The sequence below is a fragment of the Lathyrus oleraceus genome, chromosome 7 (assembly GCF_024323335.1).
Source record: "Lathyrus oleraceus cultivar Zhongwan6 chromosome 7, CAAS_Psat_ZW6_1.0, whole genome shotgun sequence".
NCBI classification, from domain to species: Eukaryota; Viridiplantae; Streptophyta; class Magnoliopsida; order Fabales; family Fabaceae; genus Lathyrus; species Lathyrus oleraceus.
Window position 1 is genome coordinate 377,949,023 of NC_066585.1, and position 72,089 is coordinate 378,021,111.

The window sequence follows — 72,089 nt, forward strand, 5'->3', positions numbered from 1 at the left end:
TAGACAATGGCTATGATTCGACCAAAATGAGGCAGTAGCTAGAAATGGATTCTTGATTCGAGTCAAGAATACATTATGATTCGACCCACAAGTTACATGATTCGAATCAGAAGCTTTGTATGATTCAACTCACAAGCTCCAGAATCATCATGTTCTTTTCTGCCTTATTTGATTCGACTCATGAATGTGTGTGTTTCGAATCACACATACAAAATCTCAAAAATTCATGTTTTCAAATATGTTTTGAGATTCCACCATTTATATAACCTTAATCAATCTCATATTATGGTTCTTGTTCAACAAAAATCGACTAATTAACCTAAAGCATAATGTTCATACTCAAAATTAAACACTTTGATTTATGCATGCTAAAACACTGATAAAAGACCCAATCCTAAGAGATATGCAATTGAAAAGGAGACTCAAATATAAAACTAAATTCAAAGTAAAGCTTAAAGGATATGCAACAAAATCACATGGAGTTCTCTCCCTTAATGTATCTGAGACAGGCAACTTCAATTACTTCATTTCAACTGTCTATGATCATATTTCCCTCTAACTAATGTTATAACAATTAATATGATTTATGTTTGTGGTATAGTTAATAAATTATATGGCTCACGTGTCTACCGTAACTCCATTCATAGATCGCCTGCCAAGAACTCCATCATATAACTTTTAGAACTTCCAAAAATCTCCTTATTGATAAGCGTAGTTTTTTCTTTAAATTATATGTACCTTTCGCTTAATGAGAGTGTTATTCTTCAAATTTTGCACTAATATGAATTACAATGTTTTTACTCCTTAAATCTTATATCCTTGTTATCACAAAACCAAACTTAGGGCACTTCTAACCATGTTTATTTGATAAAACTACTTTCTACCCGAACCTAATAATTTCTAATTTCCAATTATTGACAAAACTACACTCTATCTCAACCCAATATCGTAAGGATTTTTTATTCCACACGCATCCTTATTCTCAAAATTGAATTATCATACAACATACTATACTTATATTCATTCTTCACGATATTCCCTAAGTTATTCATCTCATACTATAGCGATCTTTGTATTTATCCACCGTTTAATGAAATACATTCTTCTTTTTAATTGCCTTTCACCCTTAAAGACACTTCAAAGTACCATACTATCTTAACGACTGTCCCATGTGGTCGTTCGTCCTAAAGGGATTAAAGTATTTTGATTCACTCAAGTTTGTACTACTAAAATATATCTTTATCAAAATTCCAAGGGAAATTTTGTTCTTGTCAGTTAAATCGACGATTGATCATCTGTCTGCTCCATTATCCTATAGAGAATAACTTTGTAAGGTGGGATGAAATATCGGTGAATTTAATTGTTAGGGTGGGTTAACTTAGTCTACTCCATATTGCCTTTTTCTCTTAAAGAGTTACTAAATTTATCGCATATCATATGATCTAACTTGTGGCTCACTCTTCATCGATTAGACTTGTCTAATATGCTTTCTCACTTATGTGAAGTGCCAACATGGTCTGGTATGACCTCATCCTCTAACTGTATGAATTTTTATTTCTAGAGCTATGGATTTCCTTTTTTATCTAGATCTACTATGGACTTGTTGACTTCTAAACATTTTAATGTGTATTCTAAAAATTATGGTTTTCACACCATTACTACCGAAAAAATAATAACAAATTATGAATTATGTGTTGAGTAGTTTATGTGGATCTATATGCTTGCAAGTATATTTATCAATTGGGTTTCGATGATGAAAACTAATGAAGCAATTTTGAAAATAACAACTCCATAAGTCAAACAATTTTTAGATGTTAACTGTTCTTTCTGATACGGGGGTTGATTTCAATTATCAAGTAAATCTCCTAATGATGCTACATGATAAATAATATATCACAAGTCCCAATAGTCAAACAATTTAAATTTCTAATCAAGTTGATGAATCAAGCATAGGATTTTGAAGTCAGAAAGAGAGAAAATGTGAAAGCTCGTCTGGTCCTACACTTGGCGTCTTAGAGTGGTCAGTTAAAATGTAAAAGATCAAGAGTAAGTCATAAAATATTGATGTAAGGATATACATGTAGAAAAGTTTTTTAAAACTTCTCTGATTTTATTGAACTTATTAAAAACATATCAAGGTTTGCATGAAATTGATTAAAAAGCATTTATAATCAATTGGGAAAGTTTTTTACACTGCCTAGTCGATTATGGACTTGTTCCAATCAATTAGAGTAAGTTAAATGACATGTTAATCGATTAGAAAAAAGCTTTTAATTGATTAAGCCATGTAGTTGGTTTATGCTTTCCTTTTTTAGATTATGGTTGCCCTATTTTGAAAGTTTCTAATTGATTACTAGATAGGATTGATTGATTAAGTCAATTAATTGGCCCATGTATTACTTTCTTTTTTGAACCAATTTTTTTCCTATATAAATGAGGTTTCTCCTTATTTCATTTTACACTAAATTTTCGAATAAAAATCTCTCTATCCTTCTTTTACTATCTTTTGTTTTAAAATTTCTTTTTCACCACGAGAATTGCCATAATGTTAAAATACTGAAAAACCCTTGCGAGAATTGTGTTGTAATCGATATTGTGCTTTGATTTTTTGTATCCAAGAGTGTAGTTTTCTTATGGAAATATTTTTGTAAATGACTTAAAAGATTTCAAGTTAAACTTGATAAAAGCTTGTTTGTAGGTTGTTGAGTTTGACCTATGTAAAAGTTAGGGTTGTAGGTTCTTATGCTTGACATGTGTAAAAGCTCTGTTTGAATGTTCATGAACTAAGCCCGTGTAAAAGCTCTATGTATTGACTTTGAGCTTAGCTAGTGTAAAAGCTCCATATGTTAGTTGTTGAAGGTTTGTGGGCTAATCCTGTGAAAAGTTCAAGTGTGATTTTAGGGTAACTCTCAAGAGGTTAGGTCTAAACTCTTAGGAATAAGAGTAGGTCAAGTGGTTAGGTTGAACCTGTATAAATCTCTAATTCATTCTCTCTATATTTTTTCTCTCTAATTTCTAGTGTTTATGTTATTTATGTTGTGCATCTCTGTTCAACTCCATCTTCTTTCTTCATTCATGTTGCCTTATCTATGTGTGATTATCGAAACTAAAATAATTGTTTAAATAACAAAATAATTATAAATTATTTTTGATTTTCAATCAACGCAATTCACTCATTCTCTCCCATGTGTTTGGAGTCTCTTTATCTACAGTTTTTTACGTGGCTTCATGTGAATAAACGCTTATCATACTACTTAACAATCATCCTTGTAGCACACTCCAATTCCTTTTTAGTGTCTCAGAACACTTTATGCATATGGAACTTCCTTCGTAAACAATATCCTACATTACATGGTCTCTTTTCAAGTTGGTGACCACGTTACTTGTACATTGATTGTGACTAGCATCCATAAGGGCACCCTCGTTCCTATCTGTTTGCTTTTTTTCAATGTGCAAAACTTGAAAATAAAAATAGTTTTTTTTTGTTTAATTTTAATTTTAATTATTTATAAAAGGGTTAAATATGTTTGTAGCCCCTATAAATATACCATAATTCAATTTTAGTTCCCAAGAAAAATCCTTCAAATAATGTTTTTCCTAATATTTGTCATCCATACTTTTGGTCTCTCCCGTCAACTTCCTTTAAGGAAGTTGGTGTGACATGCCACGTGGAAATTTTTGATGATTGGGCGTACACGTTGTAATGCAGTGTGGCAAATATACTGACATGGCACGTCACATGGAACCTTTTTACCATTTTATATTTTTAATATTAATTAAGTATGTACTTCATATTTAAACCCAAAAATGAAAGCTAATATGTAGTTAATCTGGAGCTAATATGTAGCTAATCAGTAGTAGACTCAATAAAAACTCAAATCCTAATTCATGCTTGGGCAAGCTTGTCAATGAAATCAGGAATCTTACAAACAAATACAATAGTCCTTGTTCAAATAAATAATCTTCATAAGTAAAACATGTTTTTCAATTTTAACTCACCCCATTTTTGTTGAGAATGTATCAAGTGTGAGTAGTGTGGGTAATAATCCCACATTGGTTGGAAATATGGAGAGTTGAGCATTTATAAGTGAGAGAATCCACTCACCTATCACCTTAAGGTTATGGGTGAATATGTGGTGTGTCTCTCACAAAGGTCTTGCTCTAAAAGAAGAAGTCACACAATGTTCAATGCTCCATAGTAAAAACTCCCCAAACAATTTTGGAGCTCGTCCTTTACAGCAGTAGCACCAAGAAGGATTTTTGCATCATTTACCTGCTTACCCAAATTACTTGAACCAATCGACGCACAAGCACTAACTAAATTTGAAAAGATGAATGGACCCAATTCTCATCCCTCATGTTTGCCCAAAAAAATGATGTTAAACAGGTTTCAACTCATATGATATCAATGATTAGTTTACTTTCATTCTTTCATCAATCCCTCAAAAAAATCAAGTGCCTACAAGAAATCATGGATATAAAATAAAAACTTACTATAAACATTTGGCAAAAAAATCAAAGACCACCTTAGGAATCACATCTATGAGTATACCTAGTGATCAAAGTAGTCCAAGAGACAATATTTTTTACTATGATATCCTTAAAAACCAATCTAGTTTTATTATCCATGTTATCATAGCAAGTGGCGTACATATCCATGAGTGCATTTTTAACATTAATGGACGACCCTTGAGTACCAATCTTGATAGCCAACCCATGAACTAATTTTCCTCCCAAAAGAGCTTTCGAACTTTTACAAGCCTTCAAAACAGTAATGAAAGCATTAGGCTTCACCCATCTTTGAGCATATTAGAAAACACATTCCATGCACATTTGTTGTGATTGCAGGAAATGTAGCCAGTGATCATGACCATCCAGGAAATAACATCTCTCTGGGACATTTCGTCGAGCAGTGAGTGTGCTTCTTCAATTGAACCTTTATGTATTGTTATAGATAACTCTCATGTGGTATTAATTAACTTCTAATTTCTAAGATATTCTTGGTTCACTCTCTTGATGATTTCATATTGTACTCCAAGGAATCCAAATTGATACTTCCTTTTCTGATCTAAATTAAATTAAATTTATGCTCTTTATATTTAAAATGAACATAAATTTTTTTAAAAAATAAAATAGAAAATATTTTCCAGAATCAAATCAAACCTATTTTTTTCACCCTTCCAATTCAATCTTTTCACTTTATAATAAACAACGGTAAGAAATAACACTTTCTATATTACTCTTATCTTAAAAATTAAATCGACATCAACTAAATATCTACCTCCCTAATAAATTAGTGGGAAACCCGTGCATTCACACTGGTATTGATGTATTACACTGATACGGGCAAGCCCATTAGAGATGACATTGGCCCAATAAGGGAAGTGGAAAACAATCAAGAGCAAGGCCCAAGGACAAAAAGAATAATCAAAATTCCTAAAAGATTGGAGGATTATGTGACTATTTTGATAGCTAGTGAAGAAAAGATCTAGAATATTGCTGAGTCATTGCTAGTTTGTTAGATTTTCCCATGTGATTGATTTGGGGAATCTTTCCGTTATTTTGCCTTTGTATTTAAGTGAGCTCTGAGCTCCATTTGCAGTACTGAGAAATTAATACATTCCAATTCCCTTTCTATATTTTCTTAGGAGGAATTCTGCTCCTCTAATAGCAGACTCACACTGTTAACTCACACACCCTATCAGTGGTGCTTTCATCACCGAACCTTCTCCCGTCAGATCCAAATATGGCCAACATCGTCACTCGTTCCACCAGCGAGAAGCTCGATGAATTGGCTCAGGTGATTACTCGTTTCCAAGATCATTTCAATCTTCGCATGGATGAAGTTACTAACCGTGTTGAGTCCTTGGAACGCCGATCCACGACACCAGAACCCATCAACCTCCGTCACGACAATGATTCGGATCACACTCCTCGTCATATTCTGAAGCTCGACGTTCCTCGTTTCCAAGGCGTGGATCCTCATGGATGGATCTTTAAGATCTCCTTTTGTCCTTCAAACGGATGCTTCCGGTTTTGCAATGGGTGTTGTCCTTTTACAATCAGGACACCCTTTGGCCTTCTTCAGCAGAGTTTTTTGTCCTCAAATGACTAAGGCTTCGACATGTATTCGTGAGCTCCATGCCATCACTAGTGTTGTAAAGCGTTGGCGTCAATATCTTCTGGGTCATTTCTTCATTATTCAAACGGATCACAAAAGTTTGCGGGAACTTTTAACTCAAGTCATCCAAACACCGGAGCAGCAACGCTATCTGTCGAAATTACTTGGTTACCATTATGATATCCAATACAAACCAGGCTCCACCAACATTTAAGCAGATGCTCTCTCCCGTGTCAGTGACCCAATAATTGTTGGTGTAAGCCCTAGAGGCCAATACTTTTGGTACTTGTATTGAATTATTTATTAATTAATAAAAGGCTTTTTCTTTATTATGGTTGTTTAATAAAGTCCCTGGAATAGATAGTCCGTTTAATGTATCAAGTGTGACTTGATCATGAGAGCACATTAAATATAGGGACACTATTCTTAAAGTATCCATAGTCGAGCTTTATTGTGAAGTGGGATAACATTAAAGCATTAAGACTATTATGTTTGTAGACTGATGATCACATCTCATGGATCATGGATAAAGAGTTATCAAGTCTTAAACATAGGTATGAATATTAAGAGTAATATTTATACCGGATTGACCCGCTATGATAATACTATATAGAAAGTTATGCAAAGTGTCATAAGTTATTCTCATGGTGATAATGGTGTATACCACTCTTCGACCTGAAACCACTATGGATCCTAGATGTAGAGTCAAGTGCTTTATTGTTGATCCAACGTTGTCCGTAATTGGATAACCATAAAGACAGTTGATGGGTACTCCACGAAGCATGCTGAGGGACATGAGTGACCTAGATGGAATTTGCCCATCTTGCGTAACAGGATAAATGTCTATGGGCCCAATATTGAACTGGACAAGGATGACACGGTCTATACCTTGTGTTCAATATAGACATAAGGGCAAAGGGGTAATTATACACATGATTATATCACAGAAGGACTTGTAAGATCACATGACATTTTCGTGACTTGGGTAGCAGTGATGTGTTGCTAGATACCGCTCACTGTTTATTATGTTAAATGCGTGATTTAATATAATTGCCAACGTCGCGAAAACCTACAGGGTCACACACAAAGGACGGATTGATGAGAAATAGAGTAACTAAGGAACACCGTAAGGTACGGTGCACTTAAGTGGAATACGAAATATGGTAAGGTACCACACGCTTAAGTGATTTTGGGCATATTATAAGATATGGGCCAAAATACACTTAAGTAGGCTTTTTAGCTTGAAGCCCACACAAGTGGTTCTATAAATAGAACCCTTGGGTAGAAGCATTGTCATTCAGACTAAAACTCAAGTGAAGACTTGGAATTTCGTTTCCCTCTCTCTCTCACTCAAAGCCTTCATTCGTACCAGCTAGCACTGAGATTGAAGGAACCCGTTCGTGTGGACTGAGTAGAGACGTTGTCATCGTTCAACGTCCGTGATCGCTCCGTGGTTTTGTATCCAAGGTTTTGATCATTACAAGAGATCTATACCAAAGGTTTGAATCGTCACAAGAGGTAACGATACTATCACTGATCATGCCCATTCGTAAGGATCACTAAATGGAGAAAATTTTAAATTCCGCTGCGCCTTGGATGGCAATTCTCCTTCAGTGGTATCAGAGCCACTTACGAAACCATGAATCTGATAACTGTTTATTTTCTGTATTAATATGATTAAAGACAGAATGAATCAAAGATTAAATTGAGATCGATCAAGTTATATATATGATATATGTAATCCGGATGCAAAATACATTATATATGATATAGGGTTCTCGTTTCGTTCATTCAAACACTCAATGGTTGTTTTCCTTTGAGCGATCAATGGTCATTTGCTTCTTGATCCGACATTAGTATAATGAAGCAATGACGTGTTGATCAATCATACTAAATCAACAATCGAGATGTGTTTGACGGTGTGAAATTGGTGCACCAGGGTTAGTGACGGCACAAGGGTTGTGTTGTCAGAGAGTTATGCGATTGAGGTTGTGACTGCACAAGAGTTGTGCTTTCTAAACACTTTTTGGAACAGTGTTAACCGGTTAACGCATATGGTTAACTGGTTAACATAATACGAAATAAAATTTTCAAGTTTTTCAAACAGCGTTAATCGGTTAACGCATTTGGTTAACCGGTTAACGCAAGACGGAAAACAGTTTTCCAAGAGATTTTCAAACAGTGTTAACCGGTTAACGTATTTGGTTAACCGGTTAACGCAAGGCAGAAAACAATTTTTTAGCAGATTTCAAACAGTGTTAACCGGTTAACACATATGGTTAACCGGTTAACGCAAGGCAAAATTCACCCGTTCGGCTAACTCAGTGCTTTAAAGTATCAAGTGTTGATGCGAAAAGCAACGTCGATTTTAAATGAATTGTTCATTAAAAATTTTGGTTAGCGGGCCCCCGGCTAACTCTGTGTAGTGTGATCGGTCGTCGAGATTTAATTTGGTTTTGATTAATTAAAAGAATTAAAATTGATAATAATAATAATAATAATGTGTTTATTATTGTCTTGTGGTGATCGGTTATGGCCTTAGTTTTCCTTTATTTTGTTTTGGGTTTTTAAAATACGACATGCGTGTCGTGCCTCTCTTTGAATCTCTCAATGTAACTTCTTTTCTCATCTCACTCCCTCGTATGTTAAACGAGTTTCTTTATGTAATGTAATATTATGAAGAAAGCAAAGAAGTCAGTGCCAAAGGAGGACAACCTTGAAGATCTTGCTTGGGGAAGCTTAGATCGTTATTAGGTTAGCTTAGGTTCTCTCATTGGCTTGGGAGAACAATTGCGCTAGGGGCCATAACTGTTTCATTATGTATGTATGTATGTTGATGCATGTAAATGTATGTTGATGCATGTGAGAGGCGATTTATATGATAAATAAGCCGGTGAGATCAGAAAAATTGCAATTCCCTCAAATTAAATATTAAGTTTATGCTTTCCAAGTTTTAACACTCATCAAGACTAGTATCGGATAATGTAGGTTTCGCCTACGCGAGGTGCATGTTCTATATTAGTAAGGTGCGATGGGATAATTGTAATATCCAACTGTTAAAACAATGGGTCAAACTTAACTAAACAAATTATAATAATATTATATATGTTTGCTTTCCAAGTTTTAGCACTCATCAAGACTAGTATCGGACAATGTAGGTTTCGCCTACGCGAGGTGCATTTTCTATATTGGTAAGGTGCGATGGGATAATTGTAATATCCAACTGCTAAAACGATGGATCAAACTTAATTATAATAATATTATATATGTTTAGAAGCAAGAGTTGGGAATGATCCATATGATGGATTGGAATAAGGAGTTATTCACCCAACTGAAATTTTCGAGAGTTGTATGAGATACAATTGGAAGGAGTTCCTACCTAAATAACCTAGTTTTGTGTAATCCGCCTACGCGGACTTAGAACGAAGTAAAATATGGATCTCGACCCACTAGAAAATCTTCCAACGGGATTTTCCGAATCAAATGATGAGGGTCATTTGTTTTGAGTAAAATAGTGGGAGCATATTTAATTAAAGGCCTAATTAAATATGTCAATGATACTTATATTTTCATTAATCCTTATGTAGATTACCATGACAGCAAACACCTCTAACAACATCCTGCGATCAATCCTTAATAAGGAAAAATTGTCTGGGACAAATTTTCTGGATTGGCACCGAAACCTGAGGATTGTCCTCAAACATGATAAAAAGCTGTATGTCTTGGAGACACCTGTTCCTGAAGAGGAACCTCATAGTTCTGCACCTAAGGCAGAAAGAGATGCTTATAAGAAGCATGTCGATGATGCCAATGAAATTTCTTGTCTCATGCTAGCTACCATGAACTCAGAATTGCAAAAGCAACATGAGAACATGTCAGCGTTCGATATGATCGAACACCTAAAGATGCTCTATCAAGAGCAAGCAAGGCATGAGAGGTTTGAAGTTTCAAAGCCCTTTTTCAAGGCAAGTTAGCTGAGGGAGCCCCTGTAGGTCCCCATGTACTCAAGATGATTGGGTATATGGAAAACCTTGAGAGATTGGGTTTTCCCCTCGGAAAGGAACTTGCGACTGATTTGATCTTGTAATCGTTGCCAGATGGGTTCAGTCAATTTGTCCTAAATTTCAATATGAATGATATGGACAAATCGCTTCCTAAACTGCTCGCCATGTTAAGAACTGCCGAGCAGAATCTGAAGTCAAAAGGGAAGTCCATTCTGATGATCGGAAATGGAAAGAGACAGAACAAAAGGCCCACTAAGCAGGGTGATAAAGGGAAAGGCAAGGAAGTTGCCAAACCCAAACCCAAACCCACCGTTGTTGCTTTAAAGCCTAGTGGAGGCATAGCAAAAGAAGGCACTTGCTTCCATTGCGGTAAGACCGGACACTGGAAGAGAAACTGCCCAAAGTACCTGGAAGATAAGAAGAATGGAGTAGACTCTTCAACTTTAGGTATTTTTGTTATTGAAATTAATTTATCTACTTCAGCATCATGGGTATTAGATACTGGATGCGGTTCTCACATTTGTACAAATATGCAGGGACTAAAAGGGAGTAAAGATTTGGAAAAAGGTGAAGTTGACCTACGAGTTGGCTATGGAGCAAAGGTTGCTGCTTTAGCCGTATGAGCTTATGTATTGACTTTACCTAGTGGTTTAATAATTCAGTTAGAGAACTGTTATTATGTACCTGCAATTAACAGGAATATTATTTCCATTTCTTGTTTGGACAAGTTTGGTTTTTCATTTATAATAAAGAACAATTGTTGCTCAATTTATTTGAATGATATATTCTATGCTTCTGCACAAATGAACAATGGACTATATGTCCTTGATCTTATAATGCCTATTTATAACATTAATACTAAAAGGATGAAACCTAATGAGTTAAATCCAACTTACCTTTGGCATTGTCGATTAGGCCACATAAATGAGAAACGCATTTCCAAACTCCATAAAGATGGACTGTTGGACTCTTCTGATTATGAATCATATGAGACATGCAGATCTTGTTTAATTGGAAAGATGACAAAGTCTCCATTCACAGGAAAAGGTGAAAGAGATAATGATCTTTTTGGTCCTCATACATACTGATGTATGTGGACCACTGAACATGCCAGCCAGAGGAGGTTTTCAGTACTTCATCACATTTACTGATGATTTCAGTAGATATGGTTATGTGTATTTAATGAAACACAAATCATAGTCCTTTGAAGAGTTCAAGGAATTCAAGAATGAAGTACAAAACCAACTAGGTAAGAATATTAAAACTCTTCGATCAGATCGAGGTGGTTAGTATTTAAGCCTAGAGTTTGATGACCATCTGAAAGAGTGTGGGATCCTATCCCAACTTACTCCTCCTAGAACACCCCAATGGAATGGTGTATCTGAGAGAAGAAATCGAACCCTGTTGGACATGGTCCGATCCATGATGAGTCACGCCGATCTTCCAAACTCCTTTTGAGGACATGCACTATTGACTTCAGCTTACACACTTAACCGTGTTCTATCCAAAAGGTTGAAAAGACACCATATGAGATATTGAGTGGTAAGAAACCACATATGTCTTACATGAAGATTTGGGGTTGCGAAGTTTATGTGAAACGACAAATTTCAACTAAGCTTGAGCCCAAATCTGACAAATGCTTATTTGTGAGGTATCCTAAAGAAACAAGAGGGTATCACTTCTACAATCCTTCTGAGGGCAAAGTGTTTGTCGCTCGAACTGGAGTTTTCCTAGAAAAGGATTTTATTTCCAAAGGAATCGGTGGGAGGAAAGTAGAGCTTGAAGAAATTCAAGAATCACAAGGCATTGATACACCTATGGATGAATAAGAGCAGGAAACACAAATAGTTGTGTAAGAGCAACCTGCTCAAGTAGAACAAGACCAGCGTAGGTCAGGCAGGATACGTCACCTACCTGAGATATATGGATATCTGATCAAGGTGATGTATTACTCATGGATTCATCAAAAACGAAGATGAGCCTTGTGTCTACAAGAAGGTTAGTGGGAGCATGATCGTGTTCCTGGTATTATATGTAGATGACATATTACTCATTGGAAACGATATCCTTGCCCTACAACAAGTAAAGTCTTGGTTGGGGAAATGCTTTTCTATGAAGGACCTAGGTGAAGCAGCCTATAAATTAGGAATCATAATCTATAGAGATAGATCACAAAATGCTTGGCCTAAGTCAGAGTACATAGACAAAGTGCTGAGACGCTTTAATATGAATGGTTCCAATGGTTATGTGTTTTGCTTAAATGGTGGCGCTGTGAGCTAGAAAAGTTCAAAGCAAGATACAGTTGTTGATTCTACAACCGAGGCCGAGTATATTGCTGCCTCAAGTGCAGCAAAGAAACCTGTTTGGATCAAAAAGTTCATTAATGAACTTGGCATAGTCCCTAGCATTGTGGATCCCATTGGTCTCTATTGTGATAACAATGGTGCTATCGCACAAGCTAAGGAGCCTAGATCTCACCAACGATCCAAACACATACTCAGGCGTTATCACCTCATTCGAGAGATAATAGATAAAGGAGATGTGAAAATATGTAGAGTACAAACACTTGACAATATTGCTGACCCACTAACAAAGCCCCTTGCGCAGCAGAAGCATGATGGCCATACTAGATCAATGGGCATTAGGGGTATGCCTGATTGGCTCTAGTGCTAGTGGGAGATTGTTGGTGTAAGCCCTAGAGGCCAATACTTTTGGTACTTGTATCGAATTATTTATTAATTAATAAAAGGCTTTTTCTTTATTATGGTTGTTTAATAAAGTCCCTGGAATAAATAGTCCGTTTAATGTATCAAGTGTGACTTGATCATGAGAGCACATTAAACATAGGGACACTATTCTTAAAGTATCCGTAGTCGAGCTTTATTGTGAAGTGGGATAACATTAAAGCATTAAAACTATTATGTTTGTAGACTGATGATCACATCTCATGGATCATGGATAAAGAGTTATTAAGTCTTAAACATAAGTATGAATATTAAGAGTAATATTTATACCGGATTGACCCGCTATGAGAATACTATATAGAAAGTTATGTAAAGTGTCATAAGTTATTCTCATGGTGATAATGGTGTATACCACTCTTCGACCTGAAATCACTATGGATCCTAGATGTAGAGTCGAGTGCTTTATTGCTGATCCAACGTTGTCCGTAACTAGATAACCATAAAGACAGTTGATGGGTACTCCACGAAGCATGCTGAGGGACATGAGTGACCTAGATGGAATTTGCCCATCCTGCGTAACAGGATAAATGTCTATGGGCCCAATATTGAACTGGACAAGGATGGCACAGTCTATACCTTGTGTTCAATATAGACATAAGGGCAAAGGGGGTAATTATACACATGATTATTATCACAGAAGGACTTGTCAGATCACATGACATTTTCGTGACTTGGGTAGCAGTGATGTGTTGCTAGATACCGCTCACTGTTTATTATGTTAAATGCGTGATTTAATATAATTGCCAACGTCGCGAAAACCTACAGGGTCACACACAAAGGACGGATTGATGAGAAATAGAGTAACTAAGGAACACCGTAAGGTACGGGGCACTTAAGTGGAATACGAAATATGGTAAGGTACCACACGCTTAAGTGATTTTGGGCATATTATAAGATATGGGCCAAAATACACTTAAGTGGGCTTTTTAGCTTGAAGCCCACACAAGTGGTTCTATAAATAGAACCCTTGGGTAGAAGCATTGTCATTCAGACTAAAACTCAAGTGAAGACTTGGAATTTCGTTTCCCTCTCTCTCTCACTCAAAGCCTTCATCCGTACCAGCTAGCACTGAGATTGAAGGAACCCGTTCATGTGGACTGAGTAGAGACGTTGTCATCGTTCAACGTTCGTGATCGCTCCATGGATTTGTATCCAAGGTTTTGATTGTTACAAGAGATCTGCACCAAAGGTTTGAATCGCCACAAGATGTAACGATTCTATCACTGATCATGCCCATTCGTAAGGATCACTAAATGGAGAAATTTTTAAATTCCGCTGCGCCTTGTATGGCAATTCTCCTTCAATAACTTCCAGCCTCATCCACTTGACGGTCCCTCGTGTCTTATTCTTGGAAGAATTAAAGCAAGATTTATCCACTGACACCCTATTCTTGCAGTTAAAGGAACAGGTTCTGCAAGATCCTTCCGCCCATCCTAATTTCCGGTTTGTCAATGGCTTGCTACTTCGCCAAGGCAGAATCTGGATTAGTCCTAATTCTCGCTTCAAAAGCTTGTTGCTACGGGAGTATCATGAGACATTAATTGGCGGTCATGCTGGGCTTTCCAAGACGATGAAGCGCCTTTCTGAGAATTTTTTTGGGGACAATATGAAGCGAGAAACGCAGGAGTTCATTCGGCAATGTGTTGTTTGTCAGCAAACAAAATACTCAACCCAGAAACCAGGTGGACTGTTACAGCCTCTCCCACTTCCTCAACACATTTGGGAAGACATTTCCATGGATTTCATAACGGGGTTGCCTCCCTCTAAGGGATTCACTGTGATTATGGTGGTAGTTGATAGATTTTCTAAGGCAATTCATCTAGGAGCGCTAGCTACTGGGTTCACAGCATACAAGGTAGCAGAGTTATTTGTTTCCATTGTCTGTAAACATCATGGCCTTCCAAAGAGTATTATTTCCGATCGTGACCCAATATTTATCAGTCGCTTTTGGAAGGACCTTTTTACATTCAGTGGTACCTTGTTGAGGACGAGTTCTGCGTATCACCCTCAAACCGACGGTCAAACAGAGGTTATGAATCGTACCGTGGAACAATATTTGCGAGCTTTTGTTCATGCTAAACCATCTCAGTGGGTCGCTTTACTTCCTTGGGCTGAATATCATTATAACACTTCTGTGCACACTGCATCGGGTTTATCCCCCTTCCAAGTGATGTTTGGAAAATTGCCCCCATCGATCCCGTCTTACATTGCAGGTTCATCGTCGATTGATGCTTATGATTCTGTGTTGCAATCCCGTGACGAAATTCTTCACTTACTGCGTAAGAATTTGAGTAAGGCGCAATTACAAATGACGCGAAACGCGAATAAACACCGTCGGGAGGTCCAATTTGCGGTGGGATCTTGGGTGTATGTTAAGTTACAACCTTACCAGCAAGTTTCGTTATCTGGAAACAAATACCACAAGCTTTCTAAACGGTATTATGGTCCTTATTTGGTCTTAGCCAAAGTTGGTCCTGTGGCTTACAAACTGGAGCTGCCCAGTCATTCTCGCATTCACAATGTATTCCATTCTTCTCTTTTGAAGCTTCATGAGGGAGTACCTCCGACTGTTATTGATCAAATTCCCCATGACTCAATTAACAATCACCCTGTGGTTACTCCTTTGGCTGTACTGGAATTTCAGACAAGACTCATAGAGGGAATTCCCACACGTTTCGCTCTGGTACAGTGGCAGGGATTGTCGCCCGATGATACATCATGGGAAAATTGGGAAGAGCTGCGTCGTGACTACAACCTTGAGGACAAGGTTGATTTTGTTGGGAGAGTATTGATACGGGCAAGCCCATTAGAGATGACATTGGCCCAATAAGGGAAGTGGAAAACAATCAAGAGCAAGGCCCAAGGACAAAAAGAATAATCAAAATTCCTAAAAGATTGGAGGATTATGTGACTATTTTGACAGCTAGTGAAGAAAAGATCTAGAAGATTGCTGAGTCATTGCTAGTTTGTTAGATTTTCCCATGTGATAGATTTGGGGAATCTTTCCGTTATTTTGCCTTTGTATTTAAGTGAGCTCTGAGCTCCATTTACAGTACTGAGAAATTAATACATTCCAATTCCCTTTCTATATTTTCTTAGGAGGAATTCTGCTCCTCTAATAGCAGACTCACACTGTTAACTCACACACCCTATCATACACGTATTTGTTTCTAGAATATAATAAGAATTAAAAAAAATTACTTTACCAAAAGAGCTTATTATTTTTTAATAAAAAGACATATTTTAATTTATATACGGATTACAAACATAATTTTGTCATATAAAAAATATTTGAATGACCTATATATTTTTCTATATGTAACATTCTTTTTTGACATTATTTATATTTAGTGCATAAATATAATTTTTTTTCATATATACAAATATTTAGATCAACCGCATATTTTTTCGTATGTAGCTATTAATTTTGTTTTGACATTATTTATAAAACTATTTATAATTATTTAGTTTTATCAACTAATTAGTATTTGTAAATATTATTTTAATTGTATAAATAAATATTAGTAATATAAATAAATACATTTTACCTGTATTTGGATTCATACATTAATTTAATTATATTTACTTTTATTTTCTTTAATTGTAAAAAAATTGTAATAACCCATGTGTTCGAACGGATTCTGGTCCGGATACCCTTGCGGTATGTTATACACATTTGTTTCTAAAATGTAATAAGAACGAAAAAATAGAAAACACAAAATTAATTAACCAAAAAAGTTTATTATTTTTCAATAGAAAAACATATTTTTATTTATATTTGAAGTATAAATATAGTTTTTCTATATATACAAATATTTAAATCAATTGTATATTTTCTCGTATGTAAATATTAATTTTGTTTTGACATTATTTATAAAAATATGTATGCAATCATTTACTTTAATAAATATCAACTAATAACATAGTATTTGTAAATATTATTTTAATTATATAAATAAATATTAGTAACATAAATAAACATATTTTGCCTATTTTTGAATTCATACATTATTTTAAATATATTTTCTTTACGTGCATTTATATACAAATTAAAGAAATAATAAAAGATAAATTTTTTGTTTATAAAATAATACCTTTTATAAAAATATTTGAATTAACAATATATTATTTATGCGCATTTATATATAATATATTCTTTAAGCCCATATATATATATATATATATATATATATATATATATATATATATATATATATATATATATATATATATATATATATATATATATATATATATATATATATATATATATATATATATATATATATATATATATATATCAACTTACTCAAAGAGTAAGTTTTTTTAACTTACATAAAAATCATAATCTAACAGTTAAACCATTAGATTAGATTTACTATAAAAATCATAATCTGTCGGTTGAATATAATCTAACAGTTAAATCATTAGATTAGATTCAATTCAAACACTATGATTGGAGTAAGATGAAAAAACTTACTCTTAGAATAAATTGATTATATATATATATATATATATATATATATATATATATATATATATATATATATATATATATATATATATATATATATATATATATATATATATATATATATATATATATATATATATATATATATATATATATATATATATATATATATATATATATATATATATATTTCTTGATGTTAAGCATCATTTGTTTTAATATTGAATTATTTATATTGATATATTATTATTAGCATATATTTTCTTAATTTTTCAATTTTAATTATTAAAGTTTAATTATAATTCTCTTCTTTTTATTTTGTTTTAGAATGATAGACTTTTTTTTCCGTTGGATCTTTTGCCGCAATCTCTATTATTATTTGTTTCAAATTTTCTTTTGCACATGTGTATATCTCTTTGCAAGATTTTGTTGAGAATCATATCTCTTTGCAAAATAAAGAATTCTATCATCGGTCAGTCACATATTTTTTTCTTATCTCATTATATAATTCATACTCAACTGGAACAAAATCCTTATTATTCTTTTTGTTTTCTCTCTCTTCAATGTTTCAGAATTTATTCTACACTCAAAAAAATATAAGTTCATTTAAATTTATAAATACTTTTTAAAATTATAAATAAATAATAATAATCATTAATTAATATTTAATTTTATATTTTAATTTTGATACCATATTTCTTAGATAAAACATTTATGATACTTGATTATTCAGATCCTTCATTTCCTTTATGATGTAAGAAAAACTAAAATTAGTATATATATATATATATATATATATATATATATATATATATATATATATATATATATATATATATATATATATATAATATATATATATATATATATATATATATATATATATATATATATATATTGAATTAGTTATGTTAATGTATTGTTATTAGCATATAATTTTTTAATTTTAATTATTATTGTTGAATTATAATTTTTTTTATATTTTGTTTCAGAATGAAAAACATTTTTTATTGGTCCTTTCGCTGCAATCTCCATATTAGAAAATTTTATTGCGTACCCCAATAATTATTTCCCTATCTATGTAATACATACAATTAAACTAAAATACCCTTAAATAAATCATTTATATTTTAAACAAAAAAAATTACATTCCCAATAACTTTTGATAAGTTATCCAAAATGAGTTAATGCAACCCAAGAAAATTATGGTCTATCAACATTTTGAAAATTACCGGAACACTTTAATTAAGTTATCCAATAAGATAAAAAACTTTTTTACTAATTTAGGTGTTAAAAAATTTTCAAATTCAAAAAAATTAATTAGTAAATAAAAAAGGTAGATTTGAAATATTTTGATAAATATTAGGATATAAGAATAAAGGGGTATAAATAAATTTTTATCTATTATTATTTATTTCAAATTTTCTTTTGCAGGTGTATATCTCTTTGAAAGATTTTGTTCAGAAGCATTCCTTATCTTATTATACTATCCATACACAACTACAATAAAATCTTTATTATTCTTTTTATTTTCTCTCTCTTCAATGTTTCAACATTTATTCTTCACTCAAAAAACCTAAACTTATAAAAAATCTTCATTGCATTCTTCTTATCTTCAAGAACGTCACCAACCTTCTTTTCGACCTAGAAATCCTTCACCGACAATCATCAAAATTCAAAAAAAATGTCAAACACATAGTCTTCAATTTTTTTTAAAAAATATTACAGGATCAAATAAGTAGAGTCGAAATCATAAAAAATCAAGGCAATGGTTGATAAAATTAAAAATAGAATGGAGTATATTTTTAAATGGAGTATATCTTCAACTTCAAGTCCTAACTTTAAAAAAAACTTAAACTCATTTATCCAGAATCTTCATTGCATTCTTCTTATCTTCAAGAACGTCACCAACCTTCTTTTCGACCTAGAAATCGACAATCATCAAAATTTAAAAAAAAAAGTCAAATACAGATTTTTCAACTTAAAAAAAATATTATTACAGGATCAAATAAGTAAAGTCGAAATCATGAAAAATCAAGAGAATGGTTGATAAAATTAAAAATAGAATGGAGTATATTTTTAAATGGAGTATATCTTCAACTTCAAGTCCTAACTTTACAAAAAAACTTAAACTCATTTATCCAGAATCTTCATTGCATTCTTCTTATCTTCAAGAAGATCATCAACCTTCTTTTCGACCTAGAAATTGACAATCATCAAAATTCAAAAAGAATGTCAAATACAAATTTTTCAACTTAAAAAAAATATTATTACAGGATCAAATTAGTAAAGTCGAAATCATGAAAAATCAAGAGAATGGTTGATAAAATTAAAAATAGAATAGAGTATATTTTTAAATGGAGTATATCTTCAACTTCAAGTCCTAACTTCACAAAAAACTTAAACTTATTTATCCATAATCTTCATTGCATTCTTCTTATCTTCTAGAATATCACCAACCTTCTTTTCAACCTAGAAATCCTTCACCGACAATCATCAAAATTCAAAAAAAAAATGTCAAACACAAATTTTTCAAATAAAAAAAAATACAGGATCAAATAAGTAAAGTAGAAATCATGAAAAATCAAGACAAAATGGTTGAAATCAAGACAAAATCCTTCACCTACTCTTGTTCTTTATTTTTTTCTTGATAAAGATAAACAACTTTTATTAGACCTGCAAAACCCAAAACACATTATGACAAATTAGCAAAATAAAATAAAATGGTGAAGAGAGATTTATACAAATAAGAATAACTATTGGAGTTTTATATTTTTTCCTACTCTTGTTCTTTATTTTTTATTTTTGATAAATACGACCAACTTTTAATAGATTTGCGAAGACAATACACAGTATAACAAATAAAAAAAAATTGGTGAAGACTCTATACAAATAAGAATAACTATTAGAGTTCTATATTTTTACCTATTCTTATTCTTTATTATTTTCTTGATGAAAATGAACAATTTTGAATGGATCTGCAAAACACAACCGTATGACAAATCAGAAGGAAAAAAGTTGAAAAAGAAGTTGAAATGACCGTGGAAAAAGTGGTGATGAGAAAGAGAAAGACAGAGAGTTTGATATAAGAGAGAAATTTCGATTGAAGAAAAAAATGAAGTGAAAGAGAAAAAAGTTGGAAACATAAGGAAAAAAAATAGAAGACGAGTGAATGTAATAAGAGAGAGAGAGTTTTGACAAAGAAAAGAAGATTGGTTGGGTGACACATAAATATTAAGGACAAAATAGAAACTTCCAAAATCATCGAACCCTTACTTATATTTGATTTGTAGGGAAATGGTTCTCTCTTAGAAATATATATAGTTTGTTCTATTCTTTCTTAAATCGAAAACTTTCTATAAAAAATTATTCATACATAATAATCATTAAAGAAAAATAGATAAAATAGGATAGTGATACTATAAAAGAAAATAAGGTAAACATAATATTATATTCATTTATGTTAATTTAAATTAATGGTTGAAATCTTATTGATAAGTTGAATTTGATTTTAAAGATCAGGTTAGTTTTTCACTATGAAAAAACACATTGAAGAAGAAAGAATTTTTTTTTAAAATTCAATATATATATATATATATATATATATATATATATATATATATATATATATATATATATATATATATATATATATATAATATATATATATATATATATAATTTTTATTAAAATATAAAAAAAAAGGAATTTTTTAAAATAAAAGTTAAGAGAAAGGACAAGAGAAAATATTTAATTGAGATGGAGATAGTATGGTATAATCAACCATGAGGGTTGGGAACGAGGATTAGATTTCGAAGTTTGTGGATTGAGTTAGGGTTAGAAGGATGAAGAAAAAAAAGGTTTGGATTTAGAATTTGTGGAAAGACGATAAATTTTTGGATGAGAAATCGGTCCAGATAGGTTTGATTTGATGATTTTTAAATGAAGGTTGAAGATGAGATTCATAAGGAAATGGAGTTATGAGTTTGATATTCTGGATTTGTTGTTTGTTGGTTGAAAGAAGTTATTAAGAAGGATGAATTTGTTTGTAATTTTGGTTGAAGGTCTTCGAATGTCCTGGGTTTGGGATGAAGATTCAGAAAGATGTTCTTAGCATATGAATTTCTAGGTTTGTTTTTGTGGTTTCTTGAAGAGGTGAAGTTTTGGGTTTGATTTTTTGAATTTGTTGGTTGTGGATGGAAGGAATTTGTTAGGAAAGATGAATGTGTTTGAAATTTTAGTTGAAATTTTTGATTTAGTTGAGGTTGTGGATAAAGGTTCAGAAAGATCTGTTTGAAGATATGAGTGTCTGGGTTCGTTTGAATTTTTTGAGCTATTCTTGAATTTTGGTGGTTGTTCTTGAGGTTTATGAGAACTAAGATGAATATGGATGAATTTTTGAAAATGATATATGAATGTAGGGTGAGAGGATTTGAAGGTAAAAATAGAGAAAAAAAAGGGAAGAGAGAGAAATGAAATATGAAATAATGAGATAGGATAAGAATGAATATGAGTTTAGATGTGAAAGGATAAGAGTGAAATCTTGGAGAACCAGTAAGGAGATGATACGAGAATGGAGACATGAATGAATGATAGTTGACAGAAGAGAATCCTGAGCAACAAATGGGAATGGAGATTTGTTGATTGTGATGTTGTTGTCATTGATGTCTCAAAAATTAATAAATATTTGTCAAATTAAAATTAAAATTTAAAAGTATTTTATAATTGACATATTTATTATTTGTTAATAAAGAAGATGTAGTAATTTATTTAAAATAAACTTGAAGTTATTAAATTTATTATTTAATTTTGGAAGTTATTAAATTTATTATTTAATTTTGGAAGTTAGTAAATAAAAAATATAAAGTGGAACTTTGGTAGTATTTTTATAATTAAAATTAAATTAATTCAAATACGGTGGTTACAATTATGATTACAAATTTATGTTCATAAAATTAGATGATAATATTTTTTAATATTTTAAAAATCTTATATATTTGTTAAATATTTTATTATAAAATAGATGCAGAATATTGGTTTATTATGTATATCTTTATTCAAAAGATAAGAAAAAAATATTTTCAAAATATTCTATTTTGAAGTTTATAATCTATAATTCACTAATGACAAAAAAAAACTTCATTATCTTATAATATTAACAATATATTAGAATTTTATAGAAAACCTTAAAATTACAAATATTGTAACACATTAAAACCTAATCAATTGTATTAAACTTTAAATTTATGCTAAGATGTTACTTTATTTTTTAATCTATATCTTTTGATTTTAATTAAAAAATAAATTTAATTGATATACACCGTTAATATAAAAGAATTTTACACAGTCAATAAATTATAACCGTTGAATATTGAGACAAGTTTGATTTTTATTTTTAAAATTTATAAAATAATACAAACGGATGATGATGATGAATTGATAGTGTAAAATTTTTTACACTAACATTGCATATTAATTAATCTCTTAAAAAATTTACCATTAAATCAATAAATACATGAATGGATGGAGCAAAAATTTATAATAAAGTGATAGTTACTCTGAGTCAAATATAATAAAATTTTAATAATTTTTTTATCGTGGAAATGATATCAAACTGGAAAAAATTATGGATCTAAATATCAAAAAATGAAAATTTATGGACTGTTTTTTTAAATATCATCAAATATCATAAGACTCATTCACTGTGGTAGTAAATAATTTCTTTAAAGACTAATAAATTTTGATTTCAGTTAATGCTTCTATGATTAATATTTTTTAGTTTTAACAATTTTTGTTGCATATTATTTATTGTAGTTTAAATCAATTTATTGTTCTTTAATATTTTATAATAAGATTTCAGTTATTTATTGTTACATACTATTTATAGCCAAATATTATAAATGATAGTAATTTATTATTTATAATAATATGATTTCACTTATTTATTGTTACATACTATTTATTTTTTAATTTGATTTCAGTTTATATGATTTAAATTTTTAATAAACGGTATTATTTTTATAAAGAAAAAATAATATATTATTGATACAAATACTTTTATAAATTAGAAAATGTGTAGTGTTGATAAAATATTTTTATGAACAAAAAATATATATAGTTGATATAAATACTTTAATAAACGAAAAAAAGTTTAATGTTTATTATAAATAGAAAAAAAAAAGTATATTATTGATATAAATACTTTTATAAACAACAATTTTTTATATACGGTTCATCTAAATTTTTTATGAATGGTATTAAAATAAAAATAACTTTTATATATGTAAAAAATATATTGTTGATTCAAATATTTTAATACACAATGTTTCTTTTATAAAAGAGAAAAAATTTATTATCAATTCAAATATTTTTATAAATAATATTAAAACAAAATAACGTTTATATATGAAAAAAGTCTACTGTTAATCCAAAAAATGTTAATTTTCCACGTAAAATTTTCTAATACAACTTTAATAAAACAAAACCTTTTAATATTGATCAGTTTTATGAGAAAAAACACATTCATCTATTCCACAACAAAAACAACAACTTCCGCATAGAAAGTGTTACATAAGTACTCTCCAACACTTAATGCTCCTATTCAAACACAATTTTAAAAATTTGTTCATTGAACTGACGATGAAAAGTTGAAAACATATATAAAAAAAATGCTTTGTTGAGTTTCTTTTCTCCTTCAACTTGAATCAAAGTCCAAGTACATTCTATAAGCATTTCTATCCGAAGAGTAGTAACTTTCAACCAAACAATCAACTTGGAAACCATGCTTCTTGTACAGATTCAGTGCAGGGGTTCTCAACGGATCCACGTGAAGCATTATACAGGAAACTTTTCTTGTCCTGCATTTTTCGATTGCCGCTTTCAATAGAACCTCTCCGTGTCCTTGCCTCCTCCATTGCTCTTTCACTAAAAGAAAACCAAAACATCTCATTGGCTCAATCCAAGCATTTTTCATTAGTAAAGAAAACAATTTGAAATACCAAAACACTCTTAGGCAATTTTTCAAACAGCTTATAGGCATAAACTGATAGCATACAAAAGATGAAACTTTAAATGAAACTATTAGTTTATGACCTTGGATCAATGTGATAAACATGAAGTAAAAAGGTGGGGTTGGAACCTGCGAGTTTGGTGATAGAAGCATATAACGAGGAAGGCCAGGAATACATGACATAGCCTGCAAGTTCGCCATCCACGTGAAGATAGAGCAATCCACTGTTCTTCTTTTTCAATTCATTTTCAAAGAAGGAAGCGAGTGATTCGTGTTTTGGAAAGATCTTTCTCTCCAATTTCACTATCTCTGCCACAACCTTACCACAATTTTTGTCAAGTTCGCTAATCGCCACATTAGCCATGACTCGCGAGTAAGTTAAAATAAATCTTCTGGTTCTATTTCTCTACACACCAGAATGTTTTAGAGGATATTAATATTGAATTATAGTTAAAAGAACTCATTTTTCTTTTATTTGTAAAATTCAATTAAAAACTTCTATAAGTAAAATATTTTTTTATTTTTCAAATGACAACCGTTACTATCATAATAGATAATGTAATCTACTTTTTTTAATATATGAAAGTTCATACCCGCCATTTTTACATCTAAATCCAAATTAAATTTGATTAAACATCTATTTTTATTCCCTTACATGTAATTTCAATCCTAATCTTTTAACATAACATCCTGAATAATATACATTTACAAAATATATTATACGCAAGGTTAATTGTTATTGATATAACATAAGAGTCTATCAACCTTCATTATATATACATGCCCAAACAAAAATATACAACTATACATGATATACAAGAGTGCTTAACCAAAAACTAACATATATATACAATATCCACATTGCACATAATCCACAGTGAAGGATTACGATAACGAAAGTCTTCGAAACATCATCAGACAATCTTGTACTTGTTTTTAACCTGCAAAGAATCGTCGGAAAAACAACAACAATAATGGGGTGAGATGATAATCTCAGTGAGTTCCCATATCCTATGAGTCAACTCTGTAACATCCTGAGTTCAATCATTTGATTTAATCAAATTGTTTAAGATTTTATTCAAATTAATTGTCCCGCTAAATTGTTTATGATGTAGTGGTAGGGCAAGTGTCATTGAAATAGAGGTATAGGGAGAGTATGAGTCGGGCACTGGTGTTTAGAATTATTAGAGTTTTAATGAATTTTAAAATAATATTTATATTTATTTTATAATTAAAATAATGAGGAAAATTAGATGTGTAGAAGAAGTGGGGGCATGGTTGGGAATAAGGAAGATATGGAGGATAGAATGGGGAATACAATGGTAAGATGGGGGTATTATAGGAAGAGACCATTTTGAAAGGAAATAAGTCTTGAAAACAAATAGAGAATTGAGAACCTAGAGAGTCATAACGTGTTTTTCGGAGTTAGATCAAAAGAGGAAAAAAGGAAGAGCAAAGGCTTAAGATTGAAGAACTCAAGGAAATCAAAGGTTTTTTTGGATGGAAATCAGGTAAGGGGGAGATGTGCTTATTTAAAGGATGTTAGAACATGTGGGGTAGATGGAGGAACCCTTAACTTCCTTAGGATTGGGTATTGTAGATCTAAATTCTGATGTTGTGTTATCACTTTTGATTGTATGATGAATTAGGGTGAAATTTGTGTATTATATGGATGTATATGATGTTTTGATGTGGTTGGTCATGATATGCCATTGATTGATGTTTTGAAGGTTTTTAACCTTGATTGTGTTCTTGATAATTTAAAGATGATGATGATGAGAAAACTAGGTAAGGAAGTTGGATATGCAAGGGGAAGGTATTAACACTCATTACATTCGTTATACTCAACGACAACCGTTTTGATTGTTCTTGCTTGAATGGATGGTATTCTAAGGTTACTCGCGAAAGCATAAGGGGAAAAGAAAAAGAATAGATAAAGTGCTCAAAGAAGATTATGGCTCTCATGCCTACGTATCCTTATAGTGCAATAAGGAATTCATAGCTTTGTAGTTCATAGAACTAATGGTGGGAGGTGAAAAGAGAATGATAACAAATATGGTTTGAACCAAAGGATATTGTGGTTTGACTCCAAAAAGGGAAGAAATCCGAGCCCAAGAGTAAAATTGGCATTAACCAATATGTAAGTAGCCTGAAGCATTCTCCACTATATGGTACGGCCGAAAACAAATAGAATTAAATGTTTGGTTTCATAGACAAACAACTCTTGGCTCACAAGCAGACATAAGATGAAGCTCAAAGAAATGGTGTATTTGACTCAAAGATAATAGTATATCACATGAAGTGAATGAATGTAAAATTATGAATGCATCATGGAAATGAATGGAGGAATAGAGGAAGAATGAATAAATATGTTCGCAGAGGATTCAGACCCTCGTGCCTACGTATTCTTATCGTGCAATTATAAAGTCAGAGCTTCATAGTTCGTGGAACTAATGCGGCATAAGGAAACGATTGATTGGATTACTCAGAGGCAAAGCAAATTGCTTAACAAGTAAGAGTGTGGCATTAACCTAATGGTGGTAATCAACCATAGTGACAAATGAGATACGATTTACCTACACACAAGAGGATTTATAAGACAATAGAGATTTGTCTAAGCACAAGAGATCTTATAAGATGAGCAATGAATAAGAGGTGACTTTCCACTACACAAGAGGATTTACAAGGCAAAAGAGCTCAACGGGTTCTCCTAAGCACGAGAGGTCTTAGAAGGAGAACAATGAATATGAGATAAGTTTCCAACACAAGAGAGGGTTTACAAGGCAAAAGAGCTCAAGAGAGTTGTCTAAGCACGAGAGGTCTTATAAGACAAATAATGATTGGGGGTTTGTCAAAGAACAAGAGGACTGATAAGGAAAACAATGATTGATTAGAGTAGGCCTAAGCACAAAGGGACTAACAAGGCTCATAATGATTGAATATGGTTTGCCAAAGCACAAGAGGACTGATAATGCAAACAATGATTGTATTGATTGATTTAGGATTCAAAGACTACCAAGGATATTTGAATATCAAAGAGATTATGATTGGTGATCCAAAGAGGGAAGAGAATGATTGATGTGCTAGCTTGAAGAAGACTTGTCAATTATATGATTCAAATTGCACTAAAATCTATGAGCAAAGGTGAATACCTTGAGCAACTGAGTCATTCGTCCCATACCTAAAGATACCCTATACAAGGATAGGAATTCTCCACTCTCATTATTCTTTGTTACTTAAGGCTCATGGCTTAAAACTTGAATCAGAATTGACAAGTTGCTAATAGGAGATCTTGATGATTAATCTTGATGATGCAATGCTACTTATTGTAGAAGAAGACTTGACAATTATTTTATTTGAATTGTGCTAAAATCTATGAATAAAGGGGAATATGATGAGCAACTGGGTCATTTGTCCCGTACCCAAAGATATTCAAAATGAGTTAATGGAATTATCCACTCTCATTTATTCTCTATTTCTTAAGGCTCGTGCCACACAATCTGAATTATGATTGACAAGTGTTGATACCTTTGATGTGCTTGAGAAGTAGTCCACTTTGTCAGTTATGCTTGATTGGTGTTGACTTTGAAGTCTTGATCTTAGATTTGAACCTTGAGGTCTTGAGCTTCTAAGATCCAGCATATCGAATATAGCTTAAGCACAATGGGATTGCCGTATTAAGTGATCAAGAGTCTTTTGATCCCTTGAATAGGCTTGGGGATTACAATACAATACAAAGGATTTGGTTGACCAAAGTGACCTTTGGTCAACACTAATAATCAGTGGGATTGAAATTATAGTTGAAACAAGTACACAACAAATTTAAAGATTAATAGTCAATTTACACCAGATGATCTTTAGCGGGCCCTAAAACTAGGGGGACATGCATCTCAAGATTTTAAAATCCTAAGTACCAAGGTTAATTGCACAATCAAGATCTAGTTACAAATAAACAACCCTAATTATCTAATTATATTTTAATCAAACTTAGAATCTAATTATCACCAAACTAATTCTAAAATCCTAAGCAAATTCTAAAATCCTAATCAACCTCTAATTTAATTAAGATCTAAAACCTAATTAATCTAATCAACTCTAGAAGTTTAACGAACCTAAAATTCCAAATCTTCCTAATTAAGTTCTATATTTCTAATCAATCATAGAAATCTAAAATTTCCAACGAACCTAATATTCTAATCAACATCTAAATAAAATATAAAATTCTAGTCTAAATCTAAAATCCTAATTAACCTTAAAATTATAAAATTCTAAAGATTCTACTCCAATTCTAATTAATCTAAATAAATTTAAATAAATTAAATGAATAAATTAGGAAAGGGCCAGGGGTGTAGGCCAAATGTGTCGGGGTAGAGTGGACATAGGTATGCAACCCGTTTGGGCCTTGGGCCAAAATCGGGTCTAAGCTGCGATGCATTTGAGAAAATTTTACCTTGTACCCCTACAATTAGCCCCATACCCCTATAAAATTTTAAAAATTCCCATTTTATCCTTAATTGGTTTTAACCAATTTACCATTTCATTTTTACCATTCAGTTGAAAATTTCAGAAATTACACTTTCACACCCCTCGCACCGGAACTCCTGCAAAAAGACTTCCGGTATGTATTTTTTCAAATCGGAAGACTTTAGGAATGACTTCCGGAACACACAAAAAAGCAAACCGGAACACTTCATGAAAGAGTTCCGGTTCAATTAAAAAAAATTTACAAATCCGGAACACTTCTTAAAAGAGTTCCGGTGAACAAATTTTACATACCGGAACTCTTTGGAGAAGTGTTCCGGTATGTATTATGTGTGTTCCGGAAGTCTTTCTTTAAGTCTTCCGGTACGTTTTTTTTTTTTTTTTTAATTTTTTTTTTGCAGAAATGGAAAATCTTCCCAAAATATGTGTAAATACTACTGATGCGTTTATGACGACGGAAAGATTTGGTACACGAGAAGAGGTTATCAGATGGATTAAAGAGGTTGGAATCGACAATAAAGTAACTGTTATTATCAGTCGCTCCGATACTGAAACGGGGAAGAGAGGGAGAAGTAACAAAATAATATTTGGTTGTGATAAAGGTGGGAAACACAAGATTAGTGATAGTGGTACCCAAAGTGCGTCCAAGAAATGTGGATGTCCATTTAAAATCAGGTCGACTTCGGCGAAAGATGGATCTGGTTGGAAGATTGATGTAAAATGTGGGTTACATAATCATGGTTTACCTGATAGATTAGAAGGTCATTCGTTTATTGGTAGGTTGACCACAGATGAGAAGCAACATGTCGCTGATTTGGCAAAGAGACATGTGTCGCATTACGCGAAAAACCGGCGGGAAACAAGAACAACAGAGCCGCCACCGTGCGTTATTTATCCCAAAGGAGGGAAAGGAAACGCTCAGAGTAAACCTGGAAAAGACATGGTCTCGCGACCAAAGAGAATGGGATCGGGAGTCGGTTATGCGAAGGGAAGGTATTAGTACCCCTACGCATCCGTCGTACTCGACGGGATCCACGCACAAAAGGAAGGAAAATGGTTGCTAAACGCTGCTCAAATAAACACACACTGGCTGAAAGAGACACAAGAAAACAAACGAGACTGACTCGGCAGGATATCGCATCCTGGGCCTACTTAGTCTATCAAGCATAGACATCAGAGTCGAAGTAGTTCGGACTGGGGCAAACACATGCTCGCTAGGATGTCGCATCCTATGCATACGTAGCTTCTCGGACGAAGAAGAATCAGAGCATCCGTAGCTCGGCTCACGCACACCAAACAAAATCACACAGGCAAGCGTGGAATCCGAATGCCAATCGCTGGACTTACATCAGACTCCGAACCAAACGCACCCACACTGGAACCCGAATGCCAATCGCTGGACTTATATCAGCTTCCAAGCACACAACCAGAGGATACGGAATGCCAATCGCTGGGCTTACATCCATCTCCTGACACACACAAAGACAAAACAAAAAGGGCGCCCGGAGAGATCAACTCATCTCCTGCCTACGTACCTCATCTGGTATGAGGATCAGGGCGACGTAGTTCCCCTACGCAGGGACAAAGGACTAGCCTAACCAGATAACAGAGGGAGACACAACTAGGGAGACTACGACTCGAGCCTAGATGTTATCATGCAAAATCATCCCTAAGTCAAGGTTGCTATCTAACTTGCACAGGGAGCAAGCTATCCTAAACACAAGCAATAGCAAAGCAAACAATCACAGATAGCACACACTATATACACACCAAGTGGGGCTCAAATAAAGGGTTAGGCTGCAAGAGCAAGCCAACTGTATTGGGGTGATGTTAGCTCTTAACCCTAACGTTGAGAGTTAGGGTGAAGCTGATGAAAGGTGAGTGAAGATGAGACTTCACAGCTCTTATCCCTGGCCTGGGAGAGCTTCAGACAAATGAAGTGTGGGTTCAGAAAGTGGGAACCCTTCTACACTTATGACACTGACTCAACTGTACAACTGTACAAGGATCTTGGGTTAATGTCCACAATGCATCAATACAGTGTGTGAGCAGAGGGATGACTCAACAGAATAGCAGGAGATAGATTGCATATCTCTTTTATCTGCCAATTGCCTTATCAAAGGTCTTTACCTGCTTGGGGACAAAAATAAACAAGCACAAACATTGCCTCTTAAGGAGGACTTCAGACAGGTGCCTGACCAAGTAACAGGCCAGGTCTTCCAGACTACATGGAGAAGAGATCATTATACCTCGATGCTCAAGCTAGCAAGCAAAGAAAACACAAGTTCACAAGGGAACTATAGCAACTAAGGTACCTGAAATCAATCCAACATAATCAGTATACCAGACAAACAAAAAGCAAACAGACAATTACTAGTCCACAGCACAAACAGATAACAAGCATCAATGCACAAAGGTGCAAGCCACAAGGCATAAGTACAAGTCTCAAAGCCTACAAAACAAACTCAATGTTAGTCATAAACAAGCAATAAACCAACTCCAATTGAGTGCACATCATCAAGTATAAGCAATTGTGCTCTTTGACCTGAAACAAAGCTCAAACATTAAGCACTAACCACTAGGACATGGCCTAGGGTCAAAATGGGAGCAATAAACCAAAACAGAACATGAAACTTATCCAAAATCAAGTTCAATCAAATAAGAAACAAATCCAAGTGGTCTCATGTTCATATCATTCACTAAGATCATTTCATGAGGCAAAGAGTACAAAGCATGCAATTTAGAACCTCATAGGAGCAAATAGAAAGATCCAATCCAAATCAACTCACAAACATTTCAATAAATCCCCAAAAAATTCATGTATAACTAGAACACATCAAAGAATCATCATACCAAAATTCAGGCCATTTGGATAAGAGGAAGCAAGTCAATTAAATTCCATAAGTCAAAGCAAGTTCAAACAAGCTCATTCAAGGCACCAAATCATGCATCCACTTTAAAGAATTGCAGAATTGAATTCCTGTGAATCAAGGCTTGGAAGTGTGAAACAGAAGCTCCTTGATGCTCAAGTTGATGACTGGAAGAAGGAATGTTGCTCAATTGCTTTGGATCCAGCTCAAACTTCCAATTGCCATTGATGGAGCTCTATGTAACAGTGCTTGAAATAGCTTGGAATCTTCGAATCTTTGCTTGCAGAACCTTCAATATTGCTTGTGGATGATGGCACAATGAAGAACTAGGCAAGGAAATGGAAGAAACTTGCAGAAAAATTGAGAGCAAAAGTTGAGAGAATTTGCACTTTTGGATCTAGATCTGAGATGAATGAATGCTAATCCAATTTTCTGTTAGAATTAGCTTTATATACCATGGCTTAATCATTTCCTTAATCCTAATTAGCCAAAACCAAAGTGATTAAGTGAAATGCATTTTATGTGCAATTGGCCAAAATAACCTTCATGTGCATGAGAACTTTGCTACAGTGCATGAATTTCTGTCCAAACACCCTCCAAATGTCATTTTAGATCAAATTCAAATGGTGGAAAATATGGAAAATGCATAGTTTTGAAAGTCACTTTTTTCCCTCCTTTTTTCAAATTCAAACCAAGTGAAAAATGCCATTTTTGTGTGATGAGTTTTGATGAAATGCAATGGATATTTTGGATAGAGCATGTCAAATGGAGATTGTAGCAAGAAACCCCACTCAATTTGGCTAAATGGTGTGAAAGTTATCCAAGTTTGAAGTTCAAAAATTCTTGACAATGATTTGATCATAACTTGCCAACCACAAATGAGAAATGGATGTTCTTAGACTTTTTGGAAAGGTGAGAGCAAGATCTTCAACTTTTATGTTGGACAAAATTCCATTTGAAGCTTGTATGATGATGTAAATTTGAGGAGAAGACCTTTCCATTTTTGGCAGTTTGAAATTACAGGTCACTTACTATTTTTGGAAACTTTCCATCTGACCTCAAATTCTTCAATCTTGATCTCATTTGAAATGTCAAATGAGACTTGTATGGACATGAATGAGGCCTTTCAAACCATCTCTCACCTTCAAATCCATGATTTCAGACACAGTTGACCACAGTTGACTTTCTAGGGTTTCAGATGAAATTCAGCTTGACTGTTGAGCTTTGATCATCCAATCCTTGGCCAAATCACTCCAAAATGATCCCTAGATCATATGAACTTATTGAACCAACCCTAGGGCTTTGCTTCAATAGGAAATGCACTTGCTTGTTTGCTTGATTGGATCTCCTGACCAGTCTTGACTGATGACTTGCACTTGGGCAAATGGACAATGCAATGTTATGCAGTGGACAATGTTAATGTTATAACCTAACATGAAAATGTATGTACCAAAAGGTAGGTGAAAATTTGAGTTGCTACAGCTGCCCCTATTCAATCAACTGGGGACCCGAATGGATGAGAGCAACGACTATCAGACTTTCAGGGTAAACAGGGATTGAATACCAAGAACCGTAGAAATTTGGACAATGCAGGGATCCACCAACGGAAACGTCCACTGGGATCTGATATTTATTACTGGGGATTTTGATTTTTTCTTCCAAAGGTACAGGAACCATATCCCGACGTCAAAGGACGATGAATGGGAATAGAGATCACAACTAGACGCCAACGGACGACTAGGAAAAACTCAACGTTTACCAAGACCAACGGAGAGGTAACCAGACATTAACAAATGAACTGGGAAGAGATACAACCATACGTCAACGGACGTAATGGGAAAAACTCAATGTTTACCGAGACCAATAGAGAGGTAACTCTACTGGGGACGACCAGGAAAAACTCGACGTTTACCAAGACCAACGGAGAGGTAACCAGACATTAACGAATGAACTAGGAAGACTCGACCAGACGTCAACGCACGAAAGGGAGAAGCTCGACGTTTATCGACACCAACGGAGAAGGAGAAGACTCGACCAGACGTCAACGGACGAACGGGAGAAGCTCGACGTTTATCGACACCAACGGAGAAGGAGAAAACTCGACCAGACGTCAACGAACGAACGGGAGAAGCTCGACGTTTATCGACACCAACGGAGAAGGAGAATTACTGGGGAAAATACAACTAGATATCAACGGATAACTAGGAAAAACTCGACGTTTATCGACACCAACGGAGAGGAGAATCTGAGGTGAAAGGGATACAACTAGTTATCAACGGATAACTAGGAAAAACTCGACGTTTATCGACACCAACGGAGAGGAGAAGCCACTTCACTAAGGAAGGGGTGTAACAACCGGAAACTGAATAGGACGTCCACTGACGACTCTACTAGGGATTCTGGTTGGGAAGCAACCAGACATCAACGAATGATTGGGGAATAGGATACACAATCAGACGTCAACGGACGAATGAGAAAAACTCAACGTTTACCGAGACCAACGGAGAGGTAACTCTGCATGGGAAAATATATCACCAACAACCGTCAACAGACGATCGGGAAAAACTCGACGTTTATCGAAACCAACGGAGAGGTAACTCTGGGGGGAATCAACAACCATTAACTAACGATCTGTGGGGAATAAGCAACTATACGTCATCGAACGCATAGGAAAAACTCAACGTTTACCAAAACCAACGGAGAGGTAACCCCTATTGGGGATAATGAACACAACCAAATCATCAACGGATGATCGGGAAAAACTCAACGTTTACCAAAACCAACGGAGAGGTGACACCTACTGGGGAGAGAGAACAAGACTCAACCAAACGTCAACGGACGATTGGGAAAAACTCGACGTTTATCGAAACCAACGGAGAGGTAGCTCACTGGGGATCAAGGTCACGACAGGGAGCAGACAGGAAGGAACACCAAGGATGCCGGGTTGTAGGCATAAAACAGGGGGCCGACCAAAGCGTGAATTGGTTTGTGTTCCAAAACACTCATCATCCTGAAGAGGGCTAGAAAAGCAGTCTTGTTAAAGGATGGACATTCGATCCCGAGCAAGGAATACGAATCTTACTCAGTTGGGGAAACGAACAAAAGGTTCAACCAAAGAGCGCATGAGATATATTATCTATAGCCGTCAAAACGTAGATAATACTCTCGCATGGAAGATTATCCTAACCGGGTTGTAGGTTGTAAAAGGATAAATCGACCGACAAAGAAAGGCATCAGGGTACCAGGACTAGGTATGCAAAGATGACCAATCAAAAGGGGAAACCACAAACATTACCAGCAAACGGTGAATGAAAGAGGACCCACTGGGGATAAAGTTGCTGACTTGGAGCAAATATCCGAAAGGAAGGGGAAGACCCGCTGGGGGTAAGATTGCTTAATCGAAGCAAACATCCAAAAGGAGAAAGGAATATCAATACCGAACTGGATAATGATAACCATAAAGAGGGGATTACATCTACCGGTTAGTAGGCAGAAAACCACGGAACAATAACCGTCATCACTAGGATGAGCACAAGGGTTGACTCCACAAAGGGGAGAAAAGAGGATTCACATCTACCAGTTAGTAGGTAGAAGACCACAAAAATAGGACTTACAACAGCTGGTTTGTAGGCAGAGGCCATAAATTCCGCTGAGGGTAAGATGAATGAGTGCCGGTTAGTGAGCAACTATTCATTTATACCACAGGGAGGCACAGGAGACAGCCAATAGGAAGCCAATTCAGGATCGATCCAAAAAGGCAGAATGAATCAAGACTCATCCTAATGAGGAAAGAACTCAATAGGGAAAACTTATCCCATTATATGTGGGGAGGGAACGAAAACAACCGTCATCCACGAGGATACAACTCGTGGGGAGCGCAGAAGGAAACGACAGACACTTTCTGCTTAAGGGGTCGACTCTATATGGAGAGATCAGACACACCCACATCTGCTAGGAGAACAAACCGAGCTTGCAAGATGCTACCAATTCTGGGGAGTAACACTGCTGGGGATACCCGCTCACTTGCGGAGTCACTTGTTGGGAAAACACCTTTCTACCCTGCTGGGGAACCCAATTCTGAAATCAATCCAATGGCGAGAGGCTAAACTCTTTCCAACAACCCAATCTCAGGTGATCGCCACGGCCTTGGGCTAATGGATATGTTTGCAATGCAGATGCATGAGTTTTTTAGCGCAATGCCCCATGATCATGGAAATGCCACGCACTAATGATGCAACATGCTATGCTTATCTAAATGATGAATGCATAAAACACACGTCTCTTCCAGAGACAACACCGGGGAGCCCCAGGAACCTTGCTGAAGATTTTCAATCCCACGTCAATTTCCACCCGGCTGGGGAAAGACAACCCTTGCTGGGGATGAACTCCATCGAACCCGAACTGCTTGGGATTACCCTGCTAGGGGAGGCAACCAATGCTTATCTCTACTGGGGATGATTTCACCGAACCTGGTCCGCTTGGGGACCTTGCTGGGGGGAAAACCATCAACATAAACCCTCTGCTATGGAGATCCACTAGGGGAAAACACTCCACACCCTGATGGGGAAATTCATAACTCTGTTGGGAAAGGCCTACACCACTCTGCTGAGGAAATAATACACTAGGCCTTACTGGGGATAGACATCCACAACCCTGCAGGGGACAAGCGTTTACAACCACGCTGGGGATACGTCCTCAACCCTGAGAAACAAACCACCCACTGATACTCCCACTGGGGGACATGGCAACCTTCAAGCTCTCTGAGGAGACACCGATCTCGAATCGGCTAGAGAAATAACACTTTCAGACCCACTTGGGAGATACGGCCTATTTAACACGAAACACCCTTCGATTCGTCGAACACTGGCATTCATCATCCAACCACAGTGTCGACTTTCCACTTTTGAGAACTCCCAGACTCATCTGGACTTTTCTGATTCATCACCTTGTATTCCCGACTCCTCCGTACTTCACGGAGATCGAACTCTTGGGATTCATACAAACTTTCTGGTCCTCAGACTTTGAAGACTCTTCTTGATTAATCCCCCAGGATCGTCGTCGTAATCCTTCACCGTCCTTTCACTGTTCGTCTATCCCTTGCCCCTGGTTGGACTCTGTGGGGATCTTTTGTCAAAATATTCTATATCACAACCTTCGAGTGAGTGAAGATATCTAACAGTACCTACACAAGAGATCGTCAGATAAAAGCGTGCCCCAGGCGTGCCAACATTTCAACACCTAGGTCACTCAAACTTCCGAATAAGATTTTCAAATTCCAATCTTATAAGCATGCATCGGAAGGAATCTCCATGTTACAGAATGCAAGTATTCTTATCAAAAATAAACGGATGTTTTCGCAATCATAGCGGTAATAAAAACAAAATTTATTTGACTGAACACGCATTTTATTGACTGAGAAAGATGGCTCAAAACCGAGCAACACACAGGAAGCAATCCCTGAAAAGAGGTGATCGCGCATAAAAGGAAAAATCTATCCTAATGGCAATGTGAAATCGTGATCTCATCGGGTTTCAACTCAGTTACACCTCATATGTCCTCAAGACCTTCCGCACTTTCTGTCTTCTGAATAAGACGCTTCCGATCGATCTCTGTCGGAGATTAGCCGAGTCATATCCAAAGCACAAACGATCATGCTGGACGCAGTTGTTCGTTTCAATCCCTCTTTTGCCTGGACCGCCCTTTTGGGTTTTCAGTCCACCGGGATACCCTTTTTTGCCCAAGTCGCCCTTGTGGGGGTTTTCGACTTGCCGGGTGCACAAATTCTTTTCATTTCTATCCCTAACTTTTGCCCGAACCTTTTCTCCTTTTTTTTTCTTGGTTCGCCGGGATGCCCTTTTTTGCCTGGACTCTTTTATTCTTTTTGTCCAGCGGGTCTCTTTTCACGAAGTATCTTTTAACTGCGTCCGCATCTGCAGGGGATGGAAAATCCTCGCCGCTCATGGTCGTCAGCAACAAGGCTTTGTCGGAGAAAACCTTCTTGACCATGCTGGGGATTCATGATTGGGTGTCCACTTGCCCCTACGATCGTTGAGGAGGAAGGATCCTTTTCAATACCAGCTCTCCCACGTGGGATGCACGAGGTCGCACTTTTCGGTCAACAACACGCTTCATTCACTGGGTACAACTGCCCCATGACAAGTAACCGTCAGCCTTTTTCCTCAGTCAGGCTCCATGCGTCATACCGAGTCTTTACCCGCTCAGTCTTTTCCAATTTTTCATCCATCAGGACTCTCCACAATAGGATCTAGACTTCCGCAAGTAATATTACTTCTATCCCATACACGAGCGAACGCGGCATTGCCCCAGTAGACGTACGCACTGAAGATCGATACCCAGGATCCAAGCTTCGTGCTCGGCCACCATTGTTGGTGCATTCACACGTTATCCGGGCAACGAAAGGAATGTGGGATCTTTTTTCTGCGTAACCAACACGGCACTAACTCATCCACATTAACCTCTTCCCCATCAGACATCAGAATCCGTTCGGATTCAGGGTCAGGCCCCTCCTCCAGGATCGGTTCCTCACAATCTTTCGATTTGAGCACCTCGAGATGTCTTCATCAGGGAACTCAGACTTCCTTGGTTGATAATCCTCAATGGGTCGCCGGGCGATGTAAACAGACAATACAACCCCCTTGATTTCTTTCCGAGAGGTATACTGAATATTGTATTCAGCCAACATCATTTGCCCTCTCACAACCCGTCCGGTCAATACTAGCTTCTTCAAGCACATACTTGATTAGATCCATCTTAGAAATCCACAAAGTGGTATGAACCAGCATATACTGTCTCAGTCGGTGAGCAGCCTATGCCAAAGTACAGCAAGTTTTCTCGAGCAGTGAGTGTATTGTTTCACAGTCGACAAACTTTTTGCTTAGGTAAATTGCATGCTCTTTTCGACAAGCCTCGTCATGCTGACCCAATACACACCTCATAGACCCCTCGAGGGCTATCAATAACAGAATCTTTACCAGAGTCATCATAATCAGAGGTTCCTGCAACTTATTTTTCAATGCCCCTTGGCAACCAATATCCACCTGACCGTTTGTTCTCCTTTTTTCGGTTCGGTTCAGGCATTTCTTGTATTGTTTTTTCTTTTTTCTTTTCTTTTTTTTCTTTTCTCTCTTTTCTCTTTTTTTTTTGCAGGATCGACCTCAATTCCTCTTTCGTCCATAATAAGCCTCGACAACTTACCGGACAGCACTCCACAAGTGCACTGATTCGGACTCAACCTCAGTCTGAGTTGTCTCAACCCGGTCAAACAACTTGCCCCGTATCCGCCAGATGCCCTTTTTCTGCTTGGGACTTTGCTATCATGTCATCAACATAGCATTTGATTCCACGATGAATCATATCATGAAACAAAGTCACTCTGACACGTGGCATCGGTGTTCTGCTTCACTAGAGGACAGTCTTCTCTCCATTGTAGCTCGTGCACAACGACATCGGTATCCGACCCTGGCATATCCCGACACGACCAGGCGAAGGTATCCACATGCTCTTTCAACAGTGCTACCATTCTGCTCTTGACATTTGCCTCTGAAGCGGCTCCAACTTTCACTTCCTTTCCGACCTCGGCGGTGTTTGGAATAACAATCTTGAATCGCTCCTCGTGCGGTTGAATCACCTTCTCCTCTTGTTTCAATAACCTGGCTAGTCCCAGCAGATCACAATCTTCTTCGCCTTATTCTTCGGCATGATAGATCGGATTGTCGAAGTCATACAGAGGTGTAACCGAATTGTTATCAATGAGATCAGGAGAATAACCACTTTTGAGGTCGGAACAGGACGAATCAAAAAGGAAAGAAATGAAAACAAACATTGCCATTTTTATTTTTTTAACTGCAAAAATAATTGAAAAACAGGGAACACCGCTTTTAATCACAAAAACATCCATTTATTACTGATGTAAAATGTTGCATAATGAAACACATGAGATGGCCCTTACAATGGACCATTACGTTTCGGGCAAAACGTATGGCTTTCATGCAAACAAAATTGAAACACAGAAATACTACTCTTCTGGATGAGTGACAGTGGCGATCTTGGAGGCCTTCCAATTCTCTGGTACGCACGACTTTATCCATGCCTCGAGCTCGCGGTCACGGTTTATCTCTTCACTCACTGAACGAGCATGATCAGGATCCAGCATTCCTGCACTGACAAAGGTGTACGGTGGACGACATCCCCTGTTTGATCTAGACAAGTTTTGGTCTGGCTGATAACCGACCCCAAACATGTCTGCTTTTACCACAATATCAATGATCCTTCCCAGCCTCGGGCCTCTCTGTTCTTCACCACTTCCAGGGCTTGTTTATAAGAAGAAATGGACAACCTTTTCTCTCTCTCAGCAACAAGGGCATTCTCCACCTTGACGGTTTCAATTGCTTGATTTGGTGTTTCAAATTTTTCACTGTCCGTTTCTAGTTCCTTTATCTTCTGGGTAGTGTCTCCCATCACTACACATCCCTTTGTGGCGACGGCCGCACAACAAATATCAACACTAGGGAAAGCTCCATCCTTCACCAGAGGTTTTGGAACCACAAACATTGGAACCTTTAACTGATCCTCCTCAGTCACCTCCATTCTTCTCTTGGCCTTTTTCACCATTTTCACTTTTACAGGACCCTGCCTGGGTACGGGGGCGACATCCCCATTCATTATCTGTGCCAAGCTAATAACTTTAGAGTCTACCATGTCCTGGACGACATGCTTGAAAGCTCTACAACCCTCAATGTTGTGCCCGGGTGCCCCAGAATGGAAATCGCACCTGGCATTCTCATCATAGTTTGGAGGCCTTCGTTACCGTTCCACGGGAATCAATATCCTTGGTCGGACTAACCCCAGATCCCTCAATCTTTTGAACAGGAGAGTATAAGTCATAGGTGTCTCCTCAAACTGACGATCAACCTTCTCCTTCTTCGCTAGGCTCTTAGCCCTCGGTGCTCTCTGTTGAGGTGGTGGTTGTCGCTGTGGTACAGTTGGGTTATCAACAGGAGTGATTACAGCGGCAGCATAAGGGTGATAACGATCCTTACCGCGTTCTTTCTTTGCCTCCACACCTCTTGATTCAACCTCCTTTTTGAGTGGACCACTGCAAGAGGTCTTCTTTACCACAGTGCTAGAGGATTTGTTTACTTCGGATGGCGGAGCCTTTCCCTGAACTTTCTCCTTGATCATCCAGCCTTCAATTCTTTCCAATCTCTCAGCCATTGCTTTCTGCCCCAGGGCAAGCCCTTGCACCACACTGAACAACTCCCTTATCATCTCTTTTATCTCAAGAAGGTCGGCGCTGGGTGGATCCATCCTGAACAGAAGAGCTATGCGCACCGGTTGACACCTACAAAACAGCGAATGGGTTAGTATGACTCACACATGCAATGTCTATCCGTACCAGGAATATTCTGTCCTTTGATTCTAGCGTCACTGAGACAAATAATTTTTCATCAACGACATTCTGACATCTGGCTGTCTCTCAACCAGAATCTTAATAAAAAATGGACCCTGAGTACGGGTAGACATGAGTTGAATGCAGGTGAATGCGAAATGATAATGATGCAAATGCATGAATGCAGGTCACTGTGCCACCAAGTCATCTGAAGACCCATCAAGTCTCTGAACCAGTCACAGTCATCTGAGGGACTAAGTCACCATAAATCCAACTTGGGGAGTTCCGAAGTAAACGGAACCGGAGATTATATCTTATCATCACAGGAACATCCACTGAACGGATGACAGCCAGATCCTCCGAACGAGTACTCTCAAATTCAACCCGGGGATCCGAAATAAACGGAACCCGCTGACAAATATCACGGACAGAATTCCGGCGTGACAGAAGTAAGTACCCACAAGTTCATCTGAACCAAAGTCACCATCAGTACTCAGAGTCACCAACAAGTCACCAACAAGTCAGCTACAGTACCTGTAATGATGATCATCCCTCCCCTCTCACGGGTGTCATCTAGGCCAGGGTAAGGTCGAGAGAAACGCAGGATAAACAACCCTTTCAAGAATATCATCCTGTGCACACCCGATGTATGCACCGATAATACCCCATCAGAGTCTGAACTGCTCGTGATATCAATGTTCCGCTAGGTGGCGCATACCACCCGCTTCCCATGAATCACTCTATTCCTAGGTTTCCTAGATTTCACTCATAGCCTGGGTATTGGGCCTTTTACCTCGAGTAACTCCCACCCCAAACAGAGAAACACAGCACAGCCAGCAAATGAATATGAATGAATGCAAACATAAATGCAAACAATAAATGCAAACAATAAATGAATGAATGCAATAAATAACAGCAAACAGCAACCAAAACCCTAACCTAGAGAGCGTTAGGAGAGACTCGCTTAGGGAAGATGGACCAGCAAGAGGTCAACTTCTCTATATCCCCAGCAGAGTCGCCAGTTGTCGCATTACGCGAAAAACTGGCGGGAAACAAGAACAACAAAGCCGCCACCGTGCGTTATTTATCCCAAAGGAGGGAAAGGAAACGCTCAGAGTAAACCTGGAAAAGACATGGTCTCGCGACCAAAGAGAATGGGATCGGGAGTCGGTTATGCGAAGGGAAGGTATTAGCACCCCTACGCATCCGTCGTACTCGACGGGATCCACGCACAAAAGGAAGGAAAATGGTTGCTAAACGCTGCTCAAATAAACACACACTGGCTGAAAGAGACACAAGAAAACAAACGAGACTGACTCGGCAGGATATCGCATCCTGGGCCTACTTAGTCTATCAAGCATAGACATCAGAGTCGAAGTAGTTCGGACTGGGGCAAACACATGCTCACTAGGATGTCGCATCCTATGCATACGTATCTTCTCGGATGAAGAAGAATCAGAGCATCCGTAGCTCGGCTCACGCACACCAAACAAAATCACACAGGCAAGCGTGGAATCCGAATGCCAATCGCTGGACTTACATCAGACTCCGAACCAAACGCACCCACACTGGAACCCGAATTCCAATCGCTGGACTTATATCAACTTCCAAGCACACAACCAGAGGATACAGAATGCCAATCGCTGGGCTTACATCCATCTCCTGACACACACAAAGACAAAACAAAAAGGGCGCCCGGAGAGATCAGCTCATCTCCTGCCTACGTACCTCATCTGGTATGAGGATCAGGGCGACGTAGTTCCCCTACGCAGGGACAAAGGACTAGCCTAACCAGATAACAGAGGGAGACACAACTAGGGAGACTACGACTCGAGCCTAGATGTTATCATGCAAAATCATCCCTAAGTCAAGGTTGCTATCTAACTTGCACAGGGAGCAAGCTATCCTAAACACAGGCAATAGCAAAGCAAACAATCACAGATAGCACACACTATATACACACCAAGTGGGGCTCAAACAAAGGGTTAGGCTGCAAGAGCAAGCCAACTGTATTGGGGTGATGTTAGCTCTTAACCCTAACGTTGAGAGTTAGGGTGAAGCTGATGAAAGGTGAGTGAAGATGAGACTTCACAGCTCTTATCCCTGGCCTGGGAGAGCTTCAGACAAATGAAGTGTGGGTTCAGAAAGTGGGAACCCTTCTACACTTATGACACTGACTCAACTGTACAACTGTACAAGGATCTTGGGTTAATGTCCATAATGCATCAACACAGTGTGTGAGCAGAGGGATGACTCAACAGAATAGCAGGAGATAGATTGCATATCTCTTTTATCTGCCAATTGCCTTATCAAAGGTCTTTACCTGCTTGGGGACAAAAATAAACAAGCACAAACATTGCCTCTTAAGGAGGACTTCAGACAGGTGCCTGGCCAAGTAACAGGCCAGGTCTTCCAGACTACATGGAGAAGAGATCATTATACCTCGATGCTCAAGCTAGCAAGCAAAGCAAACACAAGTTCACAAGGGAACTATAGCAACTAAGGTACCTGAAATCAATCCAACATAATCAGTATACCAGACAAACAAAAAGCAAACAGACAATTACAAGTCCACAGCACAAACAGATAACAAGCATCAATGCACAAAGGTGCAAGCCACAAGGCATAAGTACAAGTCTCAAAGCCTACAAAACAAACTCAATGTTAGTCATAAACAAGCAATAAACCAACTCCAATTGAGTGCACATCATCAAGTATAAGCAATTGTGCTCTTTGACCTGAAACAAAGCTCAAACATTAAGCACTAACCACTAGGACATGGCCTAGGGTCAAAATGGGAGCAATAAACCAAAACAGAACATGAAACTTATCCAAAATCAAGTTCAATCAAATAAGAAACAAATCCAAGTGGTCTCATGTTCATATCATTCACTAAGATCATTTCATGAGGCAAAGAGTACAAAGCATGCAATTTAGAACCTCATAGGAGCAAACAGAAATATCCAATCCAAATCAACTCACAAACATTTCAATAAATCCCCAAAAAATTCATGTATAACCAGAACACATCAAAGAATCATCATACCAAAATTCAGGCCATTTGGATAAGAAGAAGCAAGTCAATTAAATTCCATAATTCAAAGCAAGTGCAAACAAGCTCATTCAAGGCACCAAATCATGCATCCACTTTAAAGAATTGCAGAATTGAATTCGTGTGAATCAAGGCTTGGAAGTGTGAAACAGAAGCTCCTTGATGCTCAAGTTGATGACTGGAAGAAGGAATGTTGCTCAATTGCTTTGGATCCAGCTCAAACTTCCAATTGCCATTGATGGAGCTCTATGTAACAGTGCTTGAAATAGCTTGGAATCTTCGAATCTTTGCTTGCAGAACCTTCAATATTGCTTGTGGATGATGGCACAATGAAGAACTAGGCAAGGAAATGGAAGAAACTTGCAGAAAAATTGAGAGCAAAAGTTGAGAGAATTTGCACTTTTGGATCTAGATCTGAGATGAATGAATGCTAATCCAATTTTCTGTTAGAATTAGCTTTATATACCATGGCTTAATCATTTCCTTAATCCTAATTAGCCAAAACCAAAGTGATTAAGTGAAATGCATTTTATGTGCAATTGGCTAAAATAACCTTCATGTGCATGAGAACTTTGCTACAGTGCATGAATTTCTGTCCAAACACCCTCCAAATGTCATTTTAGATCAAATTCAAATGGTGGAAAATATGGAAAATGCATAGTTTTGAAAGTCACTTTTTTCCCTCCCTTTTTCAAATTCAAACCAAGTGAAAAATGCCATTTTTGTGTGATGAGTTTTGATGAAATGCAATGGATATTTTGGATAGAGCATGTCAAATGGAGATTGTAGCAAGAAACCCCACTCAATTTGGCTAAATGGCGTGAAAGTTATCCAAGTTTGAAGTTCAAAAATTCTTGACAATGATTTGATCATAACTTGCCAACCACAAATGAGAAATGGATGTTCTTAGACTTTTTGGAAAGGTGAGAGCAAGATCTTCAACTTTCATGTTGGACAAAATTCCATTTGAAGCTTGTATGATGATGTAAATTTGAGGAGAAGACCTTTCCATTTTTGGCAGTTTGAAATTACAGGTCACTTACTATTTTTGGAAACTTTCCATCTGACCTCAAATTCTTCAATCTTGATCTCATTTGAAATGTCAAATGAGACTTGTATGGACATGAATGAGTCCTTTCAAACCATCTCTCACCTTCAAATCCATGATTTCAGACACAGTTGACCACAATTGACTTTCTAGGGTTTCAGATGAAATTCAGCTTGACTGTTGAGCTTTGATCATCCAATCCTTGGCCAAATCACTCCAAAATGATCCCTAGATCATATGAACTTATTGAACCAACCCTAGGGCTTTGCTTCAATAGGAAATGCACTTGCTTGCTTGCTTGATTGGATCTCCTGACCAGTCTTGATTGATGACTTGTACTTGGGCAAATGGACAATGCAATGTTATGCAGTGGACAATGTTAATGTTATGACCTAACATGAAAATGTATGTACCAAAAGGTAGGTGCAAATTTGAGGTGCTACAACATGTAGCACCTAGAAACATTTTGCTTTCCTTGCAAGACAAGTTTCCTGAGAATGTCACTCAGATTACGCAAGTATACAAGCATAAGAGTGTGATTGAAAAAGAGATAAGAGGTCCAAGGAGTGAGATACAACATCTCTTTAAGCTTATTGAGGATGCAGGATATGTGTATTGGAGTAGAAAAAAGGATGACTCGGAAGTGGTGAGAGAGATATTTTGGGCACATCCTGATTCAGTTAAGTTGTTGAATATATTTCCGATTGTGTTAGTCATGGATATCACCTACAAGACAAATAAATATAGACAACCTTTGTTTGAAATTGTTGGCATGACATCGACTGAGTTGACTTTTGCTGTTGGATTTGCGTATATGGAGTCTGAGCAAACAGAGAATTTTTGCTGGATATTGGAGAAATTAAAAGAGTTGTTTGTGAAGAAAGACATGTGTCCACAAGTGATTTTGACAGATAGAGATCTTGCTTTGATGAAAGCAATTGAAGTTGTGTTTCCCAACTCGATTAATTTGCTATGTAGATTTCACATTAACAAAAACGTTGGTGCCAAATGCAAACAACATGTGGTGAATGACCTGCAAAAGACGATAGACACATTATGGATGGAAGTTGTCTGGGCTAGTGATGAGGTTGAGTATGGTCAGCGGTTGCATCAACTTGAGCAAGCATGTGTTGATTATAGTGGATTTATTAATTATGTGAAAGACACATGGTTGACTCCACATAGGCATAGATTTGGTTGGAGCATGGATTAATCGAGTGCTACATTTGGGTAACACAACGACTAATCGGTACGTCTTATAATTTTGTATGTGTTATTTTTATATCTGATATTATTTCTATGTATTTTTTATGTGTTATTTTCAATATCTGGTATTTTTAATATTTGATATTTTCAATATCTAATGGTATTTTTTATATCTGATATTTTTAGGGTTGAATCTGCTCATTGGAAGTTAAAGCAGATGTTAGGAAACAGTATAGGTGACATGGTCAAATGTTGGGAAGCCATGAATAACAACTTGAGGTTACAACTAGGAAACATTAGAGTTTCATTTCAAAAGAGTTTTTACGAAGTTGAGCACGCGCACGTAAGTCCCTTTTATGGTTATTTGCGTGGTTCCGTATCTCGAGCTGCTTTGAGACGTATTGCTGAAGAGTTATTGAGAGTTGATTATGTTGGAACTAACAGGCAAATATGTGGTTGTACTCTTAGAACATCTTATGGGTTACCTTGTGCTTGTGAGTTACGAAGATACAGAGTAGGTGGTATACCGATACCCATTGATGTTGTTCATGTTCATTGGAGGAAACTAACTATGGAAGTTGAGTTAGAGGTAGGTGAAGATGATGGATCTGAGGTGGATATGACTTCTGCAATGGATGATTTGTGGAGACGATTTAGGTCATTAGATGTTATTGGGAAAAGGGCATTAAGGAGTAGGGTATGTGAACTAGCATACCCAACAATGACAACATTGTGTCCACCACCTGAGAAAATAAAAACCAAAGGAGGAGTGAAGAAGAAAGGGAAAAAACCAGCAGATTATGATGTTTATAGGGACCCTTCGTATCATGAGTATGTTGATAAGGCATCTCAATCTTCACAAAGGCAATCTCAACCATCACAGACTTCGAAGAAGATCAAATTATCAAAGAAGCAACCACAATTCATTCTTCAATTTCCTAATCATATTAGGTCATACATTGAAGATATAGTTAATGTTGAATCAGATGGTAATTGTGGATTTAGAGTCATTGCATCATTGCATGGATATGGTGAGGATGGTTGGCCAATGGTTCGCAGAGAGTTGGGGTTGGAAATAATAGACAAGGATAGGTCAACTTTGTATGACAAGTTATTTTCTAATCGGTTGTCAGCAGTGAGAGAATCTTTGATGATAGAATCGTTTGGTTCACAGCCACCTGAAAAATGGATGAGTCTACCAGATATGGGTTACTTGATAGCGAATCGCTATAATGTTGTACTTGTCTGTTTAGGCAATCCGTGCATCACTTTCTTTCCGATGACAAGTTCACATTCACCAAATGTCTCTATTTATTGCATTGGTTTTGTTAACCACAATCATTGGGTTCAGGTACGTATTTATATGACTAAATTTTTTAATTATTTCAGTTAATATTTTATGTTATATGACTTAATCTTTTAATTATTTTACTTTATCAGGTTAACATGAAAGAGGGGTTTCCATTGCCACCGGTCACATTAGATTGGAAGAAATTTCGTTCTCATATAGCAACTACTTGGATGCTAGGATTTGCAGGACGTATGCAACATTGGCAATTACTTACACCTGTATTAGCATGATTATGTAATCAAAACATAAATATGTAATCAAAACATGAATTCTATATTATTATGTCTATTATATTCAAAGCTTAATACATATAATCAATGTGAACGAGAAATATGCAAAGCTTCAAATAAATCAGAAAACTGTGGATCTTCGTCTTCGGCATTAACCTGTCTCAAATAGCGATGAATCAATGTAGATACACGAGCCCAATCAGGATCAGATGGCCCGACGTCATATACAGGAACGGGTACCTCTCTAGGAGCGTCACGATGGGGAGGGACCAACCGTGGATGGGAAACACGATAATACCACTCCAGATAACCGTCTTCTACCTCAGATGGAGTGGTGGCCACGGTAGATGAACCGATCACAGCGATAACACTCTGATGGTAACTGATCCAATCAACATCAATATCCGTCGCCATCATACAATCCAGAGGTGGGGATGGAACATACTGCCTATACCCGAACTGACGTAAACATCTATCAGGCAAGTATGGAACAACTGTTTCACCCCACTTCAAACAACCCCTGTAAAGACATATCTCATCAAATACACGCCATGCTCTATGATCCTCAAATGGTCGCCAGATGACGTCGGTAGGTGTCAGCTCGTCCAAAATAGGTCGTAAATCATCGACCTTCAGGACTCCCTGTCTATACGAGCATCTCATCGCTCGGGGAAGACCACAGTTTTCAGCAGGTTTCCAATTCTCCCCTCTTTTTCCAACAGTTGGAAAATACTCGTGAATCCAACACTGTTATAAAATACAAACATAATAAATAAAACAAATTAAGTTACCATATTTTATAAAATGAATCCAACACTTAATTAACAAAATTAAATTATATACCTGTAGGAGAGTAGGATATCCACCGAGCTGTTTGCAACTGTACATGGACGCATCTCCAAGATATCAGTAGAGGGTAACTAGTGCAGCTGCTCCCCAACCATATCCTGAACATCCATCCAAGTCCCTAAACAGGAGGAGGTATCGTGCCTCTACAAGTATAAAGGTCTTATCAGCAAATATGGTGGAACTCACCAACATCAATAGATATGCTCTAGTCGCATATGCCCAGCTGGAAGCAGCCCTATGATGTACGAATAAATCATATAACCACTCCAACTTGTAATACGACCCCCTACAGCTACGAACATGTGACTATGCCTGACCCTGTGACACTCCTAGGTAATCAACAGCAAGTTCAACAGCTAGCTCTTCAGTCACATCCTAAGGACTCCAAAAGATACTGTAAGACCCCAATTTTGGGCCCTAAGATCCCTCATGGCCCATATCATATCATATCATGGCCTCAAGGATCACTGCATGCCCTAGTTTCCCTCCTAGTGGGTAGGTTGCTTTGTGAGTTGGTTCTTGATCACCAAGCATGTCTTGCATTTGTATATCTTTGCTTTTCACATGTTTACTAACCAAAAAGTACAAAAATATTGTCAGTCTAACCTTGTTGCTTGCAGTTGAAGCAATCATCAGCAACTAGGTCAAAGACAGTCCACAGTCAGTCATTGCAGTGGATGGTGGCCATTCTTGCAGAATTTGGGCACCATGATCAATAATCAAGAGTTCATACATCTTATGACATCATTTGGAATCAAGTTCTCAAGGAATTAGGGTTTGGAATTCATCAGAAGTGGTTCAATCATGCAAAAACCCTAGGAAAGTCAATAGAAAGTCAAACTTGGTCAACTGTGGATTTAATCAATGATTTGATGGATGGAATTGATTTGAAGGAGCTCATTCATGTCCATACAAGCCTCATATATCATGCCAAACCTCATCATGGAAGAATTTGAAGCAAAATCAGAAATTTCCCAAAATAGAAAGTGGACCTGTAATTTCAACTGCCAAAAATGGAAACTTCTTGATCCTCAACTTACATCATGATACAAGCTCCAAATGAATTTTTGCCCAACATGAAAGTTGAAGATCTTGTTCTCCCATTTTCAAAAAGTCCAAGAACACCCAAATCCCATGTATGGTTTGCAAGATATGATCAATTCAATTTCAAAAATTTGTGAACTTCAAAAGGCCATATCTCATGAACCACAAGGCCAAATTTGGTGGGGTTTTTTCCTACAAACCACATTTCATCCCCTCTTTCCAAAAATATAAATTTCATGAACCAAAACCTTGCCAATCAAAATGGCATTTTTTGACTTGTTTCATTTAAAATTCAAGTTTGACCAAAAGTTGACTTTTTGATTTATTGATTTTTACTCATTTTGGCCAATTGGAGTTTGTTTAGAATGACATTTGACACTTGTTTGAGGCCCAAACTCGGGCAGACCATGCACCTCCTTGCCAACTTGGTCAAAATAAGTAAACTTGCATATGGCTTCATTAAAGTAAACAAACTTAGCACTTCATGAGCAGACATAAAACAACAAACATAATGGTCATTGGCAGCCTGTTTTGAAGCCCAAATCGTGCAGACCTCACACCCTCCACTTCCATATTTTCCAAACTTAGCAAAATGCAAATTGGCTTCATTAAGTTAAGCAAGCTTAGCATGTTATTAAGTAACCTTAAACAGACCAATATAAAGTCATTTTCTGCATTTTGAACCCTAGAGACACAGCCTCCACGATCAGAAAACCTTCACTCTCTCATTTTTGCATTTTTGCACTTTTGCATTTTCTGCTCAAAACTTCAGAACCACACGAGCTACTCTTGGTTGATTCATCACCTGGACATCGTTTAGAAGCAATTTGTAGCATCAAGCACCAGCTGTACAACCACTTTCACGTTCTGTTTTCACCAAGATCCAACAATGGCAAATCGAGCTGTGAAGGGTTCCAAGCATCATTGAGCTAATCTACCTCAAGGATTCATCATTTCAAAGCATTATCTTCATCTGTTTCGAGCTGTATCATCAAAACAACAGCTGTTTCTCCCATTTCTTCCAAATCAAGTGAGATTTCGAGTTCTCCTTTTCTCAAATTTTTGCTATGCCATGAGTAGTCCTTGACTTGCTGATTCTAATGAACTATAGTTTGCTTGAAATGATTGAGTATTGCATGAAATATCTGGAAATGAAGTTTTGTGTTCATTGTTGATTGTACTCGATGCATGCTGTTCAATGTATTTCAATGCCTTTGGCTTATGGATTTGTAATGTTTGAAGTTTGTTTGGTCGAATGGTATAATCAATTGTTGTTTCTGGGCGAAAATTTTTTGATCGATTGCATGAAGGTGATGAATGTTTGCTGTTGTGATGAACCCTATTATTTTTTCCAGAAACCCCAGCTTCATGTATGCGTGTGTGTTGGTTATTTTTGTTGCATGATACCACCATTTCCATTGCCATGCTGTGTGAATGATTCTATTTGAAATTGTTTGTTTGATGATGAACATTGATGATGAACACATGATGCTGTTGAACAAAACCCTAGCCTGCCCAGAAACATGAAATTCGATTGGCTGTTGTTGTTGGTTTTCTGTGCGTGTTACTGTTCCATTCAAAAGTGACCAATGATAACATTTCCCGTGTCCATTCAAAACGGGGCGTTTTGATTAATGAAACGCTTATTTACCACATTGCCATCGGTCAACCGTGTTTGACCATCCTTCCATGTTATTTTGCTCATGTTATCACAAATTGTTACTCAACTTCCAAAATTCATTTCTCACTCGTTTTAACTCCAAAATTCATGATTTTTTTTCCATCATTTTCACATGAATGTCTATTATTTAATCATGATTTTTGCTGAATTTTTGATTGGCTGGATTTTAAATGGCTTTAGGTTTCTTGTCATGTATGCTTATTTGATACCTTTTGCCAATCCTTTTGTGAAATAATGATGATGCATCCAATGCCCCTGAAATTTTTTGTGGTGAAACTAGACTCATTCATCTTTGTTTTGATGTAGATTTTGTGCATTTATCATTTGTGGTTTGCTAGATACAAATTCTTGAAGTGGGGTGTGACAATTTGTGTCACACCAATGATATGCAAGTTCATGATTTTTGTTCACATGCTTCCTGGCCTCCAAATAATGTGAAATTTTGCATGATTGTTCTCTCATATGTCTAGTTTGTGTATGAATTTTCCTGGAATTAATTATGCCATTTCTGATTTGTTTGGAATTTTTCTTCCCTGCCTAGTCAATTGTTGACTTTATGTGATACATGTTGCCAAATCCTTTGTGAAATTCTCATATCTTATTGTATGATCATGAAATTTCATATGTGCATACTAGACATCTTGAGCTTTGTATTGGTGTTAATCCCATCCATTTCTCATCTGTTTTCATTTTGTTATGATTTTTTGAAGATGACACATGTTTTGTTGACTCTTTTGTGCACACTTGAAAATGTGTTGACTTCTTGATTTTATTTGACTATCTTCCCATGATCCAATTGAGCTGAAATTTTATATGCATGCTATGTTATGGATTGTGATTGAGTATGAATTATTTCATAATTTTTGGAATTGATTATGCTTGCTTTTGAGCTTGGTCTTGCTGTTGACCTCTTGTGTGCTTTCATTTGCCATGCCTTACCTTCTTTGGTCTATAAAATGATGATGATGCATGATATGAGTTTGAAACCAATTGTGCTTGCCTCTCAAATGATTGATTTTGATTTTGATTGAATATGATTTGCTGTTTTGGATTTCTTATTTGTTTTTGACCCTAGGCTTGCCATAGTGGTCTTTTGGGCTTATGTTGAGTTCATTTGTTTCAGGTTAAGCATAGTGCTTCAAAGAAACCATCCAAATGTGATTAAGCTTGATTGTTTATCATGTGCTAACCTCTTTGTTTTGTAGGTTGATTGGCTCATAAGCCTTGTTCCTTGTGCTTTGCACATTTGCCTGTCTGTTTTGACTGTTAATTCTATTCTCACTTTTGTTTTAAACTGTTGAACTGTGTGCTGATCTGTTTGACTATTTCAGGTACCCTTTTAGTTGCTTAAGTTCTTTGAACTTGCTTTGCTTTGCTATTTAGCAATTTGCTTTGAGGTAATCCCTCTTTCTTCATGTAGTCTGGAGACCCGGCCTGTTACTTGGCCGGGCAAATTGTCTGAAGTCCTCCTTAAGAGGCAATGCTTGTGTGTGTTTAAATTTTGTCCCAAGCAGGAAAAGTCCTTCAAGTAAGGCAATTGGTAGATCAAAGGGATAAGCAGCCTATCCCCTACTATTCAGTGAGTCTTCTCCTTGCTCCCATTACATGGTTGTAGCATTGAGATAAAAACCCAAGATCTATAGAGTCATATGTGGAGAGAGTTCCTACTTTCTGAACTCCCACACTTTCTGATATGCTCTCCCTGATCAGGGATAAGAGCAATGAGGCACACCCCTCATCTCCTTTCATCTGCTTCACCTTAGCCTCTCAATGGCAAGGTTAAGAGCAAATCTTTTACCCTATTCCAGTTGGCCTCAGTGCCTAACCCTCTTGTGTGAGCCTCCTTGTTTGGCTATAGAGTGTGCTGTTTGATTCTCATTGATTGCTTAATTGCTTCATATATACATGTTTGCTTGCATGCTTTGTGCACTCATCCTCATTTATTGCTCATCAATACATAATCATCTCATTTGTCTTTATGACTTATCATTGTTGTTTACCCATTGAGGACAATTGTAAGTCCATTTCTTTGGCCATTGTTCCTATGATATGGAAGTGAGTATAAGACCATCACCTTGGCCACTCATCTTATCTTTGCTTGATGCATTTGATTGTATGTGAGGAAGCAACTGTAAGTCCCTGCAAGTTGGCATTTGCTTTCCTATGATCACATGTTGCTTTGTTTGTTTGTATGTGAGGATACAACTGTAAGTCCCTGCAAGTTGGCATTTGTATTCCTAGGACCATACTGTGGAGGTTAGAGTAAGCCCAGACAGATTGGCATCTGACTTCCATGTTTTGCTTTTCTTTGTTTATGTGAGGATGCAACTGTAAGTCCCTGCAAGTTGGCATTTGCTTTCCTATGATCATATGTTGGATATTGGTATAAGTCCAGACAGATTGGCATCCGGTATCCAAGTTTCATTTTGTTTTAGGAGATTAGTGTAAGACCATTGAGTGGCATCTGATATCCATTTCTGTTTTAGGAGACTGGTGTAAATCCATCTATTGGTATCCGGTATCCGCCTTTTTTTTCTTTGATTAAGGAGATTAGTGTAAGTCCATTGAGTGGCCTCTGATATCCCGTTCTGTTTTAGGAGATTGGTATAAGCCCAGTGATTGGCATCCGGTATCCGCTTTTTGACTTTCTTGTTTGTTTGTTATTATCCATTGTTATTCCAAAGGACACACTTGAATCATCTCCTATATGATTTCAAGAAGTGAACCTTCTAAGAAGTTTTACAATCCATCTTCATCCATTCATCCTCATTATGTCCTAAACCTTTTCACACTTTGATTTCAAACTTGACGTAGATATTGTGCAAACATCTTCATGTTTTCAAACCAAAAACCTGGACCCCAAGTCCTTGACTTTTTTTCAAACTCCATTTTCATAACACTTCTTCAAATCAATCTTAATCATACTTTGACTCTATTTTCACAATCACAATCAATTAACTTCACTCATTCACTTGTTTTGGCTTTGTCCATTGTTAATCTTTTCATGCATTAGCCATAGGTTTCAATTATCATTGTGGTTGATGTAAATCTTGCCTATCCTTAGTGAGTCGACAGTAAGACTTCCGTACTGAAAACAGGGCTAACCCCTCTAGTACGTCGAAGCTATCCTCGCATGGTGGATGTTGTTTTTGGTCGAGTGTTCTCCCATTGATAATGAAAAGCCTCAGTGCTTGTGTTTAAAACTGAATCCACCAACTTTTGGAAATCTTTTAGCCGAACTACGGCGTTTTGATCCTTACCTTTGATGGAAGGTACGTAGGCAGCGGGTTCATCCGTTCAAACCCAATAAAAAATGTATATTCTTTTCTCATCATCCCAATCATGTTTGCACAATACTTATGTCATAACAAATAACAATTTAGTACAACAAGTGTGAAAAGGGCTCCCTAGGAGTACCAAGGACGTGATGGGTGCCTAACACCTTCCCATTGCGTAATTTACCCCTTACCCAGACTCTCTGATCTTTTTATTAGTTTTCTACGTGTAAAACTTCTTAGGCTTTTGTTCGCTTTTTAGCCAGTCCTTTGGATAAATAAAAGTGCGGTGGCGACTCGAAATTTCAATGTATCTCTTGCTTATGGTTTAATCGATAGATCATATAGCGACGAATACACCGCTACAGAAAAGTGGCGACTCCACTGGGGAAAGCTGTCGGCTACTCTCTTGGGGGATAAACCACTGAGGGAGGACAAATCAAACAAATAGATTCTGCGACGAACCACTCCACTTGGGGAGAATACACAACAAACTGATCACAACAAGTAGATTCTGCAATATAAGCCATTCTACTGGAGATCACAAACAGTCAGGAAATCAATCCGTTCACTGGAGGCCAAAGCCATCATCCGACCATACTGGGGATTGAAAGAGTATTCAACAGGCGAAGCTGCCACAACAAACATTCTGCAGACTAGGCTGAGGAAAAGATGGTTGAAATATACTGGGATGTCAACCCAAATCAACCACTGAGTAGGAAAATAAATCCTGCTTTGCTGAGGAAAAAAAAACTCTGATGGAGAGATAGCAACAATTCCGCAGACGACTTTGTCGGGGAAAAGGTAAAGTACCGGGTATCAAACCGCTGACTTACCGAGTCTTCAAAAAGAAAACGATCGTGCTGAGGGATCAGACAACTCCGCTGGCAACTGCACTGGGAAGAGTGACAACAACTCTGCTCGCAAATCCGATGGGGATATCAATAACAGCTCTACTCGCGACTCTGAGGGGAATATCAATCAATAGTTATACCCATGACTGCGCTGAGGAGACAAATAAAGTCTGGGGCATACGACCCACTGGAGAAAGTGACGGGGCACCAAGATGACAAACCATCAACCGCCGAAACTTCTACAAGAAAACACCCATGCTGGGGGAAAATTGCTGCTGGAGAAAACGAAGTCTTCAACAACACTCCACTTGCGACTGTACTGGGGAACAACCCCAACAACAACTTTGTTTGAGGGACAACCCCAACAAAGATCTGAAGAAAAGAAGATACCACCAAACCAGGAATATGAACAAATGTCTTACCTGTTGGAAATCATGCCACCCTCGGGAGAGCACTGAGATATTCTTAAGTATCCTTTCAATCTTGTGAATGTTCACTTTGTTTAAAACAATATTTTGAAAAATTTGATTGTTTAAAACAATGACATTTTATCAATTAAAACATGCAAAACATTTGTTGAATTGAAACAAATAAGAGTGCAAATAATTGGATAAAAAGCTCAAATTGATTTGATGGAATGGTAGCCTGCAAATGGCAAGACTCCATAGATCTGTACAAATTTGAAATCAGTGATATATATTGGAAGAGGGCTACATTGAACATAATGATCCTTTCTCTACCAATTTGAATCTCGATGTATCCGAAGCTTCAGTTGACGACGAATCGAGAATCTTCTGACGAAAAGACGACTGATGAACCAGAAAGTCTTGTCAGGATGCAGTTACTTGCCAAATCCCTAATTTTTGCCTAGATTGCCCCAGAGTGAGGTACTCAATCTAGCGGGATGCAAATATATTTTCTTTTTTTCAAGTCTCTAATTTTTGCCTGGATTACCCTTGCGGGTTCTCCACCGAGACGCTCATTTTTGCCTAAGCCGCCCTTTCGGGTTTTCAACTTAGCGAGCTATTCTGTTTTTTTCATTTGCATATACTTTTTTTTTTTTAGGCAAAGTATCTCTTAACTGCATCTGAATTCACAGGACGAGTGAAATCCTCCCCATCCATTGTTGTAAGCATCAAAGCACCGCCTGAAAAGGCTCTCTTAACAACATATGGACCCTCGTAGTTTGGAGTCCACTTGCCCCTGGAATCGGGCGCGAAAGACAAAACTTTCTTGAGCACAAGGTCACCTTCTCGGAACACACGAGGCTTGACCTTCTTATCGAATGCTTTCTTCATTCTCTGCTGATACAACTGACCATGACACATGGCAGTTAATCTCTTCTCTTCAATTAAATTCAACTGGTCATAACGACTCTGAATCCATTTAGCATCAGTCAACTTGGCTTCCATCAAGACTCGCATTGATGGGATCTCCACCTCAACTGGGAGAACGGCTTCCATGCCATAAACAAGAGAGAAAGGGGTTGCCCCTGTTGAAGTGCGTACAGACGTACGATATCCATGCAAAGCAAATGGCAGCATCTCATGCCAATCTTTGTACGTGACAGTCATCTTCTGGATAATCTTCTTGATGTTTTTGTTAGCAGCTTCAACAGCCCCATTCATCTTAGGTCTGTAGGGAGAAGAATTATGGTGTGCAATCTTGAATTCAGCGCACAACTCATCCATCATCTTGTTATTCAAATTGGATCCATTATCAGTAATGATCCTCTCTGGCACACCATAACGGCAAATCAGCTGATTCTTGATAAACTTCACAACCACCTGTCTGGTCACATTCGCGTACGAAGCGGCTTCAACCCATTTGGTGAAGTAATCAATTGCTACGAGAATAAACCGATGTCCGTTGGACGCTTTCGGCTCAATCATGCCGATCATGTCGATTCCCCACATAGAGAAAGGCCATGGTGATGAAATCACGTTCAGGAGTGTCGGAGGAATATGAATCTTATCCGCATAAATTTGACACTTGTGACATTTCTTCACATACTTGCAACAGTCAGACTCCATTGTCAGCCAATAGTAGCCTGCTCTCAACATCTTCTTAGCCATGGCATGTCCATTGGAATGAGTACCAAATGAACCCTCATGGACCTCAGTCATCAACAGGTTTGCTTCGTGTCTATCCACGCATCTGAGCAAAACCATATCAAAATTTCTCTTATACAGCACTTCACCACTGAGGTAGAAACTGCCTGACAACCTTCTCAGAGTTTTCCTATCTTTCACAGATGCCCCAGGTGGGTAGACCTGGTTCTGGAGGAAATTCTTGATATCAAAGTACCAAGGCTTGTCATCTTTCACGTCTTCGATTGCAAATATGTGAGCGGGTCTGTCCAAGCGCATCACAGTAATGTTGGGGACATCGTTCCACCATCTGACTACAATCATGGAAGCAAGCGTAGCAAGGGCATCTGCCATCCGATTATCCTCTCGAGGAATGTGATAAAATTCAACTTCTGTGAAGAAAGTTGAAATCCGTCTTGCATAATCTCTGTATGGAATGAGACTTGGTTGATTCGTCTCCCATTCACCCTTGATCTAATTGACAACCAAAGCTGAATCACCATAGACATCAAGATACTTGATCCTCAAGTCAATGCATTCTTCAAGTCCCATAATACAGGCTTCGTACTCCGCCATATTATTCGTGCATTTGAAAGTTAGCCTTGCTGTAAATGGAATGTGTGAACCTTGAGGAGTAATGATCACTGCCCCAATTCCATTTCCATATTGATTAACAGCGCCATCAAACACCATCGTCCATCTGGAACCAGGTTCTGGACCTTCATCAAGTGTAGGCTCATCGCAATCTTTCATCTTCAAATACAGAATTTCCTCGTCCGGGAAGTCATACTGAACAGACTGATGATCTACAATTGGCTGGTGCGCTAGATGGTCAGCCAAGATACTACCTTTGATAGCTTTCTGAGCTCGATACTCGATATCATACTCAGACAACAGCATCTGCCAACGGGCAATCCTCCCAGTTAAAGCAGGCTTCTCGAAGATATACTTAATTGGATCCATTCTGGATATCAACCAAGTTGTATGATTTATCATGTACTGGCGCAAACGCTTAGCAGCCCAAGCTAAAGCACAGCACGTCTTCTCAAGCGTAGAGTACCGAGACTCACAATCAGTAAACTTCTTACTGAGGTAGTAGATAGCAAACTCCTTCTTCCCTGATTCATCTTGTTGACCGAGTACACAACCCATCGAGTCTTCAAGAACTGTTAAGTACATAATCAGAGGTCTTCCTTCCACAGGCGGAGACAAAATCGGAGGTTCAGACAGATAATCCTTGATACTGTCGAAAGCTTTCTGGCAATCCTCGGTCCAATCATGAGACTGATCTTTCCGGAGGAGCTTGAATATCGGCGCACACGTGGCGGTCATGTGGGATATAAATCTGGAAATGTAGTTCAAGCGGCCAAGAAAACCTCGGACTTGCTTCTCAGTTTTGGGTGCAGGCATCTCTTGTATTGCTTTGACCTTGGCAGGATCAACCTCAATACCTCTTTCACTTAACACAAAACCCAACAACTTGCCGGAACGGACTCTAAAAGTACATTTGTTCGGATTCAGACGAAGTTTGAACTTCCTCAAACGCTGGAAAAGTCTCAACAAATGCTCAATATGCTCCACTTCCGTTCGGGACTTAGCAATCATATCATCAACATAGACTTCTATCTCCTTGTGCATCATATCATGAAACAAGGTAGTCATAGCTCGTTGATACGTGGCTCCGGCGTTCTTCAAACCGAAGGGCATCACTCGATAACAGAATGTTCCCCAAGGTGTGATGAATGTTGTCTTCTCCATATCCTCTGGTGCCATCTTGATTTGATTATATCCGGAAAATCCGTCCATAAAGGAAAAGACTTTGAATTTAGCTGTATTGTCTACCAACATGTCAATGTGTGGTAGAGGAAAATCGTCTTTTGGACTAGCTTTATTCAAATCTCTGTAATCAACGCACATACGGACTTTTCCGTCCTTCTTAGGAACAGGCACAATATTGGCCACCCATTGAGGATATGTCGAAGTCACCAGAAACCCCGCATCAATTTGCTTCTGAACTTCCTCTTTGATCTTCACTGCCATATCTGGATGAGTTCTTCTGAGCTTCTGCTTCACAGGCACGCACTCAGGCTTCAAAGGCAGGAAATGTTGCACAATATCTGTATCTAAACCCGGCATGTCTTCATAGGACCAAGCAAAGATATCTGAATATTCTCGTAGCAAGCTGATCAAATCTTCCTTAACAGACCCTTCAAGAAGTGCCCCAATCTTCACCAGACGAACACAATCCTCAGATCCCAAGTTGACTGTTTCCAAGTCTTCGAGATGCGGCTGAATGATCTTCTCTTCGTGCTCAAGGAGACGGGTGATCTCATCAGGAATCTCTTCAACGTCATCTTCTTCTGCCTCAAATACAGGGAATTCAAAATTGGGAGATGGCGTTAGATCATTATGTTCAATGGGTTTTAGGATCAACCTGCATAATGATTTTGGTTAAAGAAAACTTCAGAATTTAGACAAGCAAATCATTATGCAGATGAAAAATGTTTGCTTTTATTTTTTGTTTTTATGGTTTTTTGTGATCACTGATTTCATAAAGAAAAGCAAAAAGTGAAAACAAAGGAAAAACAAATGTTTAACAATGCAAAAAAATTGAATGAAAACATCATTGTATATATGCTTTGCCAACAATGTCATCACTTCTCCTTTTGGCATGGGAGAAGGGTTTTAAACAAGGTGAACAATTTACTTTGATCTATGGATAACTGTAGGAACATCCACAGCGACCCAATTGTGGCAGACACCACCAGGAATAATAAAATTGTTCAAGTCTTCTGCATCTTCTTCTTCAATGATAGCAGCAGTCTCTTCTTCTGCAGGTTCATCGTCATGGATGAATCCTCCACTTGTGAACAAACCTTGCTCGTTGCATGCCCCAGAACCATAGCCAACGGGTTGCGTACTCGGTCAACAAGACGAATCAGGGAAGAAAGAATTTGCTATCTACTACCTCAGTAAGAAGTTTACTGATTGTGAGTCTCGGTACTCTATGCTTGAGAAGACGTGCTGTGCTTTGGCTTGGGCAGCTAAGCGTTTGCGCCAGTACATGATTAATCATACAACTTGGTTGATATCCAGAATGGATCCAATCAAATATATCTTCGAGAAGCCTGCTTTAACTGGGAGGATTGCCCGTTGGCAGATGTTGTTGTCTGAGTATGATATCGAGTATCGAGCTCAGAAAGCTATCAAAGGTAGTATCTTGGCTGACCATCTAGCATACCAGCCAATTGAAGATCACCAGTCAGTTCAGTATGACTTCCCTGATGAGGAGATTCTGTATTTGAAAATGAAAGATTGCGACGAACCTACACTGGATGAAGGTCCAGAACCTGGTTCCAGATGGACGATGGTGTTTGATGGCGCTGTTAATCAATATGGAAATGGAATTGGGGCAGTTATTGTTAATCCTCAAGGTTCTCATATTCCATTTACAGCAAGGCTAACTTTCAAATGTACGAATAATATGGCTGAGTACGAAGCCTGCATCATGGGACTTGAAGAATGCATCGACTTGAGAATCAAGCATCTAGATGTATATGGTGATTCGGCCCTAGTTGTCAATCAGATCAAGGGTGAATGGGAGACGAATCAGCCAAGTCTCATCCCATACAGAGATTATGCAAGAAGGATTTCAACTTTCTTTACAGAAGTTGAATTTCATCATATTCCTCGAGAGGATAATCGGATGGCAGATGCGCTTGCTACGCTTGCTTCCATGATAGTAGTCAGATGGTGGAATGATGTCCCCAATATCACTGTGATGCGCTTGGATAGACCAGCTCACATATTTGCAATTGAAGAAGTCAATGATGACAAGCCTTGGTATTTTGATATCAAGAATTTCCTCCAGAACCAGGTCTACCCGCCTGGGGCATCTGTGAAAGATAGGAAAACCCTGAGAAGGTTATCAGGCAGTTTCTACCTCAGTGGTGAAGTACTGTATAAAAGAAATTTCGATATGGTTTTGCTCAGATGCGTGGATAGACACGAAGCAAACCTGTTAATGACTGAGGTCCATGAGGGTTCATTTGGTACTCATTCCAATGGACATGCCATGGCTAAAAAGATGTTGAGAGCAGGCTACTATTGGCTGACAATGGAGTCTGACTGTTGCAAATATGTGAAGAAATGTCACAAGTGTCAAATTTATGCGGATAAGATTCATATTCCTCCGACACTTCTGAATGTGATTTCATCACCATGGCCTTTCTCTATGTGGGGAATCGACATGATCGGCATGATTGAGCCGAAAGCGTCCAACGGACACCGGTTTATTCTCGTAGCAATTGACTACTTCACCAAATGGGTTGAAGCCGCTTCGTATGCGAATGTGACTAGACAGGTGGTTGTGAAGTTTATCAAGAACCAACTGATTTGCCGTTATGGTGTGCCAGAGAGGATCATTACTGATAATGGATCTAATCTGAATAACAAGATGATGGATGAGTTGTGCGCTGAGTTCAAGATTGCACACCATAATTCCTCTCCCTACAGACCTAAGATGAATGGGGCTGTTGAAGCTGCTAATAAGAATATCAAGAAGATTATCCAGAAGATGACTGTCAAGTACAAAGATTGGCATGAGATGCTGCCATTTGCCTTGCATGGATATCGTACGTCTGTACGCACTTCAACAGGGGCAACCCCTTTCTCTCTTGTTTACGGCATGGAAGCTGTTCTCCCAGTAGAGGTGGAGATCCCATCAATGAGAGTCTTGATGGAAGCCAAGTTGACTGATGCTGAATGGGTTCAGAGTCGTTATGACCAGTTAAATTTGATTGAAGAGAAGCGACTAACTGCCATGTGTCATGGTCAGTTGTATCAGCAGAGAATGAAGAAAGCATTCGATAAGAAGGTCAAGCCTCGCGTGTTCAGAGAAGGTGACCTTGTGCTCAAAAAAGTTTTGTCTTTCGTGCCCGATTCCAGGGGCAAGTGGACTCCGAACTACGAGGGTTCATATGTTGTTAAGAGAGCCTTTTCAGGCGGAGCTTTGATGCTTACAACAATGGATGGGGAGGATTTCACTCGTCCTGTGAATTCAGATGCAGTTAAGAGATACTTTGCCTAAAAAAAAAGAGTATATGCAAATGAAAAACAGAATAGTTCGCTAAGTTGAAAACCCGAAAGGGCGGCTTAGGCAAAAATGAGCGTCTCGGTGGAGAACCCGAAAGGGTAATCCAGGCAAAAGTTAGAGACTTGATAAAAAAGCATATTCGCATCCCGCTAGATTGAGTACCTCACCCTGGGGCAATCTAGGCAAAAATTAGGGATCAGGCAAGTAATTGCATCCTGACAAGACTTTCCGTTTCACCAGCCGTCTTTTCGTCAGAAGATTCTCGATTCGTCGTCAACTGAAGCTTCAAATACATCGAGATTCAAATTGGTAGAGAAAGGATCATCATGTTCAATGTAGCCCTCTTCCAATATATATCACTGATTTCAAATTTGTACAGGTCTATGGAGGCTTGCCATTTGCAGACTACCATTCCATCAAATAAATTTGAGCTTTTATCCAATTATTTGCAATCTTATTTGTTTCAATTCAACAAATGTTTTGCATGTTTTAATTGATAAAAATATCATTGTTTTAAAAACAAAGTTTTTCAAAGATTATTGTTTTAAACAAAGTGAACATTCACAATGATAAAAGGATTCTCAAAGAATTTCTCAGTGCTCTCCCAAGGGTGGCATGGTTTCCAACAGGTAAGACATTTGTTCATATTCCTGGTCTGGTTTGTATCCTTCTTCCCCAAGCAGAGATTTGGTTGTTGGGGATGTTCCCTAAGCAGAGCTTCTGTGGATTTTGACTCCCCGAAGCGGAGTGGTGTATTGAAGACTCAGGCTGTTCTCCAGCAGTAGTCTCTCCCCGGCTTGATTGCTCAGGTGTTCAGAAAATTTGTGGTTAGTGGGTTGATATCCCCGTATCCCGTATTTCTCCCCAAGTGAGTTGCTTGCATAATTGCAAGCCGAGTCGTTGGTGGGGTTGTTCCCCAAGCAGGGTGTTGTTGAAGACTCAGTTTTCTCCAGCAGCGGTTTTCCCCGGCATGGATGCTTTCCTTGTGGAAGATTCGGCGGTTGATGGTTTGTCACCTTGGCGCCTCGTCACTTTCTCCAGTGGATCGCTACGCCCATACTTTATTTGTCTCCTTGGCACAGTAGAGCTGTTATTGACATCCCCATCGAAGTCGCGAGCAGAGTTGTTGTCACTCTCCCCAGCGCAGTTGCCAGCGGATTTGTCTGTTTTCTCAGCGCGGTCGCTTTCCTTTTGGAAGACTCGGGAAGTCAGTGGTTTGATACCCGGTACTTTACCTTTTCCCCGGCAAAGTCGTCAGCGGAGTTGTTTACTTTCTCTCTATCAGAATGGTTGTTATTCTCAGCAGAGCAGGATTTATTTTCCTACTCCGTGGTTGATTGGGTTGATATCCCAGTATTTTCATCCAACTTTCTCCAGCATTTGTCTGCAGAGCGGTTGTTGTGGCGGTATCGCCTGTTGAACCTCTTTCAATCCCCGGTATGGTCGGTTGACAGCTCCGTCATCCAGAGATTGTATTGATTTCCTGATTACTCTTCGATCCTCAGTAGAGCGGATTTTGTTGCAGAATCTACTGATGTGATCCGTCAGATGTGTGTTCGCCCCGAGTAGAGTGGTTTGTTGCAGAATCTACTTATTTGGTGTTTTCCTTCCTCAGTGGGTTGTTCCCCAAGAGAGTAGTTGACAGTATCCCCAATAAAGTTGCTTGTGCAGCCAAACTCTACCCGGGTGACCTTTGCTCCCTCAGTGGGTTGTTCCCCAATGGAGTTATGTTGGATCCGTTTCCATAGCAGTGTTTGCTAGGATCCCCTGCAGGACTTTGAGATTCTCTTGTTCCCCAACAGATTGGTCTTTGTGGCTCTTTGCCTGTTGTGACTTTCTGTGCCCTAGTTGGGGTGATCGCTGATCCATTGCTCAGAGATTTGGTATTCTCCCGATATCTCTGATTCTTTGCTTCTGCTTCCCAGCAGTACCCGCAGATCTCTGCTTTATAGCATGTAGATCTCCGGCAGAATTGGCTTTCCAGTTGGTTTTCCCCTGGAAGTGTAATACCGGACGTTTGATTCCTGGACCTGTTGTGTTAGAAATGTCTGTTTTGTCAGCATTCATCAAACATAAATCACGCATATTCATGCATATTCATAAAACATTCAGATATTCATGTTGCATTTTTGCCATATATCCTTTGTTTGTTGTTCCCTGCTATGGTGATATAGATCTCTTTACAGGTCCCCCCCCCCAAGCAGAGGTCGGGTGTTATAAATCTCTCCATATAGAGTCAGCCCCATAAGCAGAAAATGTCTGTCTGTCCTTCTGCAGTTCCCCATTGAGATATTTCCCCGTGGATGACGGTTTCTTCCGTTTCCTCCCAACACATATATTGGGATGGAGGTTCCTATTTGAGTTATATCCTCATTAGGACGTGTCTTGATTCAGTCTGTCTTTTCGGATCTTTCCTGAATTGACATTTGTCGTCTGTTCCTTGTGCTTCCCTGTGGTGATTTTATCCCCAGCGGAGTAGTTTCGGGCCTCTACCCTCAAACCGGTAGTTATAAGTCCTACTTTTCCCTGGCTTTCTTGACAGAATTTGTGGTTATACACCTTTTATTCTCCAGCCAGAGTTTTGGTTTTCTACCCTCATACCGGTAGTCGTAAATCCTATTTTCCTGCTCTCCAGCAGTTTGTGGTTCGTTATAAACCCTATTTTGGTTTCCCGTGCGGGTTTGTGATTTATTCTATCCCCACGCGGAGTTGTTGGTCTTCTACCCCGTATTCGGTAGATGTAAACCCTAATTTTGTGGTCAACCCCACCATCTTTTGGCCTTCTGCCTACAAACCAGCAGTCGTAAGTCCTATCTTTGCGGTTTTTCTACAAACCAGTAGTCATAAACCCTGTTCTCTCCTTGCAGAGTTAACTTTGTTGTTCATCCCAACCGATGACAATTCCCTCTTTGTGGATATCTTCATCTAGTTCTTGATGTTGATTTTCCTTTGCTTGGATAAGTTGCTCAGGTCAGCACTTATATCCCCAGCAAGTCTTTTGTGGATAATTGCCGTATGCTAGCAATTTTATCCCCAGCGGGTCCTTTCACCTTTTGCTAGTGATTTGTCCCCCGGGTCATTGATTTTCATCAATGCATCCCAGCGAGTCTTCTTGCATTTACCCTCTTGTTGGTAATGTCTGTTGCTCCCTTTGACTGGTCATCATTATATACCTAATTTGGTATCCCGATGCCTTTCTTTTCGGATTTTATCCTACAAACAACCTACAACCCGGTTCAGGATAATCTTCCATGTGAGTATTCTATCCACGTTCTGACGGTAATGGATATTATATCTCGTTCACTCTCGAGTCAATCTTTGATTGTTTTCTCCGCAGAGTCAGATTCGCATTCCTTGTGGAATCGAATATCCATCCTATAAACAAGTCTGCTGTTCTAGCTTTCTTCAGGGTGATGAGTGTTTTGGAACACAAACCAATTCACGCTTTCGGATTTTTATCCTATAAACAACCTACAACCCGGTTAAGGATAATCTTCCATTCGAGTATATTATTCACGGTCTGCCGGTAATGAATAATATATCTCATGCGCTCTTTGGTTGGGTGCTTTGTTGATCATCCCCAGTCGAGTAAGATTCGCATTCCTTGTGGAATCGAATGTCCATCCTATAAACAAGTTTGCTTTCGCTCTCTTCAGGGTGATGAGTGTCTTGGAACACAAACCAATTCACGGTTCCGGATCTTATCCTATGAACAACCTACCACCCGGTTCAGGATAATTTTCCATGCGAGGATATTGTCTACGTTTTGACGGCTATAGATAATATATCTCGTGCACTCTTTTGTCGAACACTTTGTTTGTTTCCCCAACTGAGTAAGATTTGTATTCTTTACAGAATCAAATTTTCATCCTATAAACAAGTTTGCTTTCGCTCTCTTCAAGATGATGAGTGTTTTGGAACACACACCAAATCACGCCCTGGTCGGTCACCTGTTACATACCTACGACCCGGTATCCCTGGTGTCCCTTCCTTTCCACTCCCTATTATGACTTGGGTCCCCTGTGGAGTCAGATTTTCCTGAGTTTTGTACCCTGTGTTGGTCTTTCTCAGATGTTGGTTGATTGATATCTCTCACCCTTATACCGGTCTTAGATATTCATTCTTCCTGAGTTTGTTACCCTTATACCGGTAACACCTCATTCCTGTTGCTTTTCCCAGGAGAGTCTCTTTGTTAGACATTCCCCTGCGGAGTTTCCTTTGGTGATTTTTACCCCTTTGCTATGTGGGTGTTTATTCCCCAATATATGCATTTCCCGGCAGGGAGGTTCTCTGTGAATCTTTTCCTGGTCCGAGTCCGGATTTTTATCCGAAGTATCCTTTCTGGATAGTTGAGTCAGCTTATGTCTTTCCTATGGATTTATTTTCCTTTGGAATTTCTTTATTCCCCGGTGTGAGTCCTTTGCTTCCCCAGCAAGTTCTCCAGTCCGATGTCTGTTTTCCCTAATCAGAGTCGTGTCCTGCTCACGCATTCTTTTTCTTACTATCCCCTAAAAAAGGAGTCCCAATAAGAGTCTTAGTTGAGTCTCTGTTCCTGGTGAGTGTATTACTCCGATGGATCGTCTTTTCTTTTGTGTGAACCATATCTCCTCACAGAATTTGTCTTCTTGCATGCATACATCTGCATCACGAGGTCTCTTAGGGACCAAAATTCGTCTCATTACTATTATTTAAGCCCATTCTACCGCGTCGAGATGAAGATTTCTAAACTTCACTTCTCCGGCTAGAATGACCTTAAATAGGGGCATCTGTAAGACCCCAATTTTGGCCCTAAGATCCCTCATGGCCCATAACATACCATATCATGGCCTCAAGGATCATTGCATACCTCTGCTTGCCTCCTAGTGGGTGGGATACCTTGTGAGTGTGATTCTTGATCACCAAGCATGTCTAGCATTTGTATATCATTGCTTTTCATATGTTTACTAACCAAAAGTACAAAAATATTGTCATCTAACCTTGTTGCTTGTAGCTGAAGCAATCATCAGTCAAAACAGTCAAATCAGGCCTTGAGCAATAGATGGTGACCATTCTTGAAGAATTCGGACACCATGATCATTCATAAAGAGTTCATATAACTTGTGGTATCATTTGGAACCAAGATCCCATGTGAAAGAGGCTTGGAATTCATCAGAACATGGCCCAGTCAAGAAAAGTCAACAAAAGTCAACTGTGGTCAACTATGCATTTAATCAGGGATTGGAAGGTGTGAGATGGTTAGAAAGACCTCATTCATGTCCATATGAGCCTCATTTGGCATTTCAAAGATCAAGGTTGAAGGAATTGAAGTCAGACAAAAAGTTTCCAAAAATGGAAATGACCTGTAATTCTCACCTGCCCAAAATGGAAAGTTTTTCTCCCAAATACTACGTGTCCAAGAAAGCTTCAAATGGAATTTTGTCTAACATGAAAGTTGAAGATCTTGTTCTCACCATTCCAAAAAGTCCAAGAACTTGAATTTCCCATGTATGGTTGTCAAGATATGGTCTAGTGAATTTCAAAAAAGACCCGTAATCAGGAGGCCATAACTTCCACATGGATTGTCCAAATGGGCAAGTGAAGTAGACATGCGACATCATCTAAAGTAATGCTCATTTCACCAAACGGCATGTGAAATGAAGATGTCTCTAGATGCCATCTTTCCACAAATGCAGAGACAAGATTTGTGTCTATCTTGTTCAGACTGGTTCTCTGCAGTGAAGCTAAACCGGATCTAGATACCCAACTCTCCATCTGTGGTGGAAGAGCCAATGGAACCCTAGAAGTCAACTTCAGTCCATGTCCGGCAACCTTCAACTCTTTCTTTGGTCCTCTTTCCTAAAAACAATTAAAATACATATTAGAAAACAAATTATAAAATATTTAACTATTATTCATTTTCAAATATAGCCCGTTTACTTACCTCACCGAACCATATATGTCGAGCAACATGATGCTCGTACTTCACCAAAAGAGACGTATCGTACGGCCCTCCTGGATATCCAGTCGGCTCAGCTGCAGCTGCAGATGAAGATGCACCCCGGTCTAACGTGCGGACTGGAATCCGACCATCTCCACCTCGTCTTCGAACCACTGCAAAAACAATGTTTAAAAAAATAATTAAAAAAAATAAAAATAAAACTACGTACCGGAACACTTCAAAGAAGAGTTCCGGTTAGTAAAAAACACAAAAAGCCTTCCGGAACACTTTCTTCAAGAGTTCCGGTATACATCATCCAAACCGGAAGTCTTTAAGAAAGACTTCCGGTATACAACTATACAAACCGAAAGACTTTCTAAAAGACTTCCGGTTCAGTGTCCCTTAAAGACAACAAACCGGAACTCTATAGAGAAGTGTTCCGGTATACAATTAATGAACCGGATGACTTACTCTTAAGTGTTCCGGTATACAATGCAAAAAAGCCAAATATTTGTCTTCTCCGGAAATCTTCAACGAAAATGGTAAAAAAAAATTGAAAGGGAAAATATACCCTATTTATATGAGGGTATTTTGGTCAAAAAAATTTAAATGTAGGGGTGTGGGTATAATTGTAGGGGTATAGGGTAAAATTTTCTGCATTTGAACGTGGAACCAAGTCCGGTCTGCTTATGAGTTCTTCGTGCAATCTGAAGTTAAAACGACAAAGTGATTATTCAATGGAGCTTCTGCGATGCACAATCCTTTCTTCACATCGACGTCCCTTCACCACCAACCTTGCATCCATGGCGCTTCGGTCCAAACAATAAGAAGAGATCGAATCCAATAGCAATTCGTTCGTCTTGCATTCATCAGTCGTCGCGATTCAAAGATTCAGAAAATCGTGAATTTGATTCAATCGGCTACGTGCGCAAACAGAAGGAGGAAACAAAAAGCATCGAATCAAAGACTAACCAGGTACCGATTTCCATTTAGTTTCCGCTCGATTCTCCTTCTTCTCCCTTCGTGCGAGTTTTGATTTCACTTCTTGTATGCGAGATTCGCGAGAAGTTGTTGTGAATTTGAGTGAATTCTTAATGCTCTGCAATTGACCGTTTGCGATGTAGCCGAGTGATTGAGGGAGAATAAAAGATAAAAGTGAACTCGTGATGAAGAGTGAGCACGAGAGGACTGAAGCAAAGATGAGAGAAGAATGGAAAAAATGAGAGGAAATTGAAGAATCAATGCCCCCAAAGAAAATGCAGTGAAAAGCTTTTTTATAGAGTTTCCAAGTAGTTAGAAATTCAGATTAAATATACTCTGAAATTCACTGTAATTATAAGTTTGTTAGAAATGAAAAACTGTTAGTTAGAAATTGAAGTTCAAGTGAAATTGAAATTGAAATGCAAACTGAATTATGTTTATTTGTTAGATGGTGAATTAACCAGTTAGTTAAATAGAATGTTAGGTTGGTGTTGGAGCTGGTAGAGTTAGGTTAGTCAATTTTCTACATTATTCTATTAGTTGTCATTAGTTGGAAATCAAATAATGTCAATCCATTATGAAATACTCCTGAATGATTGATGCGTTCTTTTATGCACTGCTAACTGATACCAGCCTAACTCATGATTGATGAATTAGTTGGAAATCAATAATATTAATCCATTATGAAATACTTTCTATTAGATTTGCTAACTGAGGTTTGCAGAATAAAATCATGCAGGTGGACTGTTATTGGTACATATGGCTATTAGTGTAGTAAATGCCAAAAATATTTCATGAAAACTTATATGGGTTTCCTCTATGCAAGCTATTGAATATATTAGGAAATGTTAGCAACAAAAATGAATTGGAAAATGTTGTATATGAACCTTGACAACTAATTGATTGAAGATGCAATGTGTGATGATTAATGGAATTTGAAAGTGATACTTGTATGCAATGCTAGTGAATTCTCTATTAATGTATTCATGTGGTCTAATATATGAATGAATGTTACGTAATGCACTGCTTGCTATACTTGGAACTTAGGGTTGAATCGTAATCAAGTTAAACATACAAAATCAATGGAACAATCTTGTATTTAAAAACTTGTTAGGGATGTTGGTGTTAAATTTGTGTTTGGATTGGCCTTTTGTTAATGGTTGAATGCATTTTTATGCCTTGGTCTGTTGAATGAATACTAGTCAAATGGATTGAATATAAAGGGTTAGAAATGAATTGGCTTTGTTGTTTGGAATTGTTATGATCACCATGCTTGGACTTATATGTATCTGTTAGCTCCTAATTTCGACGCCCATATTTGAATTAAGAAATGGAGTTCCCTGTGAAGATGTTTTTGACTAGATCAGATATTGGGAGTTCTAGTCGAAGATGCCTTGATGAGAGGGTTAAGATGCTGCAAGGACTTAGGAATATTTCTAAGTAGTTTAAGGTGTTTTTTCGACAGAGGCGTCACCAGTTGGGGTTCGAAGAAAGATTCAAATCAAATAAAGTAGGGAACTTTTGTTCTTATCTGGATTGCTGAAGATACATGTGGAGCATAGTGGATAGTTGCATCCATGCATAGTGCCATTTGTCTCGATATGGTAGAAAGGTCGTTAGAAGCGGTTATTTCGATTAGTATAAATAACAGGTCTTAGTGCTAGGATCGGGTGTGTTCAAAGTGTGTACAAAATCTGTAAAATTTACCAAGTATCCGTGTGTAGAGAAACAGTAAATTGAGAAATGTACGTTTACTTTGAAGTAATTCAATTCATCTTTTATTTCCAGAAATATCTCTTTATTTTGAAGGATTTATCTTTGTTGCCATTTATCTTCATTTTTTATAACATTCTCTTTACTTTATGTTGTTCGTTTCCTTTTTTTGAGTATCTTCACAAATCACTATTATTATAAACACTGTCGAAGTGTTTATGCTCATTAGAATTCGCTTTAACAAATAATTAGCACATGTCTTAAGGATCAGTCTGATCGATCTTGTAAGTAACCAAATTTAGTAATTTGGAAGATCAGCGGTTGTTTACCAATTTTTACGGTTGTCGAAACCCCTAGGGTTGAACCACAAATCCCCAAGGAGGGAAAGCCAAGGATAGTAATGGTATATAGAAACCAAAAGTCTTGATAATGTCATACGGTAGATTCGACATGATGATATGGCAGCAGATAACAATCTGGCAGCCATGGTCGAAAGGATTATGATTCGAAATGGGGTGAATTTTGGCATTCGAAGGCCAAATTGTACATCACCTTTGTCGGAATATATCCTACAGGTATAAACACCCCCT

At 37.6% G+C, this 72,089-nt stretch overlaps 1 protein-coding gene and 1 long non-coding RNA gene across 2 annotated transcripts; both read right to left on the reverse strand.

Moving 5' to 3' along the window:
* Nucleotides 1-18,844: 18,844 nt before the first annotated feature.
* Nucleotides 18,845-20,939, reverse strand: LOC127106178 (uncharacterized). The gene is made up of 2 exons (XR_007795303.1): nt 20,269-20,939; nt 18,845-20,019 (listed from the first exon to the last, which is right to left on the reverse strand). It is a non-coding gene; the product is annotated as an uncharacterized LOC127106178 (long non-coding RNA).
* Nucleotides 20,940-23,812: 2,873 nt separating this feature from the next.
* LOC127101649 (uncharacterized) lies at nt 23,813-24,783 on the reverse strand. Its single transcript, XM_051039118.1, has 2 exons — nt 24,482-24,783; nt 23,813-24,267 (listed from the first exon to the last, which is right to left on the reverse strand). Exons 1-2 carry the CDS (start codon nt 24,714-24,716, stop codon nt 24,038-24,040), a joined length of 465 nt encoding a protein of 154 aa, XP_050895075.1. The 5' UTR covers nt 24,717-24,783; the 3' UTR covers nt 23,813-24,037.
* Nucleotides 24,784-72,089: the final 47,306 nt, after the last annotated feature.

Bases quoted from the DNA above. Each gene is read 5' to 3' on its own strand.
- LOC127101649 (XM_051039118.1), bottom strand. From the start codon at position 24,716: ATGGCTAATGTGGCGATTAGCGAACTTGACAAAAATTGTGGTAAGGTT. The intron at 24,268-24,481 runs GTTCCAACCCCA...GTTTTCTTTTAG, and splicing joins TTCTATCACCAAACTCGCAG to TGAAAGAGCAATGGAGGAGG.